Genomic DNA, 72,089 nt, shown 5'->3' on the forward strand with positions numbered 1-72,089 from the left:
AAAAAGCCTTAACTTTTCAAGGAGATCGCCTGTTTGGAGCTACCCTGGATGACATCATTAAGAGTCTCACGGGGAAAGAGCGCCTTTCTTCCGCAGGCTAGTAAGGGTAAGGAACCTTGTTGCAGACGTGGCCCGTCCTTCTTGGCTCACAGGAAGTTCTTTCTTCCCTTAGGGTTGACTGGCAAGGGTTCAAAGCCTTTCAAGGCCTCTTTGGGAGGATCCAAGCGAATGTGGTCTGGCAAGTCCAAAGCGGGCTTCCCAAACACCCACCCAGCTCCATATACCCCAAATACCCAACAAAGCTCCATCTACCCCCCAGCTCCATCCACCCCCCAGAGCTCCATAAACCCCAAATGCCCACCCCAGCTCCATACACCCCCCAGCTACATCCCTCCCCCAGCTCCATCCACCCCCCCAGCTCCATACACCCCAAATGCCCACCCCAGCTCCATACACCCCCCCAGCTCTATACACCCCAAATGCCCATCCCAGCTCCATACACCCCCCAGCTCTATACACCCCAAATGCCCATCCCAGCTCCATCCACCCCCCCCCCCCTCAGCTGCATTCACCCCCTTCCAAACCTCCAATCCCGGCGAATCAGAGACGTTTGGGGGTATGCCTGTGGCTGGCTAGTACAGGGCCTGTGGATGTGGCTGGCTGGCACCAGGCTGCTGTGGGTGGGTGTATGGCTGTGATACACTCCCGCGAGACTAGTCCCGACTACAGCCGAGGCTGTCCAAGGCAAGGGAAGCGGCCGAAGAAGGCAGAATGACGTCACAAAAATTTCGGCAATATCGGCCGGTTCCGGGGCCGATTTCCGATATATCGGGGAAAGTGCTTATCGGCCACCGATATATCGGCCTTGCCGATAATCGGTCTATCCCTAATACAAACCATTTAACACTGGCAGGAACGCTTAAAATTATCAGCTTTTATTTATTAATGTAAAACCTTTATCCCAAAAGGAAAACAAAACAGTTTGTTGTAACTGCTTAAAAAAGTATTAGCTGGGGTTTGGTTTCAATTTGTGTATTTAAAGTGATTGTAAAGTTTTTTTTTTTTTTCAATAAAAATAACAAACATGTTATACTTACCTCTTCTGTGCAGTTAGTTTTGCACAGGGCAGCCAAGATCCTCCTCTTCTTTGGTCCCTCTTTGGCTCTCCTGGCCCCTTCCTCCTGTTGGCTAGCTGACTTTGATTGACAGCAGAGGGACTCAATGGCTCTTAGCCAATGAGGAGGGGAGTCTTGGACAGGTAAAATAGTCGTGGACATCGCAGACACGAGAGGGGGCTCAGGTAAGAATTAGGGGTTGCTGGGAAGGCTACTACACACAGAAGATTTTTTATCTTAATACACAGAATGCATTAAGATAAAAAAGCCTTCTGACTTTACAACTCCTTTAAATCTGCTAGTACATCTAACACTCCCCTTCCCCCAGAGTGACAATGCTGCTGTCCATTGGTGTCCCCTGTGCTCCTTCATCCAGAGTAGGGGGGGCGCTATAATACAGGAGGTGTGTTACTGGCCAGTTCACCAGGTGAAAACAGAGGGAAGGGAAAGGGAAAAAGAAAACTAATGCAGCCACCACATCTAATGATTGGTAAGCTGCAATATATTATGCTTTTAGTTTTGGGTTTAATACAGCTTTAAACTATGCTCTAGTCCGAATTGGATCTGTTACAATGAGTGAACACAATATTTTTTACTTTTTGCTTTAGAACATAACCAATAAAAATGTAAAAAAAAAATCAAATTTATTCAAAAATTTAGGCAAATATATATTCTGCTACATGTTTTTGGTAAAAAAAATCCCAATAAGCGTATATTGATTGGTTTACACAAATATATTATAGCGTCTACAAACTATGGGATATATATTGGAATTTTTATTTATTTATGCTAGTAATGGCAGCGATCAGCGACTTATAGTGGAACTGTGATATTGCGGTGAACAATCGTACACGAACGTGACACTTTTGACACTTTATGGGTACCAGTGACACCAGTACAGTGATTAGTGCTAAAAATATGCACTGTCACTGTACTAATGACATTGGCTGGGAAGGGGTTAAACATCAGGTGCTATCAAAGGGTTAACTGTGTGCATAGTTCACCAAGTCGTCTTAGTGGCAGGGTGAATCGACAGCCTGGCTGTACATGGGGATAGAAGTCCTCCAACATTGTGCATAGTTAATTCGGAGTATCCCACTATTCCCCTCTCCTATCCCTAATTTATAATAAAACACAAAACAACCAAATACCCCTGGTCTGGTTATTGGAGCGAGCCAAGGAGGAAAAGTGAGAAACTGTTCATGTCAAGATTTCTGTTGGTAAGGCTGGCCATACACTATACAATTTTCTTGTTCAACTTTCCTTTAGATTTACCAAAACCATGTAATATAGGGTCAAACCTAAACACTTTCAATTTGTATGCAATCAGGCAGGCCCTTGCACTACATAGTTAAAGGTAAATCTAAAGGAAATTGAATAAGAAAATTGTATAGTGTATGGCCAGCCTAACTCAGGGGGGCCCACAGGTGTGAAATCTGGCAGTCCTTACGGGGGCAGTGCTACAATCACCTAAAATTATGTGTTTATTCAGGCCCTACATAGCCCCTTGTTTACTCCTGGGTCCCAGTGTCGAACTGCATAAAGGCAGCTCTTATTTATGAATGGCACGCATTGGCTGTTCGGACTCACCCACATGGCCCTGCATCAGGGTCCGATGAGTCTGTACAGCCAGTGTGTGTCCATTCATCAAAGCGGAACTACGGTGCATCCAAGAGCCACAAACTAAAAATGCAGGCTAATTCAATCTTCATTATTCAAAGCAAACTCCCCCATCCATCAATGTTTCCATGCTTTATTTGCCTAAGAAATCACTTTGAAGAAATCACTGCCCACTTCATTAGGTGCTCCTTGCTAGTACCGGGTTTGACCCTCTTTTGCCTTCAAAACTGCCTTCATTCTTCATGGCATAGATTTAAAAAGGCGTTGGAAACATTCCTCAGAAATTTTGCTTAGTGACATGAAAGCATCACAACCTCATATATTCAGCAAAGACACATCCCAATCCAGTAAAGAGACGACCTCATATGTTTAGCAAAGACACATCCCAATTCAGTAAAGAGATGGCCTCATATATTCAGCAAAGACACATCCCAATCCAGTAAAGAGACAACCTCATATAATCAGCAAAGACACATCCCAATCCAGTAAAGAGACAACCTCATATAATCAGCAAAGACACATCCCAATCCAGTAAAGAGACAACCTCATATATTCAGCAATGACACATCCCAATCCAGTAAAGAGACATCCAAATCCAGCAAAGAGACAACCTCATATATTCAGCAAAGAAATATCCCTTCAGCTGAATTGACTTACTCTGCAGCCGCCCTGCTTTAGCAATTGGTAGTTACTACAACAGCAACAGGTGCCGTGTACAGGGAGACACAAACACAGGACACATGCTTACATATACAGTAGGTTTCTGTAGTCCAACATAAGCAGTCAGCAGAAGGTAAAACCACTTGGTATGAGGATATGAAGCGGTGGTGGATGATCACAGTGCTGCAGTTAGGAGACTGGCTCTGGATGACAGATGGTTATAGCGCCGAGAGTGGCGTGTAACACCGCTATTATTTCTCGTAGCCACTCACTATGTGTGCATTTTTTTTTGTTTACTATTTTATTTAAGCTTTCATTTTTTTTCATTAATTTTACTATTTTTACAGTTTTCCTATTAAATAATAATAAAAAAAAGTCAGGCATCGTTCATCTGGATACACAAAGTAGTTGCAAAGATGTGTACAGTTTTAGTAACAAATGCTTAAGTTGCAAAATTCAGTTCCAGCATGTTTTTATTTTTTTTTTTAACCTCCGAAGGGTTTATAATAACCAATTTGCCCTTTGCTTTATACCAAATATTTTGTTATTCTGCCATGTAGTTGCACCAACACTTTTTTCCCACCAGGTGGCAATGTAAGTCTAAATATGGCAGTTACCATTGGAAGACTGCATGCATGGTGTTCCAGATTAGTGCTGTAAACAACTGTTTGAGCAGCCTAGACCAATGATTCATATATACAGGCAGCAGGCAGCCCAGGAGACTGGGGAAGCCAGACATGAACGTGTAATAATTAGTAGTTACTGGATTAACACTGCTATAATAATGACTGTGCAAGCTGCATTTAATTTCAGCAAATGGCACGCACACAATGGAAAGGTTCTGGTGTCCCGGCATCAGATCTGTACACAGCTCTACATCAGACCAGAAAATACTGAAGCCAGAGGATCAACATATCAGACAGGCGGCTATTACATTCAGAGAAGCCTCTGTACATTCCTCATGACCGGTTTATTTGAATGAATTGTACCAGAGGTGTAAAAGGCCGGCCATAGATGGTTTAAATCTCGATGGTTCAGCAGGGACAGGCCGAGATGCAAACCATCTATGGGCAAGCTGATTGTACCCAATCAAATCCATTGATCGACTTGGGTACAATGAGCACAGCAGATTTTTACACGTGATTATTACCAGTGGCTATAGCCACTAGAAAAATGGAGTGCAGTGGTCAGCAGTATGTGTCATAGCGCTCCTTATACACAATGTATGGAGTGCAGTGGTCAGCAGTATGTGTCATAGTGCTTCTTATACACAATGTATGGAGTGCAGTGGTCAGAAGTATGTGTCATAGCCCCCCTTATACACAATGTATGGAGTGCAGTGGTCAGCAGTATGTGTCATAGTGCTTCTTATACACAATGTATGGAGTGCAGTGGTCAGAAGTATGTGTCATAGTGCTCCTTATACACAATGTATGGAGTGCAGTGGTCAGCAGTATGTGTCATAGTGCTTCTTATACACAATGTATGGAGTGCAGTGGTCAGAAGTATGTGTCCTAGTGCTCCTTATACACAATGTATAGAGTGCAGTGGTCAGAAGTATGTGTCATAGCACTCCTTATACACAATGTATAGAGTGCAGTGGTCAGCAGTATGTGTTATAGTGCTCCTTATACACAATGTATAAATGTATAGAGTGCAGTGGTCAGCAGCATGTGTCATAATGTTTCTTATACACAATGTATAGAGTGCAGTGGTCAGCAGTATGTGTTATAGTGCTCCTTATACAAAATGTATAGCGTACAGTGGTCAGCAGTATGTGTCATAGCGCTCCTTATACACGATGTATAGAGAGCAGTGGTTAGCAGTATGTGTCATAGCGCACCTTATACACGATGTATAGAGTGCAGTGGTCAGCAGTATGTGTCATAGTGCACCTTATACACGATGTATAGAGAGCAGTGGTTAGCAGTATGTGTCATAGCGCATCTTATACACAATGTATAGAGTGCAGTGATCAGCAGTATGTGTCATAGCACCCCTTATACATGATGTATAGAGAGCAGTGGTCAGCAGTATGTGTCATAGCACTCCTTATACACAATGTATAGAGTGCAGTGGTCAGCAGTATGTGTCATAGTGCTCTTTATACACAATGTATAAAGTGCAGTGGTCAGCAGTATGTGTTATAGTGCTCCTTATACACAATGTATAGAGTGCAGTGGTCAGCAGTATGTGTCCTAGTGCTCCTTATACACAATGTATAGAGTGCAGTGGTCAGCAGTATGTGTCATAGTGCTCCTTATACACAATGTATGGAGTGCAGTGGTCAGAAGTATGTCTCATAGCGCTCCTTATACACAATGTATGGAGTGCAGTGGTCAGAAGTATGTGTCATAGTGCTCCTTATACACAATGTATGGAGTGCAGTGGTCAGCAGTATGTGTCATAGTGCTCCTTATACACAATGTATGGAGTGCAGTGGTCAGCAGTATGTGTCATAGTGCTTCTTATACACAATGTATGGAGTGCAGTGGTCAGAAGTATGTGTCATAGCCCTCCTTATACACAATGTATGGAGTGCAGTGGTCAGCAGTATGTGTCATAGTGCTTCCTATACACAATGTATGGAGTGCAGTGGTCAGAAGTATGTGTCATAGTGCTCCTTATACACAATGTATGGAGTGCAGTGGTCAGCAGTATGTGTCATAGTGCTTCTTATACACAATGTATGGAGTGCAGTGGTCAGAAGTATGTGTCCTAGTGCTCCTTATACACAATGTATAGAGTGCAGTGGTCAGCAGTATGTGTTATAGTGCTCCTTATACACAATGTATAAATGTATAGAGTGCAGTGGTCAGCAGCATGTGTCATAATGTTTCTTATACACAATGTATAGAGTGCAGTGGTCAGCAGTATGTGTTATAGTGCTCCTTATACAAAATGTATAGCGTACAGTGGTCAGCAGTATGTGTCATAGCGCTCCTTATACACGATGTATAGAGAGCAGTGGTTAGCAGTATGTGTCATAGCGCACCTTATACACGATGTATAGAGTGCAGTGGTCAGCAGTATGTGTCATAGTGCACCTTATACACGATGTATAGAGAGCAGTGGTTAGCAGTAGGTGTCATAGCGCACCTTATACACAATGTATAGAGTGCAGTGATCAGCAGTATGTGTCATAGCACCCCTTATACATGATGTATAGAGAGCAGTGGTCAGCAGTATGTGTCATAGCACTCCTTATACACAATGTATAGAGTGCAGTGGTCAGCAGTATGTGTCATAGTGCTCTTTATACACAATGTATAAAGTGCAGTGGTCAGCAGTATGTGTTATAGTGCTCCTTATACACAATGTATAGAGTGCAGTGGTCAGCAGTATGTGTCCTAGTGCTCCTTATACACAATGTATAGAGTGCAGTGGTCAGCAGTATGTGTCATAGTGCTCCTTATTCACAATGTATAGAGTGCAGTGGTCAGCAGTATGTGTCATAATGCTCCTTATGTTGCTGGTCAGCAAGAAGAAGAAATGTCTAGCATTGGTGGTCAACAGGTGGAAAAAAATGTTTGGTATTCATGATTAGCATTAGATTAAAATGTGGTGGTCAGTGGGAGTTAAAAATGTCCAATGTTTGTGGCGAGGGGTAGGAAAATTGTCTGGCATTAATTTGAAATGTTGATAGTCAGTAGTAGGAATAAAATGTGTCTGCCGTCAGTGGTTATGTTAGTGGGGAAAATAGTGCTTTCAGTGGGGAGAAGGGGGGGGGGCATTAGTGTTGAGTGGGGAGGAAGGGGTGATTTTGTGTTCAGTGGGGAGAAAGGAGGGGCCAATTGTGTTTAGTGGGGGAAGGGGGGGTATTAGTGTTCAGTGGTGAGAAGGGAAGTCATTTGTGTTCAGTTGGGAAAAAGGGAGGGACCTTGGTATTTAGTGGGGGGAAAGGGGGGTATTGGTGTTCACTGGGGGGGGAGTGGTATTGGTGCTGAGTGGAGGAGAGAAAGGGGGCATTTGTTTTAAATGAGGGGAAGTCACTGTTGATTGGTGGGAAAAGGGAGAATGTTGGTGTCAGTGGGAGACATCAGCATCAACATTGCTTACCCTGCTACTCTGCGTCCTGCACCACCACCTCACTTTGGCAGAACTATATTTCTCCTGCCAGGCTGGAGATAACTTTACCCAAAAGAGCAGCAAAGGAATGGAAGCTGGGTGCTGGCACGAGTGTTTGGAATGGAACACCAGCCCGGATTCATGGGACCTTGGGATTGTGGTAAAATCCCAGGCCATTCCTATAGAATGCCAGATGTTGGAAGATAAGACTCACGGGGCAGTTCAGAAGTGAGTTACCATACCTGTGTGTCTATAGGCGCAAACCTGTACAAATAGGACAAACAAACTCCATGTGGACAATTTCCCTGTTGGGAATCAAGCGGAGAACTCCCCTGCTTTGGAGAAGAGTCTTTAGGCGTAGTCTTTTTTGAACTGGGTCCACATTGCTGATGGGCCCCACCGCATCCACATCTGCTGCTGCAGTTAGAATTGTATCCGTGCAAAAATTCTTCTTGACCTCTTGCAGGAAGTTGAAACAAAGTCAGACGAGTTGCCGCGGACACATCTGCTGGATGAATATACAAGAGTGAAACCAATATTACTCAATAAGAAATCCTGCCGAACTGGGAGAATATTTAAAATGACAGTAAACCAAAAACAAGAATTTTTATTCACGCCTATATGTTTTTTTTTACTTTTTGCAGAAACACACTACAGTCCATTTAACATGGTTTCCTATGGGACACATTCACATCTATGCTTGTTTCAGCCGCTGCATTTTTGAAAGGGTCAGGGACTTTTTTTAAGTCGGAGTAAAATCCCATCTCTGATTTTACCTATAGGTAAGCCTATAATAAGAAGACGTTGGATGACGAAACGCGTACAGCGCCGTCGCATCACTTCCGGTTCCAGCATCTGATTGGAGCGCATTGAGTTCCACAGCTCCGCATACATGCTCATTTGATTTGGTCCGATTGTGAGTACCCATCTATTTATTTAACTAATAAAAGCAGTTTATACAGTATTACAGTATTGGCCTCTTTTTGCCCCACATGCCATACCTGTACATACATGGTCCCGATATGTTTGGTCTGACACTGGAGTACATACCCCATCCAAGAGTGGACCCCCCTGTTTCCTGGGCCTTTCCATAGGACCCCACTGGCCATCCCCCGGTACACCTATATCCCAGGATCCCTGGAGGAGGACAGGCCCAAGCAGAGGGATTAATTCATACTACTATACCCGCTCTTTAGCCCTGTGTGGGGTGGGTACATCCGGTGAGTGGGCTACTTACCCTAGGGGGCACTTAGCACCTCACTCATCACCCACCACGGGGTTTATTTATCTATTGTTTTCCTTATGAAGATATTTATAATGATATTTTTTCACTTGAATGGACTATACACGTCACCTGGTCATCTTTTTGGACTATTAGCATTATTTACATCACCCAGTCAGCTTATCTGATTGTTTACATTATTTATTCACTTTTATTGATTCACATATTATATCATTTGTGTGTCTATCACTGTATCACTTTATATATTTATATATATATTTTCATTTTTTATCCAGCACAGTCATTGGCACTAGTCACTTTATCATTTATTCCTTGATTCCATATATAATTTTTAATGCTTGATATTACCTGTTTAGCCTAATTTCCATTGTGTGTATATATATATTGGAGATACATACGTATATTATCCACTCACCTGATGCACTTGGTCACTTTATATCACCATTGTTTATATTCATTTTTCACTGCATTTTGCACTTTATATTACTGTATATTCCTGTGCATTGTGTTATATTTATATCTGTGTTCATATATATTACTCCTATTTTACCTCACTCATTTCGTCTATCCTGTCTAGATAACATTACCATTCTATTAGAAGACAGCGCCATTCCCACACTTTTACCTTGTTTTTATATAGCCTCGGCTATTTTCTGGGAGGCTGCAGCCTACTGAAACACCCATTATATACCATATAGCGCAGAGTCTTACACTTCCAAGCCTATAATAAGGCTTACCCATAGATACTGTAAATATTTCCTAAACGGGCACAGTTTAGGAGATATTTACTGTATATGCAGCCGGTGACATCACTGGCGCATGCGCTCTACAGGAACGGCCACCCGGGCCATTCCTTCAGAATCCTGTGCCGTAAACGGCGGTTCCATCGTCATCGCGGCTCCGGTCAGTCGCACAGCGGAAGGAAGACTGGGTAAACATGGAAGCGCCTGCAGTGGTGACAGCTCGACGATGGAATGCTTCGTTTTTAGGTAAGTTTAAAATAATTTGCTTATATACGATGCATAAAAGCACATTATGACATTACGTACAGGTTAGAAAAAAAACATCCAGCGTTTATTAGAGCTTTAAAAGCAAAACGGTGCATTTTTTGCTCAATAGACTTCAATGGAGAAGCCGCAGAAAAGAATGTAGTGTGTTTTTGCTGAATTTTTTTCTGCGATTTGCATTTTTCAAATCTGGCCAACAACAAATTGACCAAAATAAATAAACAAAAGCATCAAATGGGACGCTCGGCGGAAAGTTCGCCCGCCAATGAACGCCCCATATTGCACTGCGTTGTTGCAGTGCATTGATTGCTGATGATTGGCCAAAGGATGCACCTGACATGCATGCTTTGGCCAATCACAGAACAATGTCCTATCAGAGCCATGATTGGCCAAAAGCAGGGTGCCTTTAGCCAATCATGGTTCAGGGGCTAAGTCCACGCCCATACTATATAAGGCTGCTTACATGGCAGCCGTGTATAGTGTGTGATAATAGAGGCTAGGCAGGTAGTTAGTGGATAGTGAGTTGAGTCAATTTAGGGCAGTCAGTGTAGTGTACACATTATACCCCACATAGGCGGCTCTCTAATTAGGCAAATTAGGCGGTCGCCTAAGGCCTCGCACCTACAGGGGCCTCGCGGCCAGTGGCGGATCGACAACATTTAGAAGGGCGCAGTCAGGGAAATCTCCCAAGTAAAAGATTGCTTTAAATCCTCGGATATAAAAGTTGCAGCAGTGTGCTGCAGTCCCTTCACTGCGGCTGACACTTACCCCGCCTTCTCTGCCTGGGGATTGGCTGTCTGATCATGTAATCCTAAAATGTGGAGGAATTGGGGGGCGTGTACCTGCATCAGTAGGAAGTGACTGCCCAGTCAGCTCACTCTGCTATTATCGGTTGTTGCTCTAGGAGGAGAGCTCTGCCTTGGCCCGGGAACATAAAGGTAACCAGGCCCTGACTTGTCACTCTGCAGGCTGGTCATAGATTTGCGGTGTCTACTACGCAAAGGGGGTGAGGAGCCCTAGGGAAATTGGAAGAGTCTTAGAATGGTTGGTGGAGGAGGAGGAGAAGAAGAAGGCCCTGGGTGGCTGGGGGAGGAAAGGGTGGCTGGAAGAGAAGGAGAGGGTCCCTGGGTGGCTAGGGGAAACGGAGAGGGTCCCTGGGAGGCTAGGGGAAAAGGAGATGGCCCCTGGGTGACTGGGGGAGAAGGAGATGGCCTCTGGGTGGCTGGGGGAGAAGGAGATGGCTTCTGGGTGGCTGGGGAGAAGGAGATGGCCCCTGGGTGGCTGGGGGAAAAGGAGAGGGCCCCTGGGTGGCTGAAGAAGGATAGAGCCCCTGGGTGGCTGGGGGAGAGGACCCCTGGGTGGCTGGGGGAGAAGGTGAGGGCCCCTGGGTAGCTGGGGGAGAAGGAGAGGGCCCCTGGGTGGCTGGGGGAGAAGGAGAGGGCCCCTGGGTGGCTGAGGGAGAAGGAAAGTGCCCCTGGGTGGCTGGGGGAGAAGGAGAGGGTCCCTGGGTGGCTGGAGGAGAAGGAGAGGGACCCTGGGTGGCTGGAGGAGGAGAAGGAGAGGGAGCCTGGGTGGCTGGAGAAGGAGAGGGACCCTTGGTGGCTGGAGGAGGAGAAGAGGGAGAAGGCCCCTGGGTGTCTGAAGAAGAAGGAGAGGGCCCCTGGGTGGCTGAAGGAGAAGGAGAGGGCCCCTGGGTGGCTGGAGGAAAAGGAGAGGGGCCCCTGGGTGGCTGGGAAAGAAGGAGAGGGCCGCTGGGGGAGGAGGAGAGGGCCCCTGTGAAGCCAGAGTCAGTTGCCTGGGAAGAAAGTGGAGCTGAGCCATTCCTGCATATCTGACATCAAAGCCAAACATGGTGGAGCTGGAGCCCTTTGCCCTACACAATGACAGCACCCGAGGTGGCAGGTGAGGGGTAGCAGGGCTGTGACATTATATAGTATATGGACTCTGTACATTATTGGTAGTTTTGGTTAGAGTTGTCCTTTAGATGTTTAACTCTGTGTTGTTTTTCCCCCCAGCTGTGAGAGACTGAGGAATGACAGCCCACTATGCTGGGACTTAGAGTGCCCTAGAATGTGGAGGACTGAGGAATCCTCAGTTCCCCACAGAGGGCACTACAAGTCTTAGCATAGCAGGCAGTAGTTCCTCAGTCCCCTACAGAGAGCAGTGCAAGTCCAAGCATAGCAGGCTTCCATTCCTCAGGGAGGAATGGCAGTGCACTATACTGGAATTTACAGTGCCCTCTGTGGGGACTCAGGTATGGCAGCCTTCTGCAGTGGGACTTGCCATGCCCTAGACTGTGGCGGAAGGGAAGTGTAAGGGGGACTCTGGAAACTCTGATCCAAGGGGAAGCTTTGGTGACCACAGAGTTCCCTTTTACACCAGAGTCCCCAGCTTTCCGCCTCAAATCAGGGTTCCCAGAACTCTCCTTACATCAGAGTCTCCAGCATTCCCCCTTAAATCAGGGTTCCCAGAACTCCCCTTACTTCAGAGTCCCCAAAATCCCCCCTAAATCAGGGTTCCCAGAACTCCTCTTACATCAGAGTCTTCTGAGTTCCCTCTTACAGTGTAAGGGGGAAACTCTGGAGACTCTGATGTAAAGGGGGCTATGTGAAAATAGAAAGCTCTATTTGTGTGAAAAAAATGATAAAAATTTCATATGGGTACAGTGTAGCATGACCGCGCAATTGTCATTCAAAGCGTGAGAGCACTGAAAGCTGAAAATTGGCCTGGTCAGGAAGGGGGTGAAAGTGCCTGGTAGGCAAGATGGTTAAAAGTGGTTAAAGATGGGAAGCAGTGCCATACCAAGCTGACCAATATTTACCATAGATGCCGATGTTAAGGACCGGGAGCAGTGCCATGCCACGCTGACTAATAATTCCCATATGTCGAATGAGGGAGTAAAGTAGTGTGGACTTTCCTGGAACGTAGTATCAAAAAGACCAATAAATATAAAATCAATTTGAATTTATTAAAGTACTTATATTAAGATGTTTCAGAAGCAAAATTACATAAAAAAAAATACAGTTTTAACAAGTATGAACACAAGACCGTATCTAAACATATGTAACAGAGCTGTGCAGATGGATGCCGACTACCATTCTCGTATAGCAAATTAATTGAAAACATAACTTTCCTTCATATGTTTCCACCCAATGTCGGTAGTGTGACAAAAGGAGTAGGTTCAGAAGTTGTGAATTCTGGTAGTCGATAGGCGTCTGTTCAATCGCTCAGGCTCGACATGTTTACGCACTTCCTCGGGGCCCTGTTAGTGAGTGCAATAGAGGAGCTTCCACATGACACAATCCAAGAATGATTGAGAGTGGGGACACATCCATGGACAGTAGTTCTTATCCTGCTGGTGACAGGTAATCCTAGGGTCTTCAATGGGGGGTACTGTTCCCGAATGTGGTGTCTCAAAATGATTCCTGTAGGTCAGAAGGACAATAGGGGACCTCTCACACCCCCTGCCGAGTCCTCCCCTGCTTTCAGATCCCCTCACAGAGAAGAAGCAACACAAGGATGAGCCCATCTCCCCATCACTCTGCTCTCTACTCCTATTGGCATGCCCTCTTGCACTGCAACACAGGTCATTTGCTCTTTGTGCTGCTTTTCCTTCCTCCTTTCTAAGCTCTGCTGCACATGGAATTACAAGAGGCTAAACCAAGTCAAACTGAGGTACTTATGCATCTTGAGTTATAAAAAAAATATGTTTAATGATACATTATTTAATACAAAGCTGCATTTATATGTGTCTTTATATCTGCCAGGAGTTTGACTTTAAGTTCATTGGTTAGTCATGGGAAGCGTTTGTGTTCCCCACGCTCCGTCTGATCAAGCACTCATCACATGCTCTCATTGAAGTGTCATCTACTTCTGCTAATCACTTGGGAAATATTACACATCGTTCAGAAGAAGCAAATGGAGACCAGCTGTCTTCAGAGGGCAGGACGGTAATTGCATTGTAGCTCCTGGAAAGGATGGCTATTGTCTGCTGAAGGGCACGGCCACATTTAGCTGCTCTAGGAGGGCGATATTCCTTTATGTAGGTGCTAAAATCTGTCACTTCAGTCACACCCGTAATGGCTTAAGAAACTGGATACTACAGATGATGCAATGTATTTGTGGAGTGGATTTGGTAATCCAAGGTCTTGCAGATGTAGTTGGGTGAAGGCCAGGACCTCCGGCAGAGTCATCCAGCCTCTTCCAGGATCTTAGGACAGAGAAATATAAATTATAAAGTGATTTGTCATGTTGTATCACTGTATAGCTCCTAACTGTCGGAGATGGGACAGAGGGTCACCGTTAGGGCTCATTCACATGAGCAGCAGGCTCTACCACCCCTCTGAAAATTGATCTGCGATGGAGATGACTCAGAGGCAGTTAAAAGCTGGTTTACAGGCATGCAGGAGGTGATACTACTGCCTCCTGATTAACATTTTTTTAACATTTAACTTATTTTTGGCATATTAGATCATTCCAAGAGCACATCAGAGAGAGAGTCAGCCCATTTGGCCTGAGGGCCCAGGTGTTTCCTGTCCTTGAGGACATCACACCTGCGTTTAAGACCAGGTGGGAAGAATCTCTATTGGAGTGTTCAATTACCCTAATGAACCTTCTGATTGAGGAGTATACAACAAGAGCTATCCAATTAGATGGGATTATTACCACAACTTGTGATAAGATCAAAAAATTCAAAACCCATAACACCTTTGCACAACGAGAGGTTAAACTTAAGGAACAACTTGACAATTTTAATAAAATGATTCTGACCAAGAAACAAAAAATTCTCAACAAAGATAGGCACACGTTTCAGCAAGGCAAAGCCTATAATTGGTCTACTAATAGGAACAATCTTAGGGTCCCCAAAAAGGACACCAACACATTTCCTACTCATTTTTCCTCAAAAGAACCTCTTTTGTCCAAAACACCTAAAACATTTAGTGATCGTTCTAAACGACCCTACCAAAGTGACACTAGTTTAGAACAAAAATCCAAAAAGTCCAACACCAAACCACTCCCAAAAGAAGGTCTTTCCCTTTTTCCACCACCAGTCACAGCACATACACTAGACAATTTGTCCTCACCTTCTTCCCAATCTACAATCACTTTGGCCCCTCCCACCATGCCCACTAATTTGACTTCCACAATTAATTTACAGGAACAGACTTTTTTAGATCTTATTCACCAACGTGCCCAACAAATGGCTCCTATGTCCAACACTCCATCACTCCCACCCCTTCCACAAACCTAACACAACACTCTCCTTCTCCTCCCCCCCTTCTCCTTATTCCAATTCATCTGATTTTTCTATTGTCAACTTGTCCAACTATAATCTCTCTGAGGACGAATTATCCGTACTTCAGAAAGGTCTTAGTTTTTGTCCAACTATCAATACCCAAAAATTTGACATTATTAAAGACCTCCATTTGTTTGCACGGAAGTTGAACTTCAAGTGCGTTTTCCATAAAGAAAATAAAAAGACTGAGGCAAAGGACCCAATCTTGGACACTCTCATCTCTCTCCTCGAAGAGAATGAAAATCTCATAGACCGGGTGGATTTAGACTCCTTGCTTGCGGGTATCTCTACGGACTCTACGGAGAAAAAAACACCAATAAGTGATCTCCGGAAGAAATCCGACGCATACCCTGCTATTCAAAATGCAAATTTGAATGCATTTTTGAAAATTGTCTCTAGTGAAATAGAAAAATTAAAAATTCGACCCATTCCATACCCGAATATCACTTCAACACAAAGAGAAGCCATCAATAAACTATCTGCTAACAAATCAATCATCATAAAACAAGCAGATAAGGGTGGCAATATTGTCGTCATGGACAATGCCCAATACATACTCATGTGTACCAATATACTCAATAATCCTAATTGGTACAGACGCATTACCTCTGATATTGTCTTAAAATTCCACCAAGAATTTTACCATCTTGTGGACTCTGCCTATTCAAACAACATCTTCCCAAAACACACCTGGGAATACATTCGGACTAAGTTCCCCAAAATTCCCACCTTTTATGGGCTCCCCAAGATACATAAAAACGCTACCAATCCCCCGGGGAGACCCATTATATCGGGCAGGGGATCCATCTCTGAGAATGCGAGCAAATTAATAGATGCCTTCCTTCAACCATTCGTCCAAAATTTACCCTCGTACATTAAAGATACCATTCATTTCTTAAATAGAATTGAAAATTTGTGGATTCCTCCCACTGCATTATTAGTTACTATTGACGTAGAGGCCCTCTACAGCTCAATACCCCACCATAGAGGTATTGCAGCTGTAAGGCATATCATATCTCGTCATGGACAGGAAGGCCCCTATAGCGCTTTCATTCTGGATCTCCTTCAATACATCTTAACCCACAACGTCTTCACCTTCAATGGCTCCCACTACCTCCAGGTGCAGGGAGTCGCGATGGGCACTTGTTGTGCGCCATCTTACGCCAACCTGTACCTGGGGGAGTGGGAGGAGTTTTTCTTGAAGGATGAAGCACTATCTATATATACTGACCACATTCATTTGTGGGTCAGATATATAGATGATGTGTTCTTAATCTGGGACGGCCCCACTGAATCCCTCCAAGCCTGCCTCGCACGAATGAACAAAAATGATTTTAACCTAGTGTTCACCATGAATGCAGATTCCAACTGTGTCACCTTTTTAGACGTAGCCATCACCAGGGACGAAGGAGGTACCCTACACAGTGGACTTTTTCGAAAGCCCACTGCGGGGAACACAATCCTCCATGGTTCTAGCTTCCATCCCACACCCCTCCTCCGCTCCATCCCAGTAAGCCAATACCTACGACTAAGGCGCATTTGCTCTGATCTACCCTCGTTTCAATCTGCAGCCGGCGGGCTGCGGGATAGATTATTACGAAGAGGTTATTCTAAAAAATCACTTAAACATGCTTACAAGCGTGCTCTTCTTAGTGACAGGAAAGCTTTATTAGCCCCAAAGAGGGTTCCTAATACAGACAGCAACAGTGATGAACCCAGAATCATAACTCCATTTATGTACCAACACTCTAAAATTAGACAGATTGTTGCCAAACATTGGCACCTTCTGTCTTCCGATCCAATTCTGGGCCAATATCTTTCAGACACTCCCAAATTCACCCTTAAAAGAGCCCCTGCGCTCAAAGATAGGTTGGTTCGGAGTGAATTCATAAATGAGTCCCTCACTGTCTGCTGTAAATATAAAGGGACCTTTATATGTGGTAGCTGCAATTATTGCGGCTACATGATGACACAAAAAAATCCCATTTTACCCAACGGTCTTGTTTTTAAAGCTAGACACTTCGCCAACTGTCGCACGGCGGGGGTGGTGTACCTACTGGTATGTGATTGTCAATGTTTTTACGTAGGCAAAACCAAATTAGAGTTCTGGCGACGGGCTTACCGGCACATCCTCAGCATGAGGAAGTCTGACCCAGAGCTCCCGCTTGGACGCCATGTAGGCACAGTCCACGGGGGAAAATTCCCGAAAATAAAGTTCTTAATTCTTGATCGTATCCACCCCAGCCCGAGAGGAGGAGACTGGAACAAAAGTCTCCTCCAACTTGAGCTGAGGTGGATCTATTCCCTTAAAGCCACTGAGCCACCAGGGTTAAATGGCATGTTGTCTTTCAAGCCATTCCTGGAAGGCTTTGAGTCAGGAGGAATGGAAAAATGATAAATACAGAGTAATATGTCCACATATGTATTGTACTTTATTATCCTGTACATATAAGCAACATATAATGAATTTCACTGTTGTGTTTTATTGTTATCTAGTTTTGATCACAATATATGCTTTTTTGTCTCCATGATGTCAATGTCCACATCTGTATTGTACAACATAAATATTTCCAATTTGTGTTATTGATGCTCTTGTTCCATTTGTGTTCTTTAGGTGGTTCTCATTACAACACCTTGGTCTGGATCTTGATCTCTAGCGGTGCTATTACATACCTATAATATACACATATCAACACGCCCAAGTATATTGGCTGATTAAATGTTTCTGGCACAAATAAAACTTTTTTACTTTGTATCCTATCAGCCTTTTTATCTGTGAGCTGCTTCCCGGGTCCTCCCCTGTGGGCGTCCCGGCACGGTGGAGACACATCGCTTCTATGCGATGTCTCTCATTGGTGCTTTTCCAGCTCCACTCCCTCTGGGTGTGTGCGCACCAACGAAGACCGGATGTTCTTCTGAACTTCCGGTTTTCGCACGCCGTGCCGGTGGAACGCAGACGCCGGCCCCGCCCACTCCGCGTCATGCCGCTAAGCGGCGTACACGTCGGGTGGGGGCGGGCCCGGCGCTCGCGATCCAGGAAGCCCAGTCCTGGACGCCAGCTGATGCCTCCTTTTCCCCAATTATCATGGCCTCTTATACACCCCCTCCCAGCATTCAGGCAGCACAGTAGCTGCTGTCTGCTCGCTGGAGAGGATCGATCTGCCCACCCACATTTCCTTTAAGGTACAAGTAATAATTTTTTCTAACCTATCTTTCTATCTGGCAATCTAAAGTTTGAGCAATTCTAATACTCATTCTTCTTGCCACACATTGAACTATTAGAATTTCAAACCCAATCCTTTTTTGTGATCTTTTTTTACCAGCTGTCTGGCTTAAACATCATTTATGAAAAGGGATAGGATATGGCACCTTTTTTGGCTTCCTAATCTTATTGGACTTCAGACGCCCATATTGGAGGTCTCGGGTCAGCTTACCCTGTCATACCATCCAAGCTGCATACATATATCAGCAGCCTACACCGCCAGTCAGATCAAGCCCAGCTTCCTTGGTTTTAACCCTTTGTACAAGCTATTTGAGTCTAGACACTATCAACCCTGTAAGTAATGTTAACACAATATCTTTAAATGTGCTTTTTATACATCTATTATATAATATTCATATATATATTTTTCTGTTAATAGAATACTTACTTGAGCTTCCCCTGAAGAAGAAGAGAAAGTTTATTATCTTCGAAACATGTCGGGTTAAAGTTCTGTTATTTGGTTGAAAATTGGTGTCATTTGGTATAGCTTGTATATGTTTTTAATTTTTTGTTTATACACATTTAATAAAAATCACCATTATTATCTAAATCACCTTTGATTATTACAATACTAGATCTTTCTGTGCCTAAAAAGTCCCACTCAGGGGAACCCCTCTCCATGTGCTGCTTATTAGGGATGTGGCACATTTGAACACTGGTCATACACACCCTTTCTTCAACATTTTTTTTCTAGTTCAAATGAGGATTTTACTGTACATTGAACTAATACGCTGCAAGGACCATAGCCATGTTTGGCACACCATTGACCGTAATGGAAGAGTTCAGCAGGCGGTGCCAAGTTAAGATTGCCACATTGCAACGCATCATATAAACAGACCAGAGTGGCAGCTATGTCTGCTTGTAGGTGGAAGGTAAAAATACAGAACATCTGTCTGTTTTTAACAACTCTCTGTCTGTCTGTGTGAATTTAGCATTAAAGTAGAACTGAAAGCAAAACTTTTTTTGCATTTTGGATAGAGTATAGGAGGGTTATAACCCCTGCCAGACTTCTTTTTCCAGCTGTGTCCCATTGGGGAGATTTCCCTTCACTTCCTATCCCATAGTCAAAACAGGAAGTGAAAGAAAACCCCTCCAAAGTGAGGGAATCCTAGGCTGTCACCAGAACTAATGTCCCCATTTGAAGATTTCCCCTCTATTACTGTTCTGGAGGCAACCCAAAATTTGGGATTTTCTTTTACTTTCACTTTCGATGTCAAGTTAAAAGAGAAGTATGGGTTTGTTTTTGTTTTTTTTTAAATCATACTCACCTAGGTGGATGCAGCATCGATCCTACATCTGTCCCCCGCCGTCTCTAAGAGTGAGAACTGAGCAATCAAACATCTCTGACTGCTCAGTTCTCCCTACCACTGTCAGTAACCACTGTCTGCTCTGCCCCCCCCCCCCCACTGGAAAGAAAAATTGGGGTGGGCTCACGCAAATGGCTATGTGTTATCTTTTATAATGAGAACTGCTGCCCCTCCATCTCAGCCACATGCAGAGAAAAGATTGCATCCCATAGCATAATACCATTTTATATCCTTTTATTTCATATATGCAGTTAGAAACGTACTCACAATTTTTTAGCATTTAAAATCAGAAAGTCCGGGACGATATGCACTCCACGGCTTTAAACAGGAAGTGACACAATGACGCTGGAAGCTCTACCCTACGCATTTCATCAGCATGACATCATCAGGAGCGGCCACTGGAGCGCTGGGCTGTGGAGAGAGCGGGAGTGGCTGGCTCAGTCTCTCAGCGGTTCGCTGAGAGGCTGAGCCGAGTGTCGGTCAAGGCTCCTGGGTAGATTCCGACCATATGATTTGGGACAGAAAGTGAAGGGAAATCTCCGCAATTAGACACAGATGGCCAAAAAAACCTGACAGGGGTTATAACTCTCCATTACTCCATCCAAAATAAAAAAATATATTTTTTTTTTTTTAGTTCTACTTTAAGTGCTACAAAAGGACACACCTATGCCACTCGGACACGGACATGGACGTTGAAATCATTAATTAAACACACTGGTGCTTTTTTTACCATTACATTTTCTGTTTAAAAATAACCAGTGCTTAAAATGTGAAAGTTGGATGAAAATTTGAATCCGCTATAAATACTTTTTATATTTAGATGGTACATTTATTTATAGAGAAGAGTGCATCAGACCTAAAAAGGAACATTGAGGAGAAAAAGGGACAGAGGAATTAGGAATTATTGTCCCTTCAAATGTAGGACACCCGGGAAATAGAGCCTGTTCCCACCATCGTGTGTTTATGTGCGCTACACATAAAACACATATATAAATATAAAGCACTAAAAATGCAAGAAAATTAGTTACTAATGTAGCACTACCCCCTAGGGAGCTGCTGAGTGTGGATTCTCCTGGGTTACCCATAGCAACAGTCTATAAAACTTATCACTTTAAGACTTGGCTCAGACAATGAACAGTCCAGGGGATTTGGTTTTTGTGTTTTATTTTGGAACTTGGATGAGAGAAGGGATGAGTGGGATACTCCAACTATGAACTATGCACAAATTCTGAGGACACTAACTGTAATGAGTGCGGCAAGGCTGCTGCTTCACCTTGCCACTGAAGTGAAGTAGAAAATAGGTTCCGGACTGAATTTATCTTCAAGGTCCTGACTTGACACCCTCTTTCTTACTTCCCGTGCATGCTAGCCCCTTGTCCACTGACTCTCCACTGGAGGTCCCCTTCCTGGGCAGACCCCTGGCAAGCTTCCCGGTACTCATGGACACTGTTTTTCCCTGGAGCTTCACTTGTAAGTATCCTGGACCTCCTGGCTCAGCATCACACTTCTGGTTCACTAGGCCGACCACCTGTGACCACCTTCCTTGCTGACAGGAGGAGAGACCAACGTCACCCTCCTCCTGGGACCTGGCTTCCTGCCCAAAGACGCCCTGTCACATGTGCCCCTGGCTTTTATAGCCTATACCAGGATGCACCACTCTTGTGCCCTCCCACTTGGACAGCCACAAAAGCCTGTGTGTAACTGGCTGGGTTTCCTCCACTGTCCAACATGGACACATGCAACAGGCAAAACTACTGATCAGGCTCCCCTGATAAGCTGATGGAGCAAAACAATGCCTTTACCTAGCACCTACCTAGGAGGGTGCTACACTAATATAATATAGAAGCTCTGCACATCAGTTTGTTCCTTTAAAAAAAAAATCCTGCTTGCTATATCTTTTGTGTTTTGGTAAAAATGTCTATTACATTATGATCAATGGACACGCATAAAAAACGCACTAAAAATGGCCATATCCATATTTCCAATGTGACTGCAGGAAGTAAATTGCACATAAGACATATCTGGCGCTGCATTACACCTTAAAGTGGGAGTAAGCTTCCATGTTTGATTTTTACATATAGCTAAGCCCATAATAAGGCTTACCTATAGGTGCTGTATATATCTCCTAAACTTGCACCCTTTAGGAACTTTAGATGCAGCCGCTGCCTTCACTGGCGCATGCACTCTGAAGTAACGGTATACCCGTGCCCTTCCTTCAGAGCCGTGCCGTAAGTAGCGACTCCTGCGCAGTAGTGACATCATCGCTGGCTCGACCAATCAGATAGCCAAAGCCCACTAATCTGGAAATAAGACCAGGTGAAATGGAAGCACTTTCAGCGATGATGACAGCCTGCCGATGGAGGGCTTCACTACTAGCACATTATGGCTCACACTGTCCGGGGACTGATTTTTTTTTTTTTTTATGCGGTTTACTACTGCTTTAACACAACTGATTAGAGATGCTCTAAAAATGCATTATGTACACACTATAGAGGGATATGCTTTGTTCATATTTCATGTGTGAGGTGTAAAGCCACGTTAACCGGTTGCCGACCGCCGCACGACTATATACTGCGGCGGTCAGCCCCGGCCAGGCAGATGGGTACGTCACTCGCCTGTCACTGACTTGCGAGCCAATTGCGGGCGGGCGCGCGCCCGCTGAGGCGCGCGCCCCGCCCAGGCTCGTTCACTGACAAGTCAGTGCGTGTGACCGGCGGACCCGATGTCCGCCGGTCACACTACGATCGCTCCGGTGAAGGGAGAAAGGCGGAGCGGCTTATGTAAATAAGCCGCCCGTCATTCTCCCTGGTGTAATAATGAAGATCAGACGGTTCTACTATGTAGGACCGTTGATCTTTGTTTTTACACCAATAGCCATGTCCCACTACAGTTAGAAACACGCCCCTAGGACACACTTAACCCCTCCCTCTCCGAAACATTTAACCCCTTCCATGCCAGTGTCATTTTTACAGTAACAGTGCATATGTATAGCACTGATTACTGCAGTAATGTCACTGGTAACCCCAAAAGTGTCAAAAATGTCAGTCAAGGGCCCGATCTGTCCGCCGCAATGTCGCAGTACCGAAAAAAAATCGCAGATCGCCGCCATTACGCGTTAAAAAAAAAAACACCAAAAATGACGAAAATCTTTCCCTTTGTTAGTAAACGCGATAACTTTTGCGCAAACCAATCAAAATACGCTTTTTGCAATTTTTTTTTACCAAACATATGTAGCATAAAACAAATTGGCCGAAAATGTTAAAAAATTTTGATTTTTACATTTTTTTTGGGGGGAATTTCATATAAAAAAATGTGAAAAATATTGTTATTTTTTTTTAAAACAGAAGGGTTTAGCTGATGGTCCAATCAATATAACCCCCCCCCCCCAATATATTCTCAAAAATACAGTCCACGGGCTCATTCACACCATAACACCATGTAGCACGTCATAACCCAACACATCTAATGAACCTTTGAAGGAACTCAAAGAGCGTCAGTCACCACTAAAGCTATGGCAGACCCCAAAGAGCGCCAATCACCACTAATGCTATGGCGGACCCCAAAGAGCGCCAGTCACCACTAAAGCTATGGCGGACCCCAAAGAGCGCCAGTCACCACTAAAGCTATGGCAGACCCCAAAGAGCGCCAGTCACCACTAAAGCTATCCCCCCCCCCCCCCAAGTTCATAGTACATGTAAGGTTTGTCCCCACAGCATGAACCAGCTGACAGTGACCACAAACACCTGTGCTGGGATGAATATGGGGGTCACTCTACCCTTGCCAGATATAAGACACACATCACCTGATGCGCCCTTGCCCAGTGACAGGGGGAAAATATTGTTATTTTTGCAAAATTGTCGCTCTTTTTTTGTTTATAGCTTTTTTTTCATGATCAAAAAATCGCACAGGTGATCAAATACCACCAAAAGAAAGCTCTGTTTATGGGAAAAAAAAGGACATCAAATTCGTTTAGGTACAGCGTTGCACGACCGCGCAATTGTCCGTTAAATTCACGCAGTAAAAAATCGCAAAAAAACCCCTGGTCTTTTAGCAGCCAAATCCTCCGGGGCTTAAGTGGTTAAGTTAGGTGCCCCTACAAGCCACATTTATAATGCCTTTTCCATCATCTTAATTTATTTTTAAATTCCAGGCAAAACTTTTTGTTTTGGACAGAGCAAGATATGGCTAAAGTCTATGCCAGGTTTTTATTGCTGCCATGTGGTTTCCTTGCATGTTCGTTTAGGACAGGAAGTAATGGAAAATGTTTCCAACGGGACACAGGCAAAAGAAAAAACACATTTTTAGTATGTCAGGGAAGGATAAGAACTTCTAACAACTTTTTTTATGCTGTTTGCACCTTCCTGCCCCACTCTTCCTTTTCTGGGTGCCACAGGGACAATAAGTGAGTAAAATCTGCACAATAGGGTTACAGACAGCAATTAAAACCTTTTTCACTATATCTTACGATATTTTGCAATCTGAATTAATTATTTCCATCCTTTTTTATTTTGTATTACAGCAATAAATGTGCTGATTGCTTTATAATACTATGTAATAAGCTCCTAAAGAAGCGATGGAATCCCTGTAAAACATGTAGTGTGCCCAACACTCAGATGGTATATGTTAAAATTGACAATGGTCATCTTCCGGAGGTCATTCCATCTGTGATTGTATAGAGCCGAATGTTAAGGACACAGTTCACTGTGTCTATTTTTTAGATGTTTGTATGTTTTAATTAATTGTTGGAATAAAATTAAATTTTTTAACTTAACCACTTTACCACTAGAGCATTTTGCTGTCTTACGTCTGGGCCACTTTTTGCGATTCGGCGCTGTGCGAATTTAACTGACAATTGCGCGGTCATGCAACGCCGTACCCAAACGAAATTTACTTCCTTTTTTTTCCCACAAACAGAGCTTTCTTTTGGTGGTATTTGATCACCTGTGCGATTTTTACTTTTTGCGCTATAAACAAAAAAAGAGCGTTTATTTTGAAAAAAATAACAATATTTTTAACATTTTTTTATATGAAATTCCCCCCAAAAAAGATGTAAAAACCAATTTTTTTTTAAATTTTTGGCCAATTTATTTTCTGCTACCCATGTTTGGTAAAAAAAATCGCAATAAGCGTATTTTGATTGGTTTGCGCAAAAGTTATTGCGTTTACTAACTATGGGAAAGATTTCTGTCATTTTTGGTGGTTTTTTTTTTTTAACGCGTAATGGCGGCGATCTGCAATTTTTTTTGCGGGACTGCGACATTGTGGCGGACAGATCGGACCCTTGACTGACATTTTTGACACTTTTGGGGGTACCAGTGACATTACTGCAGTAATCAGTGCTATATATATGCACTGTTATTGTAAAAATGACACTGGCAGGGAAGGGGTTAATTTTATTGGAGAGGGAGGGGTTAATGTATGCCTGGTGCTTACTAACGTGTGTGGGGGGAGGTGACTGAGTGAGCCAGGGACAGATCGGATGTCCAGCTATGCTGAACACTCCGATCTGTCAGTCCCTGTCACTGAGGAGATCCGCCCGCTCTGTTTACACAGGCGGGTGGATCTCCAAACTGGATTCCCCGACGATCGGGGCAGAGCAGCGGCGATCGCCGCTGCTCCTCCCCTGACCCGACTCCCGCTGTGAATGAAAACAGCGGGAGCACGCCTCCGGCGGCGCTCGAGCGCCGACTACAGGGGGAGGAGTCTGGCGACGTAGGTCTACGTCGTCAGACGATAACGAGCCACTTTGCCGCAGTAGTACTACGGTACTCAGCGGTAAAGTGGTTAATGTTTATGTCAAGCCATTGTATGGTACCATGAAAGTCCATATTAGCCTCAATTCACTCCCATTTTATTAGGACATAGGTACCATTTCTATGCGTGATTTATGCTGGCACCCCCTTTTTCAGCAATTAAAACCTGATAGAAAATATATCTCTTCCTCCCATTAAGCAAAACATAAAAAAAAAATAATAATAATTTTCTGTAGTAAGGCTTTAAAAAATGAAACCGCCCTTCCCTAAACCACGGCCTAATTGGCATTTGGAGGCCGGGAATCGGGTGCTGTGCATGACATTGCAGTTCGATCCGAACCCACCAACCAACAGCTTGATTCAGAAGATGAGTTTTCACTTCTGTGTATTATCATCCTCTGGCTGCTGCAGAATGTCACAGCTCCTGGTACACAAGGAATTTCACACCCAGCAGCCGAAGCGATAATATCTTATGCAAATCAAAGACATCAACTGATGAGACGGAAGCCACTGCCGGCAGATCATCCAATTACCGCTGCAGATAGGAAAATATCAATGGCTTATAAACAGCAATCATTTTATTAGATATCTGGAAGATGTCTATCCATCACATAAAGCACTTATCATGGAATGCAATAAATGATCACAAAAACCATAATAGAAAGAGCACAGCTTGCTCGTTATAACTTTGTCTTGCAGTGAATTCACTTAATACACTAATTGCCTCCTGTATAGCATTGGTGGCACTAGATGACTGAAGGGGGTAATTTAGTACCTGTGCTCATCAGATGGTAGTTGTTGGTGGATATTCTTTCTCGGCCTTTTGGCTAAGATCAAGTGTAGTATCTGTTCTTATCAGTTGGTATGGACCCTGAGGGTTAGTATCGGCAGGGGCTGAAATGAACCGGGGCGCTCCAGACGTCACTGGGGGACCGGGAAGTAGGCACTGTCAGAGAAAGCCGGATGGGTCTGTTGCCTTCTGATTTGAATGGGTCCGCCCCTGTCAGTTTGAAGGGAGCGGGAAAGCCGGTTTCGCCAATTTTCCGGTTAGTACTGCTCCTGGATGTGATTGGTAAGGAATGGCGGATGGTGGTGGGGGAACCTTTCCTCCTGGGTTGAATCTGGCCTTGCAAAAGGCTTGTCCCCAGTTGAAGGCAGGTTCTCCCTAAGCTGTCTAAAATTCTGATGCCTCCTGATGGGATAGGGCTACACTGGGTCTGGCCGGGGGCTGAGACCGAAAAAGCCCGTGGTGTACGTGCCCCTGGGGTGGCAGCCCAGGGGTGCCTCAATTTCACTGGTGAGGGGCAGCTCACCTGAGTTTTTGTGGCACCTTGGTCACTGCACCATCACACTTTTTCTGCACCTGCCTCTTGGGGTGGGCCTTTTGGCCAACACCAGAGGAATTTTTTATTCCTGGCCGGGGGGCCTGCCGAGGTCTAGCACTTAGGCACTACCCAGCACTTCTCCACTTCCCTTTTCCCCACTCTGTTTTTCTTTGTTTGTGTGTCCACGTATGTCCCTTTTTGGTTGTTTTGTCACTGCACGACTTGGATGGCGTAGGTCCTCGGGCCTGCCCTGTAAGTCTTGGGAGGGGGTGGATATGGCCTTTTGGCTTAGTTCGCCCTCTCCCATGGGGTCTCCCTTCGGGGGAGCCCTACCTAGTACTCGGGGTGGGCTGTTTCGGCAGTCCCCCTGAAGAATGGGGTCTGCCCGGCTTCGGCTGGGTGGACCTAAGTGAGTACCTCAGTCCCTGTCAGGAGCTTCGTGCCCCGGGGGATCAGGGTCAGGGCCCTTCCTCTTCGGAGGAGGGCCATGTGTGTACGCCTTGTGCACTTTTTTGTGTGTTCACGTTTGCGTGTGTGCACTTTTTTATGCACCGGGTGTAAGTCTTTTGAGTGTGTTTCACACACCACGGGCTTTAAAAAAAAAAAAAAAAGTTGTTGGTGGATAAAGATCCCCTTACTAAAAATGTTTTATTTGAAGGTGAACACATGAGCTTGTACTGTATGTTTGCATACTATGAGCCTTGGCGCTGTGCTTATCCTTGAGTTGACACAGGAGAGCAGTGATGAGCTTGGAACCAGTGTCATCTTAAGAGCATTATAGGCCCCCGGGCAATGCAGTGCACTGGGGCCCCGCCTACACAATCAACCACGAAAAAAAAAATGCAAATTATCGATAAGGCGATATTTATTGGTACAGCAGTGCCAGGCTAATGACAGCTTCCAAGTTTGGCGGCTGGGTCCAGTGAACAAACACACAGACGGGAGTCAGACTCGACTGTCCTGTGTGTGCCTATTTCCATGGAGGCTGACAGGCATTCCTGCAGTTGTGGGCTCCCCCTCCATGACCCAAGTGGCCTGACAGCAGCGCAGGACCAACAGGTGCTTGCCACCTGCTAAGTTCTGCGGCAGGATGCACACGGGATTCGGGAATAATGCTTGGCTGGGGCTGGGTCGCTGGAGAGGTGGGGCCCCCTGGGCAGGTGGGGCCCCCGGGCAACTGCCCAGCATGCCCATTCGGTAAAACAGCCCTGCTTGGACTAGGATCTGTACCCATATATAGGAGCCCTCCAGGAAGCTGCCATTCGTATGGGCCAACCATCTGCGGCCAGAATAATGGGCTGTGGAGAACAGTGATGAGTTCAGGCTTTTTTGGACTAGAAACCAAAACCTATGAATGTGAGCCCACCAGGAAGCTGTCACCTGTTCGGTCTAATCACCTGCGGCTTGGACATTCCCCACCCCACAGCCATAAGTGTACATTTCGGGGGAGTGGAATGCTTCAGCTGCAGATGATTGGCCTGTAAAGGTGACAGCTTCCTGGCAGGTTTGCACATGTGGAGTCACATCCTAGTCCTTGCATGCCCATGCTCATCACTACTTGAGAATAATAGGCTGTGTGAAAAAGCCAACTTACTGAGAGAGAAACTCTAAGACGATTTTCTGGAATCAAAGCTAGGGACGAGGTTCGGGCTCAACACTACCATCAAGGCACATCTTGCAGGTTCAAGACTCTAAAGGCCCGTACACATGATAAAAATTTTTCAGATTTTTGGATCGTTAGTATAGTGCTTTTGACAGCCGATTACAAATTTATGGATGACAAAACTGGTTGTGCAGGCTTTAAAATGTTTATCGTACATGAATACCATGTCCAATGTTCGTTTAATTAGTAAATTTTTCGTCCAAAAAAAAATTGTAAGAGCAAGACTAGGCATGCTCAGAAATGAAAGAATACATACAAAACAACTCAACACATGACATCACTTCTGAAGTTGATTTCTGTCCTAAGAGAATTTTCATATGAAAGTAACCTCTTCACTTTCAATACGAGACTAGCATGCAACAAAAAACAGACAAAAATGTGCCCGATAATCTGATTGTGTGTACAAGGCTTAAGTCCCGGCAAATTTAGGTGCAGATTTGGCCAGGAAACTTTTTTTAAACCATAATGTGCTTGACCTTTCAACTTTGCCTTTGCCTGCTTGCCTGAAACGCGTCGGGTGGGAGGATTTCCTTCAAATCAAACATATGAAACTGAGTATATGTAGCACCATCATCTCTACTTCTTTGGTTTTACATCCATACACATTCTCTGTATATATTGTAATATTTGCATACTTCAGATCTTTCACAGATCTATTTTAATATTTTTGTTAATAAAATGATTTAAATTTTACTCATTTGTGGAAGCGTATTTGCCGTAAAAATCCCGCACCCAAGGGGGACCCCCTGTCCATTTTTGTTTTGACCTTTCAACTTTGGGAAGCAGGCTTTAAAGTGTCAATAATGGGGCTTTTGGATAGGCCAGCGCTCTATCTATAAAAGGTCAGGGGTGACACAGAGCAGGCATAGTGTCAGTTTATTGGAAGATGCTCTAGAAAAAGGATAGGGAAACTGACAAACAGAATAGAAAGAGATTAGGGTAAAGTTGGGAATACATGGATCGAAATTCAGCCGGTTCAGTAGGGACCGGCCCAGATTCAGTCCATGTATGGTTAGGCTGATTGTACACAAGTCGATCCATCATTTGACTTGGGTACAACCAGCCTCTTGGATTTTTTACATTTGATTGCCACTAACTTTAATCATTGTGTTCTGCCAGTCAGGAAGGCTTCCATGCTTGTTCTTGTTACCAATATCAGGAAACCAGCTAGATGCTACCTGTTATCTAGTTGTACCAGATATATAAGCTGCACTCAGGAAAGATACCAAGTGAAAACAACACAAATTATTAGTGAGCATACAACATAGAAAACATGACATGCATATAGTTAATGAATACCCAAAAAGTCTAACACAAGGGAAGCAAAAGACTAAATAAAAATGAACTAAATATGCACAAACTTTCTTTTGAAATTTTTTTTTAAATTATATATATATATATATAGTAAGTATATATGTATACTGTATATACAAAAATAATCTAAGGATACAGGCAGGGGGTAGTAGGGCAAAGTGTGAAAGTGGGGTCAGGAAAGAGAGCGAGATGGCAAAGGGAATAGCAGGTCTTTTCTTGGCATCAATCCATGGCAGCAAACATGTGGTAATATGCTGCTATGTCGGCGCCAGGAAAACAGAAAATTGTATTAAATATGTACTGTAATTTTCTTTTCTTGGCGTCACTCCATAGCAGCAATACTACCACATGTATGGTGCCAGGTTGGTGTCAGGAAAGCCTTCTAGCAACCAGCACTAAATAAACTGTTCTGCTTGCTGCTGAGAGACACCTGCTGGTGGATATTTGAATTATCCCAATCTAGCCCATGGACCACAGTGCCACCAGTTTAAGCAGTTCTGCGTGGTTTTGACGATGACCACCTGTTCATGAAGCTCAGTGTAAATCAGAGTGGGTGTTGCTGCTGTACATAAGCTAAATTAATTGCAAATGAAAAATAAAATAAATTCCAAAGCAAAATATGTGCCGCCAGTGTATGCTATCACTGAGGCTGTCCATGAAAATAATACTGTTGCATAGCAGCACAGCTTTAAGACATCCCCCAATCAGGTTATATAAAGGATTTGTGTATTTTCAATGTTGTGCTCAAAGCTGTATAAAAATACTTTTTTTTTTTCTTTTCATTGGTACAGGTTACCATGGTAGTGCCCAGCTTCCCGTGGCTTTTTTGACAGCAGTTTGCCTATTAGCCCTAAAATCGGTCAAAATGTAATAACAAGATTCAACCCAATAGACTTAATATGATTCTCTGCAATATTCTTGCCTGTATTACAGGTGACAGGTCATCATGAAACAGTTGATGCTAAACTAATATACCCATTCAAAAAAAGAAATCTCACAATCAGACATTTTATGAATGTGTGATAAATCCACGCTATGGATATAGCATCTAAATTGCTTGAATCAGCAGCAGGTGCTACATCACAATAAATGTGAAAAGTAATGTCAGTATAATAGTGACCACACTGAAAAAAATAAATATGTGCAAAAATCTTGAAAAATCCTGAATCAAATAGTGTGAAACCTTCAAATTCCAGTTATGTGACAAGGCAACCCAGAATCAGTAATTCCTAATTATTGCAGAAACTAAAAAAATAAATGATTTAATAAATAAATGGTGGTTACTTTAAAATATATGCAAACAATTTTTTTCAAAATTTATGTATATCTGCTGAAATGATAATGCTAAATGAACCTTCATTCATGAATAAAGTGACAATGCAAAATAAATGTTCAAAAAATGTCCACAGTTCAATAAATATGCAAAAATTACAAAATGCAAATTTGCTAAATAAATCACAAAAAGTATCCTTCACCAAAAATATTATTTTCTCACCTCTCAAAAAAAAAAAAAAAAAAAACTGATACTGGGAAGTACCCTCATATGTCATACCGATTCTGATGATGACAATACGTCGAAACATGAAGGGCGGATCTTCTGAGTGAGTTCACCTCGTATCAGCCCATGGCCGTTCGCAGCCTTTGGAAGTGGCTGGAGCTGGTGGTGGTCAATTCGTTTTTTTATTCTGTTTCCCCCTTGTTTCGGGCATCCCACACAACAATGTAAGTGTATTCAATCGTTTTAAATAAACACCTGAAGTTTGGTTTTACACTATGTGGCACTCTGCTTGTGTTCCCTATACATATATCTGAACCATCCAAAATGGAGAAAACTGTGGTACATTTCTATTGATGTTAATGGAGAAAATTGTGGTACATTTCTATCGATGTTAATTGGAGAGAGGGAGGTGTGCTCATTTCAGCTGAAATATTTCCGGGAGAGGAGATTCCAGCAATCATCTGCACTTGTATTGAGCTCCTTCCCAGTATCTGTTTTTTTGGAGGGGAGAGAAGAATATTTTTGGTGGAGGACACTTTTTGTGATTTATTTTTCACGTTTGCACTTTGTGGGATTTGCATATTAAACTGTGGACATTTTTTGGACTTTTGTTTTGCATTGCCACTTTATTTATGAATGAAGGTTCATTTAGCATCCTCATTTCAGCAGATATACATATATTTTGAAAATATTTTTTTTTGCATATATTTTCAAGTAATCACCATTCATTTATTGAATTATTTATTTTTAGTTTATGCAATAATTGAGAAATACTGATTATGGGTTACCGGAATTCCATTACTGGAATTTGAATGTTTCACACTACTTGATCCAGGATTTTTCACAATTTTTGCAAATTTTTTTTTTTTCCACTATTATACTGACAGTCAGACACTTTAGAACTCATTTTAGGTATACTTTGCTGTGTAATGCCATGCTGCCAAGATCAGTGGAGCTGGAAGCTCAGAGGACTCTTTAACTACGTGTCTTTGTGGTAAATAATTCAGAGTCTACTCTAATGGCACTCAGATGTCCCATATGTCACACATGCTTCTAAAAAGTGCTTGCTAGTCAGCTAAGTTCAATGCACATTGGGGCGAGAGGGTCTAGTTATATACTTTGCTCCCCTGCCACCTCAGTTCCTCCTACAGTGCAAAATCACCATTGACGTTTTACATTGAATAATTCAGACAGTATAAAAATAAAGTGACATATACTGCAAAGGAGAACCTTAACTGAAATTAAAGGGACCTAGAAAATGCAACTATAACCTGAGTAAGGGAGGGTTATAACCCTTGTTAGTTTATTTTTTGCCATCTGTGTCCCCATGAAGAGATTTCCCTTCACTTCCTGTCCCATAGCCAAAACAGGAAGTGAGAAATCAGTGCAAATTAGGGAAATCCCTATGGGGACCCCCAGGTCACCAGAACTAGTGTACCCACTGGAAGGTTTCCCCTCTATTAAAATTTGAAATTTCTTTTACTTTCACTTCAATGATAATGGTAAACAGGACAAATAAAAAGGGAGAATCTCCTTAATGGGGACACAGACAACAAAAAACAGGTGTTGTAATCCCTCTCCACTCCATTCAAAACTAAAAAAAAAAAAAAAAAAGTTTTGCCGTTAGTTGTACTTTAAGCCGCCCATAGATGAGTCTTTTTTTTTTTTTTTCATTTAACCAGTGGGTCTTTGTATTCTGACAGTGGGGAGACTTCCCTACTATTAAAATACACTGATCAGAGCTGCCAGCTATACCTGCAGCATTGATTTAGTGGGTTAAACCCAGCAGGGTGATTGTACGGACATTGATCAGTAGATTCATACATGGATCGAAATTGGCCAGGACCTTTCTATATAAGTTTGCCCTTCCTCCTGTTGCAAAGTCCCCCCCCCCCCCTTCTCTCCTTTTTTTTTTTTTTGTCCCTAAGTATTAAGCATCAATATGCATACTACTGTTATCTTCTTTGTCACTTTTATTTCTATTTTCATCATGCTTACACTAAGTTTTTTTTAAAAATCTTTTAAAAAAATCTTTTATTACGGATTATTTATTTTTTATGATTCACCTTCATTTGGGGGTTGCACCCCCTGTACTGAAAATGACTTATCATTATTATTGTTGACGATCGTGGGCGGGCGCCTCATGCACACACCCAGTTGGGGGAGTGTCCACTCCCATTTGTGTCCGGCTCTAATAGCCATTGTCTTGTATATTAAGCAAGGGCTTAGACATGCCATCTAGGCTCTGAAGAAGAGGCTAAGCCTCGAAACGCGTAAGCCTTTAGAGCTCCAGGGGACGTTATACCCTTGGATCTCGATGCTGAGGACTGCGTACCTCGTTTGATATGCTTTTATCAAGAACTCGTTTGTGAGTATTTTAACCTTTCTTTTTAATAAACCTCCCAAAGGATAATGCACTAGGCCGGTGCGCCTTGTGTTTGCTTGTCATTTTCATGGATCGAAATTCGGATGTTTCCTGCTGAACAAGCCGAATTTCGATCCTTGTATGGCCGGTGTTCTGCCAAGAACTCCAACTCGCCAAAATCTCCAACCACGTCACTTCCGGTGGTTTTCCAGCAGCAATAATTGGAGATTTCGACCAGTTGGTGTTTTCACAGAACAGCGGCAGCCTATACACTACGGTACACGTTATAACGAGTGGACATTGTTAGTCTGCCTGCTAGTAACCAACAACATGGCTGACTCCAAGGCGGAGACAACTTTTTTCCTCCTTACCCGGTTTTCTGTCAAAACTGCTTATGTACCATAGTGCATACGCTGCCGCTGTTCTGTAAAAACACCAACTGGTCGAAATCTCCGATTACTGCTGCTGGAAAGTCACCAGAAGTGACTTGGTTGGACAATTTGGAGTTTTCGGCAGAACATCGGCTTTCAGATTCTTCCAGAGGTTGCTAAGGGTTCAGTAAGCCATGGCGAATTATTCTTCCACCAGATGGTGCCTGCATATTGTAGTTCCTAGGCTGACGTAGAGAGATGATAATGTGCTTTAGCAAACTACACATCATTGAATTGCAGTTTTTTGTACTTTAAGACATCTTCTTAAAAAAATGAAATGGAATAAAATAGGATAATAAGATATTCTAAATATGATCAGCCAACAAGCAAATGCCATTTCAGGATAAAAATATCTTAATAGCAATAGGAACAGTTTCAACACCATATGGGAACACCTTGTAATTTTGCTATAATTTGCCTTTTAGCATCTGTTGTGTGGTCTCTTATTAGTATATCAAAAAATAAAGAATAATGTGAGATAAACCAGACCTGTATATCCTATAATACAATCATGGATGAGATAGACGCTGCTGGGACTTTTGTTCTTTTGTTGAGTCATAGTCACCATACATTTCACAGAAATCTCCTCTGGGGCACTGATCATTCTTTCGTCAAAGAAAAAGTGTGTTCCTAGATGCAAGAAGATAGCATTTTCTCGCATCCGGGGAAAACATTTTTTGTTTCCCTGTTATAAAAGGACATGATAAACCCCAAACTATAGTCCCTTACAGAGGCAAAACTAGAACCTTCAGGGCCCCGGTGCAAGAAACCATGAAGGGCCCCCTGGACCTTCCCTTCAAGCTTGGGGCTCTTCCCACTGATCCTTTACTTTTGCTGCGGGACCCTTTCACAAGTTCTGCAGTTGGCCCCCTTCCTGCCATCTTGGGGCCTCCCCACACTGGTGGAATGCCAGGGCCCGGTCGCAAGTGTGACCTTTGCAATCCTGGAAGTTCATCCACTGGTGTCAGTAGTTTTTATTTTTTGGAATTTTAATTGTATTATTTTTTATCATTTTATTTTTTTACAATGTCACTGACTATGACTCTGTCCATTCAGAAAAGGAAGGAGCTGGTAAATTACATATTTACCGACCCCTTCCTGGTTCTCTATTATTCTCCACTGCAGCAGCTGGCAGGAGAGGGAATGGAACACAGTGGGGGTGGGGGGGCAGCATAGTGGGGGGGGGGGACCAGGGGAGCACACAGGGTCCCACAGACACTAGAACACATGTGAACTGGATAGGAGGAGTGGCCGGGGGGCAGCATACAGAGGAGCCAATTTCCTCCATCTTCCTCCTGCAGATACAGGAGGAAAAAGGAGGACAGTGATTTCTCTACATGCTGATAAAAGCAAAAAGTGACCAGCGCTATGGAGTGTGCGGTGAAGCGTGAACAGCTATCAGGTGTAAGCAGCCAACAACCAAACCCCAAGGGGTCAAGATATAGGTAAAAGTGCAAGAAAAGGTTGAAAACGGCGCTACCTTTGTGCAATAAATAATAAGGTGCAATCACTTGCAATCAACTCATGAATAAAGGGGTGTGACCCATAAAACCATAAAAGAGGTAAAATAAATGAATATATATTGTGTATTGGGTAGATTCAAAAATAGAACCGATTAAATCTCCTAATGTGTGGTAGGTACAACCCAAAAGTGCTGAAGTGCAATAAATAAAATTGATGACATAGACAAGTGAATTTATTTTTGTGATAAAAAATATACAAATAAATACAGTGCAGAAGTAGAATAAATCGTGTGTTGGATAATAATCCTGGCTCTGTTACTTGTGTGAGTATAACATGCCAATACAAAACATTTAGTGATGAAAGTGGTGAATAAACCAGGGGAAAAAATCCCTTAAGGTAAGATGGCAGCTGCAGTCACCTGTGTAACCACTAGGTGTCGCGCTGTATATACAACCTGCAGCATATAGAAGTCAGGCCAATGTATGTCTCCGAGGGTCCCCCTCCACGGTCAACAAGGCACCAGTTGGCGTGTTTCCATATGGAAAAAGAAAGAGGGGAGCCCCATGAAGTATTTGATCAACAACAGTTAGAGAATACGTAGCATCCACTCACTGTGAGAGCTGCCTCGGATCAGTAGCGAACGCCGGGAAGCTTCCGCGTTTCCACAGCGGTGGAGTCCTGAAACCGGAAGTGACGCTATGACGCAATGGACCCGCCCTACGCATTTCGTCAGAGGACGTCTGCTGGACGTCTCTACATGCTGCCCCCACCCCTCCTATCCAGGTGTACAGGGGAGCCCATCAGGCCCCCTGGAGCATGGGGCCCAGTTGCAATTGCAACCCCTGTAGTTACGCCCCTGGTCCTTTAGTGGACCTTTATGGTCCAGTTCAATCTATTGAAGAATAATTTTTTTGGGGGGGTCGTTTTTTTGTCATCCATAGGTTTTATACTACCTCAAGCCAGGTAAGTTGGGACTTTAAGGGCTAATACAACATATTGGATTTAGCAATTTATTGAAAAGAGATTGGTAACATAAATATACAATGAAAACCATAAAGTGTGTGGGTTATAGACCCATAGGTGGTAGTGAATCAGAGGAGGAAAAGTGACATAGTGATATGGTGACAATGGTATGTCTCTCTATCTGTCCACACTTCTGGTGGCGTGGAGTCCGTAGGGAGAGATATCTTGAAATCCTACGCGTTTCGGTGTTATGCCTTTGTCAAGGAAATTCTTCCACCATATTTGTTAAAAGAGATCTGCATTTGGGACCTTGCTTCTGGTCCTTATATTTCCACATTTCCACATTTTGTTTGTAATGTGAAGAGGTTTCCTAAGGAAAAAAGGGGTCTCCAGATCGGCAGGTCCGGGCGTTCTCTCAGTCCCTCTGCTAGAGGGACTGAGAGGACGCCCGGACCTGCCGCTCTGGAGACCCCTTTTTTCCTTAGGAAACCTCTGCACATTACAAACAAAATAAAACAGCCAAAAACTGAAGAGAGACCCCCCGGTGGCACAAATTGGTACTACACCTATACTTTACAAACAACAATCGGATCAAGACTGGGACTGTTTCCCCACTGGTATTTTCAAGCATTATACAGATACGACAAGTGTCCAACCTCAATTCCTGTGTGGAAATATAAGGACCAGAAGCAAGGTCCCAAGGGCAGATCTCTTTTAACAAATATGATGGAAGAATTTCCTTGACAAAGGCATAACGCCGAAACGCGTAGGAATTCAAGATATCTCTCCCTACGGACTCCACGCCACCAGAAGCGTGGACAGATAGAGAGACATACCATTGTCACCATATCACTATGTTACTTTTCCTCCTCTGATTCACTACCACCTATGGGTCTATAACCCACACACTTTATGGTTTTCATTGTATATTTATGTTACCAATCTCTTTTCAATAAATTGCTAAATCCAATATGTTGTATTAGCCCTTAAAGTCCCAACTTACCTGGCTTAAGGCACCAAAACCCCCTTTTCCAAACTCTTCTTGGGATGAAGGCTAAAACTTACTACAAAGGTCTTGGGAATCGCACCCACACAGTAGATTTTATACTACAACCTTGCTGAGAGCTTTTTAATCAAAGGAGATTACATATTTTGCCTAAGGACATTTTTCATGCCTGTTTGAATCATACTGTTGGTGAGTGGGGATTTCAGGAGGGTGGCACCTTGGATTTCACTAGAATTCATCAACACTGGCACGTTGTTTGCACTGATGGACTATATTTGATGCACTGACACTTTATATATGATTTATTATATGTGATTCATATGTGGAGGCAGTGCTAAGTTTACATTTTAATTTTTGTTGTTAGTTTATGAGGTTATTTCACCTTTCACTATAGCAGCAGCTCCAAACACATTACATTTTTTTATATTTTGGTTCACGTAATTACATATTTCACAGGTATTTGTACATACATAATTACATTAGTCTAAACTGGACCATTGTATAAAATATCCATACCTGGAATTCATCTTAAATGAAAAATAAGGGCTCCAAGCAGAGTGCTCAAAGAGAGAGAGAGGTAATTTAAGGCCGACTCTTCATCAACTTTTGAGAGACCGGGTACAAGGTGTTGGGAAGGTTAGAATCAGATCATGGGTCAGTTACAGGTAAGCAGCCAACAAAGCAAGATACCAAAACAGAGAAGGCCAGTGATGAAGTAGATCAATAGTTCAGTAACATAGATCATGTGTAGAAAGGGCATGCACCTGTAGAGGCTACTAGCAAAACTCTACAATTGGCATGACCGCCAGGGAGGTAACTTTAATCAGCCCCTCACAGGCAAAGCGACGTAGGTCTACGTCACTAGCCTGTGAGGCTCTAGGGAGCCAGCGCGCGCCGCTGCAGGCTCGCTCACGGACCCCCCCCACGCGTGTGCCCGGCAGACCCGATGTCCGCTGGGCACCCGCGATCGTCCTTTACAGCGGGAGAAAGGCAGGCGGCTAATGTAAACAAAGCCGCCTGTCATTCTTCCCTGTGTAAGAATGGAGATCATACGGTTCTGCTATGTAGGACCGTTGATCTCTGTTCTTACACCTCAAGCCACATCCAATCACAGTTAGAAGCACGCCCCTAGGGACACACTTAACCCCTCCTTCTCAAATAAAGTTAACTCCTTCCCTGCCAGTGTCATTTTTACAGTAACAGAGCATATGTATAGCACTGATTACTGCAGTAATGTCACTGGTAACCCCAAAAGTGTCAAAAATGTCAGTCAAGGGTCCGATCTGTCCGCCGCAATGTCGCAGTCCCGCAAAAGAAATCACAGATCGCCGCTATTACTCGTAAAAAAAAAAAAAACAACAAAAATGACAAAAATCTTTCCCTTAGTTAGTAAACGCAATAACTTTTGCGCAAACTAATCAAAATACGCTTTTTGCGATTTTTTTTTTACCAAACATATGTAGCATAAAACAGATTGGCCTAAAATATTAAAAAAATTTGATTTTTACATTTTTTTGGGGAATTTCATATAAAAAAAATGTGAAAAATATTGTTATTAAATTGTCGCTTTTTTTTTGTTTATAGCGCATGATCAAAAAATCGCACAGGTGATCAAATACCACCAAAAAAAAGCTCTGTTTGTGGGAAAAAAAGGACGTCAAATTTGTTTAGGTACAGCGTCGCACGACCGCGCAATTGTCCGTTAAAGTCACGCAGTGCCGAATCGCAAAATAGGCCCTGGTCAGGAAGGGGGTAAAATCTTCCAGGGCTTAAGTGGTTAAAGTTCACAAAACTATTGGCTGGCTTACTCATCTTGGAAGAATGGGTGTGACACATGAGAATCCACACAGCAAAACCACCGAACATAAGTAGAAGACCCCGGGTCAGGCTGAAGGACACCAATGACTTGAGAGAGAGAGTGGGAGAGTTTCTGATAAGTAGCCCACATACTTTTCTAATGAAAAATATATGGTTCTATTCTAGTTCTTAATTTCGAGATTATTAAATAGTGATGGAATATTGGTGAATCTTGGATGCTAGGAAGGGTGGGTCAAAGGAATATAGAAAAGAAAGGAAGAGGAGGCGCAAACACCTAGTGCATTACCCGTGGTCAATGTAGCTAATATTTAATAAAAAATGCCAAATGCATACTCACAGACATAAAGATAAAAACATGTTACAAGAATCCACCATGTGTGAACTGGAACAAGTCCTTCAGTCAGGACCGCTAACGCGTTTCGGGGGTTAGGCCCCCTTCCTCAGAGCTCTGAGGAAGGGGGCCTGACCCCCGAAACGCGTTAGCGGTCCTGACTGAAGGACTTGTTCCAGTTCACACATGGTGGATTCTTGTAACATGTTTTTATCTTTATGTCTGTGAGTATGCATTTGGCATTTTTTATTAAATATTAGCTACATTGACCACGGGTAATGCACTAGGTGTTTGCGCCTCCTCTTCCTTTCTTTTCTATGTACCCGCTTTGGAGTTCCCTGCCTGAGGAGAGCAGCACGCCAGTCTTCCCATTCGGAGTGAGCGCTGGGCTGAATTTTTTGTACTTGGGTCAAAGGAATGACTATGGCCTACTTCCTACTTGGGTTTTCAGGGCTTTTGGGGTGCTCTTGGAGATGACTAGACCTGTGCTTGTGCCTCCAGGTGCTTACATTTGATCTCTGCTTGCAGTTTACTTGAATAAATTTCTGCACAAACCTACCTTAGGACAAATGATGAATGAGGCTGGAGGCACAGAATCAGCACGCAGCATACTCATTTATCAAGGCTGTCGGAACCTTGAAAACAGTTTAAATATACGACATGAGAAAGCAAATCAGCACTGGCTTTCTCCTATTTTGGCAGCTAATGAATAAGATATATTATGCCAACAAATGCAGCCTTCCCTTTGCATTGCTCTTCTTCCCCGGAAGGGCCACCTTTATGCCATTTGCTGTTTGAGTCTCAATTGAATGAAGTAAAAATAAAACTCTACCCAGCCTCCGGGTGCTCCAACACACTCCGAAAACATAATGAATCAGATTTATGATCTGATACAGCTTGGCAGCAAAATAGGGAAAGTTTCCCTGTAGGAGAGCGATGACTATGGCAAGCTGTCTGCATCTTGTCAATCTGTCCATGCAAAACCAAGTCACATGATGGAACGATGGGGAAAAATCAAAAGACAACTGAAAGATCAAATTAAAGAATTTTGGCCTAAGCTATTACCTGACTTTCAGTTGCTCGGTTAAAATTGTTTGCAGTTAATCGCGCATGTGAATTGATGAATCAATAAATGAACAAATGGTAGGTCTATGGTGTAAGTTACACAGCTGCAATAGTGGTTAAAGCTGGAATGGAGGGGAACACAGTTCTGGCACCTCCAGCACTGAATGTATGCAATGGCAAAGGGTGCTGGTGTGTGCTGGAGCGTCTATTGATGCTGGCTGCTGGGGGATCTTTTGTCACTGGGGAAAATCTTTTGTGGTAGGGAGTTTATCAATGCTGGTGGGGAATATATTATTGCGTTAAAGAGGGTCTTATGTTGCTGGGAGAGATCTACTTTTGAGAGAGGGGTCTATTGTTAATGCCTGCTGGAGGGTCTATTGATGATGGCTGCTGTGAGATCTATTGTTGCTGGGGTGAATCTATTAATGTTTGGGGGGGGGGGGGTATTTTGTTTCAGTGGGCCTGTTGTTGCTGGGAGAGAGGGGTCTATTGTTGCTGAAGAGATCTATTGTTGCTGGGGAGATCTATGGTTGCTGGGTATCTATGTTTGCTGGGGGATCTATGGTTGCTAGGGATCTATGCTTGCTGGGCTGCAGGGGATCTATTTAAATGATTTGCTTGATATCATTACCAAATTCCATACAACTTATTGTGCACCACAAGATGATAATTGGTTCTGTGTTCTCTAACAGGGGTGGTACTTGGAGGTGGTTACAGGGTAGAGGGCTAGCAGCAATAGGTGATTCGGAAGGGAAGAGTATCTCCATCTATTCTCTGGGAAAATAAGCCCTGGATTGAAGTACAGTATGTGTAAAGGCAACGTTTTTTAGTTAATTTTTGAGTGGTAAAAGTATTAGACCCTCTGTCAAGTGAAGTGCTTATTGCTGCCTGTGTCCCCATTGGGAAGATTCCCCCCTCTATTTGCCACCCAGATAGTGAGGGGAAATCTCAAATATTAAAGCTGCCACAAGAAAAAGACCTAAGGGTAAATCCTCTAATACACTGGGCCAGTGAAAAGAGTTTAAGGCTTGTTTCACATGGGCGGCAGCAAAAACAGGCGATTGAGCTGTGGTTTTACTGCCCTGACCACCCACTTGAAGCATACGATACAGCCAGATAGGGCTGTTCACATACTGCAGGCACATTGTTTGCATTGTGCCAAAACTTAGCGTGGCATGTCATGTCGACCGGTGGTACCCCTTGTAAATGAAAATGAATGCTGGGTATGGCGCTGCTTGATATTGGACCTTATTCTTGACTAGTTTGTAGTGTGATCACCACTTGTATGCAAAAAAATGAATAAATTTGTATGACTTCCTGATGATATCATCGTGACAAAACGCGTAGGGCGGAGTCACGGGCGTCTTTGCGTCACTTCCGGTGCGGTCCATGGAACGCATTGAACCCGGACTTCCTGTTGTTTTACACGCTGTATTGAGAGCATATTGTAGTAAGTGCGATATTTTATGGTTTACAATAAAATATATCAAACTGGTATGCTTTATGGACTGTCTCTTTTCATATCTCTACATGTAATATGAGTACCAAGAAGTGGATTTAAGGTGAAATCTGATTGTGGATCCTGAGTCGGCTGTCCTTATCGTAGGTGGTTGCTTGGAAGGTCTGGTACACCCCAGAGGAAACTGAGGTCTGGTGAGTGAGGGACCATAAGGGGAGCACGGCTTGTCAATGTCACAGATTTTTGTTTGGAGCACTTTGAAGAGCACCTGTCACCTTATATTTAATGCTATTTAGAGGACTTTTTTTGTATATGATACCGTTTAACATTGAGGCACGGACTTTTGAGTTTTTGTGGAGCACCTTAAAGAGCACTTGTCACTTTTTGTTTGACATACAGTCACAGACTTTTTGACTTCTGAGTTTTTTGGTGCACTTTCAAGAGCACTTGTCAGTTTATATAGTCTGTCATTTAAAGGATTCCCAGACACTTGTATTTGAATTTGTACTGAATTTTGTGGAGCACATAGAACTTGATCATAGCACAAGACACCTAATATGTTTGATATATGATACTGCTGATATTGTACTTTGTGCTTGGTTAAGTGCAGGATTACTTTGGTGGTTGCATAAAGTAATTTGCATTTTTATATTATCACTTTTTCAAGTTTTATTAGTTTTTGGTTTTATTCGGACACTCAGCACGTTATTTATATTTATTCATTTTTTGTATACACATGGTGATCTCACTACAAACCAGTCAACAATAAGGTCCAATATCTAGCAGCGTCATATCCAACATTCATTTTAATTTTCACCTTACTATTCCCCACCAGGATTAGTAATTGGGTAGGCAGCAGGTTATCTATCTCTTAGCTTCTCCTAAATTTTTCCCATTACATTGCGCGGAATATAACCCCCACTATTCTGTGTTACCCATTGTCAAATTTGCCCATTCAAGGTAATGGGGCCAAACCTCCAAGCGTTTGGTTCACAGTAGTGGAGGATTAGTCTCATTGTACAGTTGGCAATGCAGGAGGCAGCAGGATCTTCTCCTGTACACCTCACAGCGGCTAGTCAGTTGCACTCTGAAAAGCGGTTCATTGCAGATCATTTTCAGAGAATAATCAAGCATGGACTTACCCTATGCCTATGGTTACACATGCAGCAAGGACTGCAGCACCTCTGAAAAATGATCCATGGTCTGGTCCCTTTTCTGAGGCGCTTGAAGGTGCGGAGGCTATATGCGCCTCCTACCTGACTGCACCACCATATCACAAATGTGTACATTGCACGTGGGAGGTGACATTGCAGTTCCATTCACTGAAGTCTCCTTCTATAGCTCAGCTAGAAATGAGACTGCGCATGCACAACGTTTTGAATTTTCTGGACATAGGTGTGTGCAGCCTATTGCATTAGGGTGTGCACCTCAAAGCTCCAAAACATGCATGTGAGACATTTTACGGTCTCTTTCCTGCTTTCCATCCTGAAACAATGAGGGGATGGGGGGAGCAAGGGGGACCTGGGCAGCAGAAAGAAGAGGAACAGTGACAGGGGGGTGGTGGGAGTGGCATATATTGGTACTGATCACCTGTAATTTCCTCCTGTGGCAGCTGAATGTCGGTGAGAGGAAGAGGAGGAGAAGCCCACTTTCAGCTGCTGCAGGTTCTAAATCTAAATCTAAAAAGTTAACCGCTTGCCGACCGCCGCAAGTAGATTTACTGCGGCGGTCAGCCCCTGCCAGGCCGAGTGACGTTAATTAACGTCACTAGCCTGGGAGGGTCTGGGGAGCGAGCGCGCGCCCGCGGAGGCGCGCTCCCGCTCCCGCGCGGTCACGGACCCCCCCGCGCGTGTGACCAGCGGACCCGATGTCCGCCGGTCACTCGGCGATCGTCGGGGGAGAGGGAGAAAGGCAGGCAGCTTGTGTAAACAAGCCACCTGTCATTCTCCTCGCTGTAAAGACACTGATCACACGGATCTACTATGTAGATCCGTTGATCAGTGTCCTTACAGCTCAAGCCACATCCAATCACAGTAGAAAGCACGCCCCTAGGGACACACACAGCCCCTCCCTCCCAAATAAAGTTAACCCCTTCACTACCAGTGTATTTTTACAGTAACAGTGCATATGTATAGCACTGATTACTGTAGAAATGTCACTGGTAACCCCAAAAGTGTCAAAAATGTCAGTCAAGGGTCCGATCTGTCCGCCACAATGTCGCAGTACCGCAAAAAAAATCGCAGATCGCCGCCATTACGCGTTAAAAAAAAAACAACAAAAATGACAAAAATCTTTCCCTTTGTTAGTAAACGCGATAACTTTTGCGCAAACCAATAAAAATACGCTTTTTGCGATTTTTTTTTTACCAAACATAGGTAGGATAAAACAAATTGGCCGAAAATGTTAAAAAATTTTAAATTTTTACATTTTTTGGGGGGGAAATTTCATATAAAAAAATGTGAAAAATATTGCTATTTATGCAAAATTGTCGCTCTTTTTTTGTTTATAGCGCGTGATCAAAAAATCGCACAGGTGATCAAATACCACCAAAAGAAAGCTCTGTTTGTGGGAAAAAAAGGACGCCAAATTCGTTTAGGTACAGCGTCGCACGACCGCGCAATTGTCCGTTAAAGTCACGCAGTGCCGAATCGCAAAATACCCCCTGGTCTTTTAGCAGGAAAATCCTCCGGGGCTTAAGTGGTTAAACTCCTGCCTAGGGGCAGCACAACAGAGTTGCCTGCCATGAACTTTATTAGCCAAAAAAGCCACTTCTGTGTGTCCCCCTGATCCCAGTTTCACTTCATTACCCTGTCCCTGGTTTTTGGTTCCCTGGAACTAAGTGCGACTCATCAGACTCTCCCTACGGCCAATTAAAGCAACTTACTAATCAGCAAGAGTGCACTCAATGGACAGGTGGGTGGTGGTGACCAGAACCTTATCCTGAAGTCCCATTTTCCATACTCTTTTTTTTTTTTTTTTAATATGATTACATTTTGCAAAAACAAATTCAAAAGAAAAGGAAACATATAGGTGGTGGCCCTTTTGAAACATCAATATACCAGAGGAGGTATCATCCCTAAAGTTTATAAATCAATACAAAAACCAGATAAAATTGGACTTTGTATATACCTCGAATAGTAAAACTCATTAGTTAAAAGATCATCAATTTTATTGTATACAAAAAATAAAATCATATTGGTTACATCTTAAAAGTATTACATCTCATGTGTACAAGGTCAATGAGTAATAACAACAACACATCTCACTTGGAATGTTGATATGGTTAGCTAGGATAGGGTTGACGCGTTTTGCGGGACACCCAGCTTCCTCAGGACCTCCCAGACCTCTTTCATATCCACGTCTATAAGAAAATTGGGTGAATATTTTAGTCTGAGGAAGAATCGTTCCGACTTTGCTGTGATACTAGGAAAATCAGACAATCATTCGCCTGATTTTCTTATAGTGTGTATTCATTACCGAGTTGGCCCACCCTTTGCAGCTATAACTGCTTCAACTCTTCTGGGAAAGCTGTCCACAAGGTTTAGGAGTGTGTCTATGGGAATGTTTGACCATTCTTCCAGAAGCGCATCTGTGAGGTCCAGCACTGATGTTGGACGAGAAAGTCTGGTTCACGTTCTGCGTCCTAATTCATCCCAAAGGCATTCTATTGGGTTGAGGTCAGACAAATTCCTCCACCCAAAACTCGCTCATCCATGTCTTCATGGACCTTAACCTTACTTTGTGCAGTGGTGCGCAGTCATGTTGGAACAGGAAGGGACCATCTCCAAACTGTTCCCACAAAGTTGAGAGCATGAACATAGGCGTGCGCAGCCTATTGCATTAGGGTGTGCACCCCAAAGCTCAAACACACATGCGTGTATATATATATATATAGAGCAGTGATGGCGAACCTTGGCATGAGACGGTCAGAGACTGCAGACATGATACAGGAGATGGTCAGAGACTGCAGACATGATACAGGAGATGGTCAGAGACTGCAGACATGATACAGTAGATGGTCAGAGACTGCAGACATGATACAATAGATGGTCAGAGACTGCAGACATGATACAGGAGATGGTCAGAGACTGCAGACATGATACAGGAGATGGTCAGAGACTGCAGACATGATACAGTAGATGGTCAGAGACTGCAGACATGATACAGTAGATGGTCAGAGACTGCAGACATAATACAATAGATGGTCAGAGACTGCAGACGTGATACAATAGATGGTCAGAGACTGCAGACGTGATACAATAGATGGTCAGAGACTGCAGACGTGATACAGGAGATGTTCAGAGACTGCAGACATGATACAGTAGATGGTCAGAGACTACAGACATGATACAATAGATCAGGGGTAATGAATTAAAATTCAAGGAGGTCCGGTTGCTAAAATTTTCTTTGGGCCGAGGTCCGAATCTGAAGTCTGAGCTATGACTCAGAAAGATGGGCAAAACAAAAACGTGTCCATCAGCGTTGCTCTTAACATAAAATATGCCCATTTGAGTGCCCCCTAACATAAAATGTGTCCATCAGCGTGCCCCTTAACATAAAATAAGGAGCACGCTGATGGGCACATTTTATGTTAGGGGGCACTCTGATGGGCACATTTTATGTTAGGGGGCACTCTGATGGGCACATTTTGTTAGGGGGCACACTGATGGGCAAAACAAAACGTGTCCATCAGTGTTGCTCTTAACATAAAATGTGCCCATCAGAGTGCCCCCTAACATAAAATGTGCCCATCAGCGTGACCCTTAGCATAAAATTTGCCCATCAGCGTGCCCCCTAGCATAAAATTTGCCCATCGGCGTGAGACTTAGCATAAAATTTGCTCATCAGCGTGCCTCCTAGCATAAAATGTGCCCATCGGCGTGACCCTTAGCATAAAATTTGCCCATCAGCATGCCCCTTAACATAAAATATGCCCATCAGTGTGACCCTAACATAAAATAAGGGGAACGCTGATGGGCACATTTTATGTTAGGGGGCACTTTGATGGGCACATTTTATGTTAGGGGGCATTCTGATGGGCACATTTTATGTTAGGGGCACTTTGATGGGCACAGTTTTTGTTAGGCGGCATTCTGATGGGCATATTTTATGTTAAGGGGAACTCTAATGGGCATATTTTATGTTAAGGGGAACTCTAATGGGCATATTTTATGTTAAGGGGAACTCTAATGGGCATATTTTATGTTAAGAGCAACGCTGATGGACACGTTTTGTTTTGCCCATCAGCGTGCCCCTTAACATAAAATGTTCCCATTAGAGTGCCCCATATGTTAAGGGGCACTCTAATGGGAACATTTTATGTTAAGGGGCACTCTAATGGGAACATTTTATGTTAAGGGGCACGCTGATGGGCAAAACAAAACGTGTCCATCAGCGTTGCTCTTAACATAAAATATGCCCATTAGAGTTCCCCTTAACATAAAATATGCCCATTAGAGTTCCCCTTAACATAAAATATGCCCATTAGAGTTCCCCTTAACATAAAATATGCCTATTAGAGTGCCCCTTAACATAAAATTTGCCCATCAGCGTGACCCTTAACATAAAATAAGGCGCACGCTGATGGGCACATTTTATGCTAGGGGGGACTCTAATAGGCATATTTTATGGGGCACTCTAATGGACACAAATGTGTGCCCCTTAACAAAATATGCCCATCAGTCTGCATTTTATAAAAATGTGCCCCACATACCTTTGGGAGCAGAAAATGCGGGAGCCAGGAGCAGCGAACATCAGAGGGGCAGGGTGTGCTCGCGGCTAGGCTGAGTGTGAGAGTCAGGAGCCGCAGTTAGGAGCAGGGGGGCGGGGCCCGCTCGTGACGTCACGCCCCAACTCGCGGCTGGCTGGGAGGGAGCCGAAGAAAGAAGCAGGGGGCGGGGCCCGCTCGTGACGTCTCGCCCCAACTCGCGGCTGGCTGGGAGGGAGCCGAAGAAAGAAGCAGGGGGCGGGGCCCGCTCGTGACGTCTCGCCCCAACTCGCGGCTGGCTGGGAGGGAGCCGAAGAAAGAAGCAGGGGGTGGGGCGCACACCCGTAATGTCACTGGTTGCTGGAACACCCGCGGTCCCAGCAAACTAATAACTACTTACAGTGGCGGCCTGACGGGTCCGGGCGGAAGCATCGTGCGGGCCGCTCCTGGACCGCGGGCCGCCATTTAGTGACGGCTGCAATAGATGGTCAGAGACTGCAGACATGATACAATAGATGGTCAGAGACTGCAGACGTGATACAATAGATGGTCAGAGACTGCAGACGTGATACAGGAGATGGTCAGAGACTGCAGATGTGATACAGGAGATGTTCAGAGACTGCAGACATGATACAGGAGATGGTCAGAGACTACAGACATGATACAGGAGATGTTCAGAGACTGCAGACATGATACAGTAGATGGTCAGAGACTGCAGACATGATACAATAGATGGTCAGAGACTGCAGACGTGATACAATAGATGGTCAGAGACTGCAGACGTGATACAATAGATCAGCCGTCACTAAATGGCGGCCCGCGGTCCAGGAGCGGCCCGCACGATGCTTCCGCCCGGACCCGTCAGGCCGCCACTGTAAGTAGTTATTAGTTTGCTGGGACCGCGGGTGTCCCAGCAACCAGTGACATTACGGGTGTGCGCCCCGCCCCCTGCTTCTTTCTTCGGCTCCCTCCCAGCCAGCCGCGAGTTGGGGCGAGACGTCACGAGCGGGCCCCGCCCCCTGCTTCTTTCTTCGGCTCCCTCCCAGCCAGCCGCGAGTTGGGGCGAGACGTCACGAGCGGGCCCCGCCCCCTGCTTCTTTCTTCGGCTCCCTCCCAGCCAGCCGCGAGTTGGGGCGTGACGTCACGAGCGGGCCCCGCCCCCCTGCTCCTAACTGCGGCTCCTGACTCTCACACTCAGCCTAGCCGCGAGCACGCCCTGCCCCTCTGATGTTCGCTGCTCCTGGCTCCCGCATTTTCTGCTCCCAAAGGTATGTGGGGCACATTTTTATAAAATGCAGACTGATGGGCATATTTTGTTAAGGGGCACACATTTGTGTCCATTAGAGTGCCCCATAAAATATGCCTATTAGAGTCCCCCCTAGCATAAAATGTGCCCATCAGCGTGCGCCTTATTTTATGTTAAGGGTCACGCTGATGGGCAAATTTTATGTTAAGGGGCACTCTAATAGGCATATTTTATGTTAAGGGGAACTCTAATGGGCATATTTTATGTTAAGGGGAACTCTAATGGGCATATTTTATGTTAAGGGGAACTCTAATGGGCATATTTTATGTTAAGAGCAACGCTGATGGACACGTTTTGTTTTGCCCATCAGCGTGCCCCTTAACATAAAATGTTCCCATTAGAGTGCCCCTTAACATAAAATGTTCCCATTAGAGTGCCCCTTAACATATGGGGCACTCTAATGGGAACATTTTATGTTAAGGGGCACGCTGATGGGCAAAACAAAACGTGTCCATCAGCGTTGCTCTTAACATAAAATATGCCCATTAGAGTTCCCCTTAACATAAAATATGCCCATTAGAGTTCCCCTTAACATAAAATATGCCCATTAGAGTTCCCCTTAACATAAAATATGCCCATCAGAATGCCGCCTAACATAAAATGTGCCCATCAAAGTGCCCCTAACATAAAATGTGCCCATCAGAATGCCCCCTAACATAAAATGTGCCCATCAAAGTGCCCCCTAACATAAAATGTGCCCATCAGCGTTCCCCTTATTTTATGTTAGGGTCACACTGATGGGCATATTTTATGTTAAGGGGCATGCTGATGGGCAAATTTTATGCTAAGGGTCACGCCGATGGGCACATTTTATGCTAGGAGGCACGCTGATGAGCAAATTTTATGCTAAGGGTCACGCCGATGGGCAAAGTTTATGCTAGGGGGCACTCTGATGGGCACATTTTATGTTAAGAGCAACACTGATGGACACGTTTTGTTTTGCCCATCAGTGTGCCCCCTAACAAAATGTGCCCATCAGAGTGCCCCCTAACATAAAATGTGCCCATCAGCGTGCCCCCTAACATAAAATGTGCCCATCAGAGTGCCCCCTAACATAAAATGTGCCCATCAGCGTGCTCCTTATTTTATGTTAAGGGGCACGCTGATGGACACATTTTATGTTAGGGGGCACTCAAATGGGCATATTTTATGTTAAGAGCAACGCTGATGGACACGTTTTTGTTTTGCCCATCTTTCTGAGTCATAGCTCAGACTTCAGATTCGGACCTCGGCCCAAAGAAAATTTTAGCAACCGGACCTCCTTGAATTCAGTGGCGGAGCCAGAGGGCTAGCTGGGGTGGCAGTTGCCACCCCAGACAAAATCCTTGCCACCCCTGTTGCCACCCCGCTCACCAGTGGCAGGGGGGTTTGGCCGGGAACTCGGGCTACATATCAGTACTTTAACATTCAAGCCAGTGATAAGTGAGCGATTTGGCGGGGGCAGCTGCAAGGAGAGTGATTGCAGCTGTCAAATTTAGGCATTGATGTCGGGTGTGGGCGGGGCCGTATGCGGGGGGCGGGGCTCCACCCCCTTGCTCGTGGAGAAACAGAAGCTGGCTGGGAAGGGAGGTGGAGTCTCCAATGAACATTTCTTGTGCTTCTGCTGCTATTTGTTTCCTCCCCCTTGCCCAGCGCGCCTCTTTTGATTTCATCACAGCAGATGCCGGGAGGGGGAGGAGTGGAGCCTGCAGTGAGTGGAGGATGAAGTTCAGCCTAGCACAAGGTAAGCTGCCTCTGGGCTGAATGTAGTAGTGATGTCGGTGGCTTGTCTTAGTGGGCAGGAAGAGGGGGAGGAGGGGGGCCTCTCTGTAGCAGACTCCACTGATGCTGTTAGATCGTTTTTTTGTTTTGTGTGTCTGTCTGCTTCTGAAGAGAAGAGGTTTTCTAAGATCTCCCCAAATCTCTATTACACCTCCCTAGAGTCCCTACCCACTACCTGCTAACCAGCCAGTACACAGGCACATTCTCCTCTCCTGTATGACCGCCTCATGTATCTGGGGCACTACAAATCCAAGCATGCCAGGTGAGGAGAGGCAGCAGCAATATGACAGATCAGGCTGATTGTTAGATGAAAAGTGCTGGTGTACAGTATTTGTGAGTGATGGAGCGAAGGATAGAGGGATGGGGTTATGGAGAAAGGGATGGGGTTATGGAGAAAGGGATGGGGTTATGGAGAAAGGGATGGGGTGATGGAGAAAGGGATAGAGGGATGGGGTGATGGAGAAAGGGATGGGGTGATGGAGAAAGGGATGGGGTGAAGGAGAAAGGGATAGAGGGATGGGGTTATGGAGAAAGGGATGGGGTGATGGAGAAAGGGATAGAGGGATGGGGTGATGGAGAAAGGGATAGAGGGATGGGGTTATGGAGAAAGGGATGGGGTTATGGAGAAAGGGATGGGGTTATGGAGAAAGGGATGGGGTGATGGAGAAAGGGATAGAGGGATGGGGTGATGGAGAAAGGGATGGGGTGATGGAGAAAGGGATGGGGTGAAGGAGAAAGGGATAGAGGGATGGGGTTATGGAGAAAGGGATGGGGTGATGGAGAAAGGGATAGAGGGATGGGGTGATGGAGAAAGGGATAGAGGGATGGGGTTATGGAGAAAGGGATGGGGTGATGGAGAAAGGGATAGAGGGATGGGGTGAAGGAGAAAGGGATGGGGTGAAGGAGAAAGGGATAGAGGGATGGGGTGATGGAGAAAGGGATAGAGGGATGGGGTTATGGAGAAAGGGATGGGGTGATGGAGAAAGGGATAGAGGGATGGGGTGAAGGAGAAAGGGATGGGGTGAAGGAGAAAGGGATAGAGGGATGGGGTGATGGAGAAAGGGATAGAGGGATGGGGTGATGGAGAAAGGGATAGAGGGATGGGGTGATGGAGAAAGGGATAGAGGGATGGGGTGATGGAGAAAGGGATGGGGTGATGGAGAAAGGGATAGAGGGATGGGGTGATTGAGAAAGGGATGGGGTGATGGAGAAAGGGATAGAGGGATGGGGTGATTGAGAAAGGGATAGAGGGATGGGGTGATGGAGAAAGGGATAGAGAGATGGGGTTATGGCGAAAGGGATGGGGTGATGGAGAAAGGGATAGAGGGATGGGGTGATTGAGAAAGGGATAGAGGGATGGGGTGATGGAGAAAGGGATGGGGTGATGGAGAAAGGGATAGAGGGATGGGGTGATTGAGAAAGGGATAGAGGGATGGGGTGATGGAGAAAGGGATAGAGAGATGGGGTTATGGCGAAAGGGATGGGGTGATGGAGAAAGGGATAGAGGGATGGGGTGATTGAGAAAGGGATAGAGGGATGGGGTGATGGAGAAAGGGATAGAGGGATGGGGTTATGGCGAAAGGGATGGGGTGATGGAGAAAGGGATAGAGGGATGGGGTGATTGAGAAAGGGATAGAGGGATGGGGTTATGGAGAAAGGGATAGAGGGATGGGGTGATGGAGAAAGGGATGGGGTGATGGAGACAGAATAATATACGGATGAAAGTAATGGAGAATAGAAAGGGTGGAGGGAAATGGGGCACAAGGATTATTGGATGGATGGTATGGTGGAGGGATGGAGTAAGAACTAAAAGGATGTTGTGATGGAGTTATGGAGGGAGGGATAGAGTAACAGAGGGATGAGGGTGATGGAGGGTGAAGAGGTTGGAGGGACCTACAACAGAGGGATGGTAGGATGGACAATTGGATAGATTGATGGAGACAGGTGATGGGTGAAGGAGGTGATGGAGGGATGCAGACAGGAGGTGATGGAGACAGAAGATGCTGGAGACAGGAGGTGATGTAGGCATGCTAAGTTTGGAGCTCCGGATGTTAAGGGGGGACTCCTGATGTGAAGTAGGGTTGCTTCCTGATAAATTTATTTTAGTTTCCATTTTTTTTTTTTTGGGGGGGGGGGGGCAGCATCAAATTCTTGGACCCTGTTAGCATAATATCTTGGGCCAGTCCTGCACCCACCTCCCTGCAATCAGAGAGAGAAACTGACTGAAGCTGGATGGGGCAGGAAGGATTCAGCCACAGGATGGATGGATGGATGGTGTCAGCGCCATTTCCTGGACTTGGTAAGTGTTACTGGCTCTGCCCCCCTCTCTCACTACTACCCCCCCCCTCACCACCACCCCCTCCCCCCTCTCTCTCACCACCAGGAATGCATACACATATGTATAAACTCACAGTCTATAGCATAATCTGCCCACATAAGTCTCTCATATGAACAAAGCTTGTCATTAAAATATCATAAAATGAATTATAAAATAAATAAAATCCACCAAAACAGCAGAATTAGCTTAAAAGTCCATAACTGCTAAAGAGTCTTGGGATGATGACTAAACGTGCAGATGTAGTACTGGATCACCAATGCATGCCACCACCATGCTCAGAGGGGGAGCAAAAGTGCAAACTCACCAACACTACTGGCTTAGCCACTCTCGTGACCAAGCAAACGAGCCAAAAAACAATCACATCCACCTGGACAGATCCTGGGTAGCCAAAATGATGGGTGATCTCACAGTGCTCCAAATCATGTGGAAGAAAAAAGAGCTTCACTAGTGTGATAACATCTAAACAACTTTATTCACATCCACATTTAATAATATTGCACTCACATCTTAGTAGCACATCCATCGCTCGTGTCATCCGTCCAGGTGGATGGGATTGTTTTTTTGGCTCGTTTGCTTGGTCACGAGAGTGGTCTTTTTACCACCTAGCAACGCCCCTGCCGCTCACGCTCGCTTATGCTTATAACATTACATAGCATAGCTGAACCTGAACGAGAGGACGCCTGTGTAGCTAGTTCTCTGTGACTCTGACTGAGCGCGGTGAGCTGAGCAGGAGCGGCGCCGTGATTCGCTGCACAGCTAACCAATCACGCGTGCCTGCACACCTGATTGCTTCGCTGTGCCACTACTCACGGTGAGTGATGGTACAGCAAACCAATCAGGTGTGCAGGCACGCGTGATTGGTTAGCTGTGCAGCAAATCACGGCACCGCTGCTGCTCACCGCGCTCAGTCACAGACAGTCACAGAGAACTAGCTACACAGGGGCCCTCTCGTTCACTTCTTCTACCTGTAACCTTAGGTAAGTCTCTCTCTCTCTCTCTCTGGTCTCTGCATGATTGAAGGGGGCACGGCACGCTGGTCACTACATTGATATGTTGGCATTCATGCTGGTCACTACATTGATATGTTGGCATTCATGCTGGTCACTACATTGATATGTTGGCATTCATGCTGGTCACTACATTGATATGTTGGCAATCACACTGGTCACTACATTGATAAGTTGGAAATCACACTGGTCACTACATTGATAGGTTGGAAATCACACTGGTCACTACATTGATGGGTTGGTACGCTGACGGTCATTACATTGATGGGTTGGTACGCTGGCGGTCACTACATTGATGGGTTGGTACGCTGGTCACTACATTGATGGGTTGGTACACTGGTTACTACATTGTCAATTGATGGGGGGGCATGCTGGTCACTACATTGATGGGGGGCAATATTGTGCAGCCCTACTCAAAGGCATGCGCACGGGGTGTGCTGGGTGTGCTTAGGCACACCCTAATCACCCCCATGCAGTGCTTCTGCCATGGCCGCCGCCGCTGTGTCTGCTGCTCTCTGCCCCTGGCTACTCAGCTCCCGAACCTAATCCTGTCGGTGCGGAGACTGAGAGGGACTGTGTGGGGGAGGACCCTGGCCTGCTGTAAGGGAGCATCTATATAGGGGACCTCACCTCACCCTGGCCTGCTGTAAAGGAGGATCTATGGGGGACCTGCCCTAGCCTGCCCTAAAGGGGGATATATGGGGATCCTTCTCTAAAGGGGATCTATGCCATAGATCCCCCTTTAGAGCAGGGTCCCCATAGATCCCCTTTAGAGCAGGGTCCCCATAGATCCCCTTTAGAGCAGGGTCCCCATAGATCCCCTTTAGAGCAGGGTCCCCATAGATCCCCTTTAGAGCAGGGTCCCCATAGATCCCCTTTAGAGCAGAGCCCTGTGATCGGTGTGCGGCCTTAAAAGAACGTTTACTTTGAGAATTGTTTATTTAATTAAAAATGTTTTAATACCACTTAGCGCCGGTTCACATTGCAGCGACGCTACTTCGCACCGCGACCGACCTCGGAGCGGCCGCCACGGACTTCATAACATTGAAGTCTATGGCGGTCGCCTCCTGGTCGCCCCAAAGAAGCTCCGGACCCTTTTTCTAGGTCGGAGCGACTTGTGTCGCTCCTATTAGAACGGGTCCGCAGCTACCCTATGGGAGGCGACCTGCGGCGACCTGTGAGGCGACCAGGTCGCCTCACAGGTCGCCCTAGTGTGAACTGGCACTAAGGATGTTTGTTTACATTTATTTATAAAAGTGTGTGTGTGTGTGTGTGTATGTATGTATGTGTGTACATGTGTGTGTGTGTGTGTGTGTGTGTGTGTATATATATATATATATATATATAGATATATAATATACACACGCATGTATATTGACCCCCCAAAATAATACCTTGCCACCCCTTTGCCACCCCTGTTTTAAAAGTCTAGCTCCGCCACTGCTTGAATTTTAATTCATTACCCCTGCAATAGATGGTCAGAGACTGCAGACGTGATACAGGAGATGGTCAGAGACTGCAGACGTGATACAGGAGATGATCAGAGACTGCAGACGTGATACAGGAGATGGTCAGAGACTGCAGACATATTACAGGAGATGGTCAGAGACTGCAGACATGATACAGGAGATGGTCAGAGACTGCAGACATGATACAGAAGATGCTCAGAGACTGAGGACATGATAGAAGATAGAAGAGCACTAGGGGGGCCGGAGAGCACAGGGGAAGCAGAGAGCACTGGAGGAGGTGAAGGGCACGGTGGGCGGGGGGTACAGGAGAAAATTAAGAGGGGGTTTGCAAAGCATTGTAGGGGGGTTGGAAGGTGCAGGGGGTGGAGAGCACTGGGGGGGCGAGCAGGGAAAACCAGGGGGGTGGAGAGCACTGGGGGGGACAGGGAGCACTTGGGGGGCGGGCAGGGAAAACCAGGGGGGTGGAGAGCACTGGGGGGGGGGGGGGACAGGGAGCATAGGGGGGAGGGAGATAAAAAGCACTGTGGGGAGCTAAAGAGCATGGGGGGGGGGCTAAAGAACAGGGGGTCTTGTGCACTGGGGGGGGGGGGGTTAAGAGCACTGAGGGGGGATAAGAACATTGGAGGGGGGGTTAATAGAGCACTGGGGGGCCAGCAAAGGAAGTTGTATAGGAGGGGGATGGGGCAGCTGCATATAGAGGAATTGATCTTTCACCATTCTTCCTGCAGGAGGGAGAGGAGGACAATCAGTTATTCAGCAGCTGCAGGAAGGATAGGGAAGGATGAATTCCTCTATATGCAGCTTCCCCATCCTCCTCCTATCCAACACAGAGCACACACACTTGGGCAATGGGCACTCACCTTCTTCCCGCCGAGGCTCCGCCCCCTTCTTTCGGTCAAGGCTCCGCCCCCTCCTTCCCACAGAGGCCCCGCCCCTTTCTTCCCGCCTTGGCTCCGCCCCTTCATCCCGCCGCGTCTCCGCCCCCCCCCCGCTTGCAGCACGGATTGAAGGAGCTGCCACTGCAGCTGCCTTCACACTGCCATACAGGATCTCTCAGAGGACGCTGGCTGATACCCCCAAGTGCGCCCCCCTATTGGTACCCCACTGTGTGTGTGACACAGTCACTGTCATGTAGCTGCTTGCAGGGAGAAAGACCAGCTGTCAAAACTTAGCGGTGATGTCGGGGGTGGGCAGGACAAGCAGCTGTCAAACACCAGCCAATGATTGGGCTGCTTAAGAAAGGGGCGGAGCCACATAAATGAAGCAGCCACCCAGACCCCATCCCATTGGCTGGTGTTTGATAGCTGTTCGGTCCCGCCCATCCCCGACATCACCGCTGAGTTTTGACAGCTTGTCTTTCTCCCTGCAAGCAGTGTCACACACATGGCAAGCCTCACTGTCTGCTGGAGCCAACAGCACAGCCGCCTCTCCACCGAGTATACCCTCACTACCCTCAGTGCCAAAGATGGAGATCTCGGGAGGCAGCCGACCCTACACTAACAGACACAGGGTGATTAGGGTGTGCCCAGGCACACCCGGCACACCCCGTGCGCACGCCTATGAGCATGAAATTGTCCAAAATATCTTGATATGCTAATGCCTTAAGAGTTCCCTTCATTGGAACTAAGGGGCCAAGCCCAACCCCTGAAAAACAACCTAACACCATAATCCCCCCTCCACCAAATAATTTGGACTAGTGCACAAAGCAAGGTCCATAAAGAGAGGGATGAGCGAGTTTGGGGTGGAGGAACTTGACTGGCCTGCACAAAGTCCTGACCTTAAACCGAGAGAACACCTTTGGGATGAATTAGAGCAGAGACTACGAGCCAGGCCTTCTCTTTAACATCAGCGCCTCACCTAACAAATGCACTTTTGGAAAAATGGTCAAACCTTCCCATAGACACACTCCTAGACCTGATGGACAGCCTTCTCAGAAGAGTTGAAGCTGTTACAGCTGCAAAGGGTGGGCCAACTCAATATTGAACCCTATGGACTAAGACTGGGATGCCATTAAAGTTCATGTGCGTGTAAAGGCAGGCGTCTCAATTTTGACAATTAAGTGTATCTCACATGCATTTTATTTCTGTGGTTCCCCTCCCCCCAGGGGCACAGGTTATTGTTTCCTAGAATCTATCAGCCTATTATGGAATTTAGATTGGTCAAACAATTAAGGTTTTCATTTGGATGGGCACCTTTTGTCTTAAAAGTAACTCATTAGAATGTCTCATCACAGATGTCTTTACACTTTAAAGGCGTTGCGATTTGTGCGGTCACCAAACTCTCTGGTTACAATGGGATGCAATTAAAATCCAGCCTTAGTGGTAACGGTGATGCATTGTGATCTATAATACAAGCTACAGCACTGCTGACTGCCACATCAGCGTTCCTGGGAATGCGGCCTATTAATCGAGCCTTGGTTTTCTGGAATCACCATGGCGACCAACAGACCATGCCAATGTCCTAGATTTTCCCAGCAGTTTGTTCCTAAACTGACAGCGGTGATATGAATGCTCCTTGAACCAGATTTTTCTCTCCTGTGGAAAATACAAATACAAGCTTTCACAGAAGCTGATGTTGCAAAAGCACAGGTCTTAAATCAGTGCAGTGTTCTGCAGATCTACTTTAAATGGCTTCCGGGGCTCTGGCAGATGATGAATAAAAGTGAATGTGAAAGTAGATTTTCACATTTTTAACCTTAAAAGGGCACTGACTGAAGACTGAAGAACACTTCATTTATACATGAATATTTAGTATTTATAGGGCTGGCCCAAGACATTGTGCTGCCTGGGTGTGAAAATTAAATGCTGCCCCCCACACCCCAAAAAAAAAATCACGCCCACCAAAAGGCCCACACAATTTTTGTTTTTTATCATGATAACTAAAACTAAGCTTAAATGTATCAGGAAGTCAGATTTATATGCAACAGCACCTTGTCTACATGCACAATTATATGAAATAGCATTATGTTCAACTCAACCGATTATCCGCAAAGCCGATATATCGAGGGCCGATATGCACTTTCCCCGACCAAGGTGACCGATATTGACAATATTTCCGGGAATGTGTTGTACTGGAGATATGCCTGCAGCTAGAGGCATCACCCCGGTAATGGCATCCATACCTGTGTAAGGTTCTGGCACTCTCAGTGCCTCCTATCACATTATTTCCGGGTGATTTCCATCTACCTAGATAGAAGAAACACATGTAGGTGTGTTTCCCTTTAAGACTGATGCTGTCATCACTCAGCGCTGGACTGGATGGCTATTTAGATCACCGGCTCTCACTCACATGTGTTCGTTCAAACACCCTTACCTGGATGCTAACTTGGCTTGAAGCTTTCGTGCTTGCAAGCATACCTCGCTGACGGAACCTCGCTGCGCTGATCCCTGTATCCCGCTTCTGGATCATCCGCTCCTCCTGAACCAACCTTCGGCTGTATTGCTATTAGTGCTAAGTACCCCGCAGGGGAATCCTCTATAAACTTATACTAAGCTTACACTATCTAGCTCTGCATAGTAAAGACTATTTATCACATCTGCATATCTAGATAATATCATATCTATCTGCATAGCTAGCTCTTAAGACTACTGCTACTTATTCCTGCACTGGGTTGATCTCTCTTGTATGTCCACCTGCTACTCTGTCATCTGCTACCATACATGATTGCTAAACCTACCTGCATCCATCTGCTACTGTCTTACCTTCAAGTGTCTGTCACCTACCACCTCCACTCAACCTGTCTCTTAAATCTTCATCACTGTGTTACTACATACATAAAGTCACTCTAGGAACCAGCTTGTTGAGAGTGTGTATTTACTAGCTGAATTAAGACCTTCCACACATGATGAGTCATTGAGGTTGGGAATGGTATCTCAGCATCTCTCTTACATGACTACTGAAGTGGAATATTTCTGCAGCTGAAAATCCACACCATACATGAAACGCAGGAGCGTTACAACCTGACGGTTGGCTGTCTTGTAATGACAACCGATGCGGCTAAGAAGCCATTTGGCTGTCAATACAAGGAGCGGGAGGGAGCGGGAGGGAATGTCCCCCCCTCCCGCCGCCTTCCTCGGCTCGCCCGGGTCTCCCGTCCCACCGGGAGACCCGGGCAACCAGCCTGCACAGCCGCCGAAGGCCCAATCAAAGCCGCATTCGGCTCTGATCGGGTCTCCATGTAAAAACCCGGAAGTGATGTCATGACATCACTTCTGGGTACTCGGCGCCAGATTTAAAACAGCATTCAAAACAGACAAACTTGGCGTTTTAAATGCTTTTAAGTGCAGAGGAGGGGTTTGGGGTCTTTTAGACCCCCAGATCCCTCCACAAGAGTACCTGTCAAGTGATAAAAATAAAAATATATATTTTTTTTAAATGTATGAAAATATCAGCCAATATCGGCCGATACCGATATGCAATGGCCAAAATATCAGTATCGGCAACGAAAAACCTATATCGGTCGATCACTATTCCAAACCACAAACTCCTGTATTACTTTGTTTGTCTGAATGTCTGACGTCATTGCGCTCCCCACAATCGCATAAGGAACGTTCCCTGGAGGAGATCATCCGCCTCCTCATACTCATCAGTTTTCTCTACGGGTGGCAGTATGAGATGGGGAAATGCCACCCGTAACGTGCCGCAAACTGATGACACACAAAACTGCTGGAAAAAAAAAAATCTTGGCCATCAATTTGCTGCCTCTCTCAATGTGCTGCCTGGGTCCAATGTTTTTTTTCAGACACACAGTAAGCATACCCCCCTCTAAAAAGTGATCTCAGGGGATGGTATAGCAGCGGCTAACAGGCGTTCAGGAGGCACTACTTCCGCCTGTTTTTTTTACAGTTTCTTTTTAAAAAATGGACTGCATTTTACGTTGCAGAAGAACAAACAACAAAAGATTCCTCTTTATCCAGTGCTAGTTTGGTGGGGCTAATGGCTACAAACCACGTGAGGCATACCCCAGAAAAGTCATAAAAAGGTCTATGCTACGGTTTGTGATAAAGAAATGTATTGTAAAATAAGATCAAAGGATTCCAAGTATGGAAAGCGTTAAAATATGACTGACATACAATCAATGTTAAATATCATGCTTGATTATGAACCTTGATCTCACCCAAACCTCGGAAGGCTGACTCAGGCATATCAGGGCTGGGGCTGGGGGCTACCAAAACGTGTGTAGGCGCAGGATGTCGCATGGGCATCCACCCAATGGAAGGGATGACAGACCACCGGTTGAACCTATAAGGGTCAGTGATGTGGAAAGGCCCCCCAATGGACCAGGCAGAGGACTCCAAACTGCTGGATGGTGCAGCTGGTGTAGTCGGGCGGCGTGATGGATGTGACACCACCAACCAACACAGAGCAAAGTCGGACCGACTTACCACAACGAGGCTTGGGATGGAATGCAGAAGCGGTAGTAGAGCAGATGACAAACTGTCAGCAGGCTGTAGTCATTACAACGCGTTTCGGGCATGGCCCTTTATCAAATCAACTGATGATTTGATAAAGGGCCACGCCCAAATTGCATGGCATAGACATTTTTATGACTTTTCTGAGGTATGCCTCAAGTGGCTTGTAGCCATCTCCCTTCAGCGCTGGATTGGAAGGAATCTTTTATTTGTTTTTTTTGCACAACACCATCCCTTGTGTTTTAGTACTCTAGCTGCAGAGGGCTAACATTTATTACACAGACTGCCATATGTTGGTTCTCCAAACAGCGCCTGAACTTTTTAGGAGTACATTTTACATTGCAGGACTGAGCCGAAACTATGAGCCAAGTGTTTGGCTCTCAGTTGCGGCACAGCCCTATTAATCTCTAGAGCTGCATGATTAATCACTAATTAAAAAAAAATCACAATCTCGATTCAACCCCCTCACAATCTTAATCCAGCATTTCCACGATTCATACAGTGCAGAGCCGTTCTCTGCTCACTCACAGCTGTCAAAAAAAAAAAAGATCCACAAATGTTTATCAACATTGCTCAGCACTGGGAGATAACTATAAACATGTTTTACAATATATAATTTGGTTCTTTTAGATCAAATGGATGAACTTCAATCTGCAAATGAGGTCAGTTTAACCACTTAAAGGATAAGTCCAGTCAAAACCTAACTAACCCTATACCTGCTCTTTGCCACATTCTAAGACTATTCTATCTAAACATGTAAAGCAAAAATCACTGTACTTACCTTTTCTACACCCCATCCGGTCCGGTCTCCAGCCACGGAAGCTCTGTGCAGGAGAGGACTGACAACGGCTGTGAAATGAATGGGAAGTGACGTCACCCATAGACTTACTATGGGGCTTCCGTTGTTGAGTGCCTCACCTGCACCCGCCTCCACGCTGAAGCATGGGACCGGATTGGGTGTAGAAAAGGTAAGTGTAGTGATTTTTACTTTACAGAGTTAGATATAATAGTTTCAGAATGTGGCACAGAGCAGGTTTAGCGTTAGGTTTTGACTGGACTTATCCTTTAACCACTTACCGACTGCAGGGCCGCTCGGCTGCGCTCAGTCACATAGTACTACATGACTGAGTGCACGTGGTTTCGGCCGCGCTCCCACTGTGTTTAGACACAACGGGAGGCGGGCCGCGGGAGGAGAGGCGGCAATTGCCGCTGCCCTCCCGCGATCGTCAGAGACACAGAGAGAAGTCCCGCCTGCTTATGTAAATAAAGCAGGCAGATCTTCTGTCAAACAGGCAAGGAGAGATCAGCAGTTTCAGCTAAGCTGAAACTGCAATCTCTCTGTGCCTGTCACAGAATCATCCCCCACACAGTGAGTAAGCACTTTAGGCATACATTTAACCCCTTTGATCACCCCCAGTATTAACCCCTTCCCTGCTAGTGTTATTTATACAGTAACAGTCAGAGTTGTATAAAGTACTCGAAACCCATACTTGAGTAAAAGTACAAGTGCTCGATCAAAAAGTGACTTGAGTAGAAGTGGAAGTGCTCAATCGAAAAGTGACTTGAGTAGAAGTACTAAAGTATTCAACATTTTTTGTACTTAAGTATTGCAAGTAGTTTTTTAACCACTTGCCGACCGCCGCACGACTATCTACGTCGGCGGTCAGCCCCTCACAGGCAAACTAACGTAGGGCTACGTTGTTTGCTTGTGAGGGTCTAGGGAGCGAGCGCGCGCCCCCCGGGGCGCGCTCCCGCTCCCGCGTGGTCACGGACCCCCCCGCGCGTGTGACCAGCGGACCCGATGTCCGCCGGTCACTCGGCGATCGTCGGGGGAGAGGGAGAATGTCAGGCAGCCTGTGTAAACAAACTGCCTGTCATTCTCCTCGCTGCAAAGACACTGATAAAACGGATCTGGTATGTAGATCCGTTGATCAGTGTCCTTACAGCTAGAGCCACAGCCAATCACAGTAGAAACCACGCCCCTAGGGACACACACAGCCCCTCCCTCCCAAATAAAGTTAACCCCTTCACTACCAGTGTATTTTTACAGTAACAGTGCATATGTATAGCACTGATTACTGTAGAAATGTCACTGGTAACCCCAAAAGTGTCAAAAATGTCAGTCAAGGGTCCGATCTGTCCGCCGCAATGTCGCAGTACCGCAAAAAAAATCGCAGATCGCCGCCATTACGCGTTAAAAAAAAAAACAACAAAAATGACAAAAATCTTTCCCTTTGTTAGTAAACGCGATAACTTTTGCGCAAACCAATCAAAATACGCTTTTTGCGATTTTTTTTTACCAAACATAGGTAGCATAAAATAAATTGGCCGAAAATTTTTAAAAATTTTGATTTTTACATTTTTTTTGGGGGGAATTTCATATAAAAAAATGTGAAAAATATTGCTATTTTTGCAAAATTGACGCTCTTTTTTTGTTTATAGCGCGTGATCAAAAAATCGCACAGGTGATCAAATACCACCAAAAGAAAGCTCTGTTTGTGGGAAAAAAAGGACGTCAAATTCGTTTAGGTACAGCGTCGCACGACCACGCAATTGTGCGTTAAATTCACGCAGTGCCGAATCGCAAAATACCCCCTGGTCGGAATGGGGGTAAAATCTTCCGGGGCTTAAGTGGTTAAAAAATGTTGTTACTCAAGTACTGGAAGTAAAAGTACCAGTAGTTTTGAAAAAAAATTGCTACTCAAGTACTGAAAGTAAAAGTACAAGTACTGTGTTATGTAGTTATTAAAGAAAGAAGTCAAAAGTTTGAACATCATATTGTTTTTTATTATTTCAAATGCAGCTTTTATTTATACATACAGTAGCATTTATTTTCGTATGCGCTGATAATACACATGTTTTGAGCTTCATGAAACCTGCCATCTACTGTTCTGGCAGTGGTAATTTTTATAATAGTAACGAGTAACTATGCAGCACAAAAAAAAAAAATATCGGAGTAGAAGTATTGAAATCATTGAAAAAATGTAGTGAAGTAAAAGTGGAAGTAGGAGAAAAAAATTCTACAGATACCGCCTTTCGGTACTTAAGTACAGTAGTGAAGTAGTTCTACTTAGTTACTATACATCTCTGGTAACAGTGCATATTATTTAGCACTGATTACTATATTAGTGTCACTGGTCCCCAAAAAGTGTCAAAAATGTCAGTTAGGGATCTGATCTGTCTGCCGCAATGTCGCAGTCCGGCTAAAAATTGCCGATCGCCGATATTACTAATAAAAAAGAAATAAAAAGTCCAAAAGTCTATCCCGTAGTTTGTAAACACTAAAACTTTTGTGCAAACCAATTAAAATACGCTTTTTGGGATTTTTTTTTACCAAAAATATGTAGCAGAATACAAATTGGCCTAAACTGATAAAAAAATGTAATTAAAAAAAAAAAAATATTGGGAATGTTTTATAGCAGAAAGAAAAAAATATGGCGTTTTTTTCAAAATCGTTTCTCTTTCTAAAAAATCTAAAAACCGCAGAGGTGATCACCACCAAAAAAAAGCTCTATTTGTGGGAAAAAAAGGACATCAATTGGATTTGGGTACAGCATTTCACGACCGCGCAATTTTCTGTTAAAGTAACGCAGTGCCAAATCGCAAAAAATAGCCTGGTCAATAAGGGGTTATACCTTCCGGGGCTGAAGTGGTTAAAGACTAAGCATTTTTCTGACATTTGTTGCTTACAAGTTAAAAGCAGTATTTTTTGCTAAACATTATATATATATTTATAGCAGAGACCCTAGAGAATAAAATGGCGGTCGTTGCGATATTTTATGTCACACTGTATTTGCGCAGCGGTCTTTCAAACGCAATTTTTTGGCAAAATAATACACTTTAATGAATTTAAAAAAAACGAAACAGTAAAGTTTGCCCAAATTTTTTGTATAATGTGAAAGATGATGTTACGCCGAGAATCATGATCTTTGTTCTAAGCAAAAAAAAAAAAAAACGTGATTCTCATTTTATCCAGAATCGTGCAGCTCTACTGATCTCATTGGGTGAGTTTATCAGGGGGTGCTGTCTGTCAAACTCTACAGCCTGAGTTAAAAATGCTGCGGCCACAAAACAGAGCAATACAAGTCAGGGCAGCCAGGAGAAGAGGGGGCATTAAAAAGTAGCCTAGCCACCTTTTTTCCCAGTTCCTGCCTGCCTTGTGAAAAAGCCCTTAGAGCAGTGGTTCTTAACCTTGTTGGAGGTACTGAACCCCTCCAGTTTCATATGCGCATTCACCGAACCCTTCTTAATTGGAAAAATAAAAAATGATTTTTCAAATTCAAAACATAGGTATATATTATTTTAGGTATATATGACCAGCGTGCCCGCTTTCAATGCACAGTGACCAGCGTGCCCCCTTCAAAGCAGAATGCCCAGCGTGCCCCCTTTCAATGCAGAATGACCAGCGTGCCCCCTTTCAATGCACAGTGACCAGCGTGCCCCCTTTCAATGCACAGTGACCAGCGTGCCCCCTTTCAATGCACAGAGACCAGCGTGCCCCCTTTCAATGCAGAGACCAGCGTGCGGCATGCCCCCTTCAATGCAGAGATCATCATTCGTGCCCCCTTCAATGCAGAGATCATCATTCGTGCCCCCTTTCAATGCAGAGAACAGCGTGCTGCGTGCCCCCTTCAATGCAGAGATCATCATTCGTGCCCCCTTTCAATGCAGAGATCATCATTCGAGCCCCTTTTCAATGCAGAGACCTGCGTGCCCCCATCAATGCAGAGATAATCGTGCCCCCTTTCAATGCAGAGACCAGCGTGCCCCCTTCAATGCAGAGGTCATTGTGCCCCCTTCAATGCAGAGACCATCATGCCCCCTTCAATGCAGAGACCATCGTGCCCCCTTCAATGCAGAGTGAACAGCGTGCCAACTTGCCAAGCCCCCCCCCCCCGAGACCAGTGCACTTGACTTACCTGTTGTAGCGGCGGCTTCTTCTCTTCAGTCCCCGCGTCTTCTCGAGTCCTCCCGCCTCCTCCTCGGCCAATGGCATTGGCCGAGGAGGAGGAGGATCCGTGTGACAATAGCGAATTTTCATTCGCTATTGTCACGCAATGGGTGGACTCGGGGCGCCCTGGGTCCACCCTTTCCTACTAGAGCCAAATTTTAATAGGCGGGGAGTCAGGGACTGTCTGGGAGGAGGTGGCCTGGAGGAGAAAGGGGTGATGTCACTGGTTGCTAGACGCTAAACGGCTCTAGCCTAGCAACCAAAGCAGTGTGGGCTCCGGCCGCCTCCCTGCAGAGAGAGAGCGCTGACACAGGACAGAGAGAGCAGCAGAGCGGTCAGCGGATCAGGAGGATGATCTACAGATTGTCACAACTCACAAGACGGTTCTGTGAACTTCCAAATATTTAGTAACCGGTTCTGTGGAACCGGTGCGAACCGGCTGAATCCCACCACTGTGCCTGTCGTCACAAATCATATGAGTCGGGTGTGCCTCCGTCGAACCCACAAGACTGACTCACCGAACCCCTGGGGTTCGATTGAACCCAGGTTAAGAACCACTGCCTTAGAGGGTATGTAATGCCTGGCATTGACTTTGTGTTAGTACTCCTTAAAGTGGACCTGCACAATAAAATACTTTTTGTGAATTAAACAGGCATACTTGACAGTACACATAGGTGTGCGTAGGGGGTGTACCTGGGCACACCCTAATCCCCCTGTTTAGTGTAGATTTCCCCAAAGTCCACTGTCCTACTGACACCGTCCACTGTCCTACTGACACTGTCTACTGCTCTACTGACACCGTCCACTGTCCTTCTGACACTGTCCACTGCTCTACTGACACCCTCCATATTTTAAAATGTTTGGTTGTGTTTTGTCTGTGTCTGTTGTGTCCCCAAAAATACGGCCCTCCAGCTGTTGCTGAACTACATGTCTCATGAGGCATTGTAAAACTCACAGACATGACTAGGCATGATAGGAGTTGTAGTTCCTGAACAACTGGAGGGCCATAGTCTGGAGACCACTGCAGGTAGTCTGCTCCTCAACACAACTTACCCCAGGATGCACTCAGCAGGAGGGATCTGTAACATGCTGTACATATGAGTCAGAACATCACCGCAATCCCAAAAAAAGATATGCACCAGAACCCCCACCACAGCTTTTTAATTCACACAGCTGCCATAACAAAACATTAGATTTCTTCTAGGAGATGTGGGGTTCTCTAATACGCAAATAGGGACTTAAAAGTCACCACATTGTTTCACCTGTTTCATCCCCCATACATGACTATTGGGCAATCTCTGTGATGTAAATCCTTACTGACCTTTTTATACAGGTTTCTGAGTAAAGCTAGGGCACCCTAGAAGGAAGATGAAGCTTTGTACCTGGACATGTTAAAATTAACAATACATTTTTTTACTAAAGGTTCAGGGTCTTTGCTTCAGGGTCAGTTGGCAAACAGAAAATATTCTGTGCCTGGTTTAGAAGATCATCTACTTGCATAGCTGTATCACAGTGGTCTCCAAACTGTGGCCTGGGGGCCAGACGTGTCCCTTTACTTGCCTTTACCTGCCACTATTCCTCCCAATGAAACCAACAATGAGGCACCATTCCTCCCACTGACACCAACAATGGGGCACTATTCCTCCCAATGAAACCAACAATGAGGCAACATTCCTCCCACTGACACCAACGATGGGGCACTATTACTTCCACTTACACCAATGATGGGGCACTATTCCTCCCCATGAAACCAACAATGAGGTACCATTCCTCCCACTGACAACAATGATGGGGCACTATTTCTTCCACTGAGACAAACAATGGGGCACTATTCTTTCCACTGATGATGGGGTACTATTCCTCCAAGTGACACCAACAATGGGGTAATATTCCTCCCACTGATACTAACGATGGGGCACCATTCCTCCCACTGACATCAACAATGGGGCACTATTTCTCACCCCATGACCAGTGCAGCTCTCGTTCTAAGATGACATCATATGACGGCGACCAGTTTAGCCATGCGGCACAATGATCGCAGTCGCGCCATGTTCCTGGGACACAGCGCGACCCGGATCACGGCAAAGAGCTGCGGCTCTTTACCCATGTGATCGGCTGTGTCTAATTACAGCCAATCACAAGTAAACAAGGAAGTGCCGTTTATCGGCTTTTCCTCTCTCACACTGACAGTGTATGAGGTGAGGAGAGCTGATAAGCAGCATCTCCTCACAGGGAAGACTTGTAAAGGTATCCAGGGCACTGATTACAAAGCAGCCTCAACAGTGCCCATCAGTGATGCCACTCTGTACCCATCAGTGACACCTATCATTGCCCATAAATTCCACCTATCAGTGCCCATACGATATGCCAATCAGTGCTACTCATCAGTGCCACCTATCAGTGCTGCATATCAGTGCCACCTAACAGAGCCCATCAGTTCTGCATATCAGTGCCTCCTCTTTAGTGTAACCCCATCAGTGCCGCCTTATCAGTGCCCATCAGTGCCCTTCAGTGCCACCTCATCAGTGCTGCCCCATCAGTGCAAATCAGTGTAGGAGAAAAATTACTTATTTAAAAAACTTGCTGACAGAAACTAAGAAAAACTTTTTTTTTCAAAATTTTTGATCTTTTTTTGTTTTAGCAAAACATTTAAAACCCCAGCGGTGATTAAATACCACCAAAAGTAAGCTCTATTTGTGTGGAAAAAATGATAAAAAATTAATTTGGGTACAGTGTTGTATGGCCGCGCAATTGTCATTCAACTGAAAGCTGGAAATTGGCCTGGGCAGTAAGGGGGTGAAAATGCCCTGTATTGAAGTAGTTAATGGTCATTAGGAGAAATGGGGGGGGGGGGGGGGTATTGTGTGTGCCTTTGTTCAAATGGTTTCAGGTCAGTAACCCAAAAAGTATTAAAATCTTCAGGTCAGCATAAAAGACAGGTAATTAGCATTGCAAATAGAGCCCACAAATAGCGACCTTATTATTTTTCTCCTGCATGTTTAATTTATTCCCCGCTATAACCGGCCAATCAAACGACTCAATAGTTACAAAGACTTTTTGCAATGAGATCAGAAACAAATTAGCAATCTGTAAAACAAATAATGCACAAAGTATGATCCTTGTCGCAAGACAAACCCTCAGGTCCCAGTCTGCTGAGTAAAGAAGAATTATTTTTAGCCAAGGGTAAATAGCCGGTATCCAAAATAGTTGACTATTTACTCGTAGGCTCAACTTCAGTTTATAGACAACAGGAAGCATTATCCGGACTGTTGTGATTACTTGAGATTTTGGGGAAGTGACCTATAAATATTATTTTACCAAAAAAAAAAGAGAAGGGAAAAAAACTATCTACCATCTGCTACACAAGCTACGCAGTGAATTATTTTCAGGCTTGAAAGATTAAAAAAAAAAATGTTCCAGTTAACATGCTTGACTGAGCGGATCTGCAGATCAGTATGGCGATTTTCAGTGGAGGTTGGCTGCTGTAATGTTACAGGGTGGGGGCCCCAAAGTCTGTCCATGGTGTGAAAGAACTCTCCCCTTTACTGAATCCATTATAATCAAACAAAACAGATGCTTCTGATAATACTACACTGGACTGCAAAGATGGCCTGTGACAAAAGCCCAGGCCAGGGGAAAAAAAGACAGCCCACCTTTGGGGTCCATTGCTGTTTTTTTAAAGCCCAGGTCCAACCTATTTTTTTTTTTACTTTTTCCACTTCCTGTATAAAAAAAAATGGTTTGTAAAGCAGTACTCATCCTCACTCCCCAGTTCCAGGGTTCTCTGTGGTTTAGCGCCAGTCCACTTCCAGGTCGAAGGTTCAAACCCCTTCCTATGAGCCTAGGACAGTGATGGCGAACCTATTTGAGCCCGAGTGCCCAAACTGCGACACAAAACCAACTTTTTTTTTTCAAAGTGCCAACAGTGCAATTAATAACAGCTACAGATAATGGCCGCAAGGGCCTCTCACCAATCCCAGCGACACAGCAACACTTCCTCTGAACAGATGTCCATTCACTCTCGGTTGCCCGTGGCAAGGCCTGCAACTGGCATTGCAGGGGGGTATCCTCGCAGCCTCTCTGTCTCCTGGCTTACAGTGTGCTGCTCCAGTCTTTCTCACGATCTCTCTCTCTCTCCCCATAGTCTTCCGGGACTAAATATCCCATGGTGCACCTGTCAACCTCCTCATTGGTGCTTGGCTGCACCCAATGGGGAGACAGGAGGAATCAGAGCAGGCAGCAATCTCTGCAAGCGCCTCTCTGTCCCTGTCCAGCACTGCTTGACAGAAGGGGGATGAGCGGGGGAATACACTGACAGTCCATGCTTGCTCCCCCCCTTGTCACAGTGCCGCTTCCGTGCGGGGGGGGGGGGATTAGAGAGCCCAGGCATCAGCGGCGGCAGCTTCCCAGTATAGCTGGCGTGCCCACAGAGAGGGCCCTACATGCCAGCGGTTCGCCATCACTGGCCTAGGATGTCTATGGGGGGGGGGGGGGTGGGCTCCAATAATGATTAATTCTAGGTTTGGATATTTTATACATAGTTACATTAATCCAGCTAGGACCAATGTAACTAGAATTGCACCGAACAGAAATTTTGGTGCCAAAACCGAAAATGCAGGATGCACTTGGCTGAAAACTGAAACCGAAAATGACGGTTTTAACACTATATATTATTTTTATATATGATTGTATTATATTCGACTTTTTAATTAAATTCATGAATTTAAACGAATAATAATTCATTGTTGGCTATTATTGGCACCTTTAGCACAAGAAAAATGCATCCCATTAAATTCTGTGTTTTGTCTGTGGTTCGTTGCCATTTCGTTGTGGTGGTAAAAATCCTGCTTGCTGCATTTTTAGTCAGTTAAAAAAACTGCACCAAAAACACACCTCCCTGTTGAAATGCATTGAAAACGCAGCACGAACGCATAAATAATGCACCCGTTTTATGTTTTTGATGTGGTTTTTAATTCACAAAAACATAAGCACAGTAAAATCGCGACTAAATTGCAGTAAAATTGCGTGCATTTTCGGCGCCATTATCGGCCCCTTTTTCTTTTATCGGCAAAATAGCAATAACACCATTTTCTGTGCATCTCTAAATGTTACTATGTATATTACCATACCTGGGCAATGCCCCTAGAAATTGGATATCAGTGTTCCACAATGGCTGGTAAAACCTGGAGTGATGGCGTCACCCATAAGCTCCTATGTCCCAGCCATTGATGGTGCTACCTCTACAGCCGCTGTTGGCTGACAGAGGATCACATGACCGGACCAGAGCAGGCTGGTTATAATTTGTGCTATGTTTTTTTTTTTTTTAAGACTGACAATTTTAGGCTGGAATTCTACTTTAAATTAGAACTCACCCAAAAGAAAGGGGAAGTTCCACTCTTCCTCCTCCCTCTCCTCTACCACATTTGGAACATTTTTTTTAGATGGGGAGAGGGGGTTCCTAGTTTTGACAGATACACGCTCCTACTTTCGCTTGGATCACCTAGGTCACGACACAGGCCCGTAGCACATGTATATGCAGTGGGCAGCTGACTGTGAAGCCCCAAGGAGTCACAGCCAGCTGCCCACAGTTACCCCGGTTTACGACCACCTGCCACAGATGTACTGCGGCAGGCAGCTGCTCCCAGGTGAATCGCCGTACATGTACGGCGCTCGCTCTCGTGAGGCTAGGGGGCAAAGCCGATGCAGCGGGCAGGCGGCTCCGATTGCCGCCCGACACCTGCGATCGCTCCCCGCTGAGAGAGAAGGAAGGTCGGCTGCTGTAAACACAGCTGACCGTTCTTCTCCCTGGAATGATCATAGAGCCCATGTGATTCTTCTATATAGGATCACATGTCTCTATGGTCATTTCACAAGCCACGCCCCCCACAGTTATAATCTCTCCCCTAGGCTCACATTTAACTCCTTGATCACCCATAATGTTAACCCCTTCCCTGAAAATGACATTATTACAGTAACAGTGCATATTTTTAGCACTGATTACTGTAGTAATGTCACTGGTACCCCCAAAAGTTTCAAAAATGTCGCAGTCCCGCGAAAAATCGCAGATTGCCACCATTACTAGTAAAAAAAAAAAAACAATAAAAAT

This window comes from Pelophylax lessonae (assembly GCF_965119305.1).
Source record: "Pelophylax lessonae genome assembly, chromosome: 13".
In the NCBI taxonomy this organism is placed as follows: Eukaryota; Metazoa; Chordata; class Amphibia; order Anura; family Ranidae; genus Pelophylax; species Pelophylax lessonae.